This window comes from Callorhinus ursinus, unplaced genomic scaffold, assembly GCF_003265705.2.
Source record: "Callorhinus ursinus isolate GAN/ISIS: 27379988/994484 unplaced genomic scaffold, GSC_fseal_2.0 scaffold49, whole genome shotgun sequence".
NCBI lineage: Eukaryota > Metazoa > Chordata > Mammalia > Carnivora > Otariidae > Callorhinus > Callorhinus ursinus.
This window is the reverse complement of record NW_027397111.1, coordinates 3,378,284-3,450,372: the sequence shown is the minus strand read 5'-3', so window position 1 is coordinate 3,450,372 and position 72,089 is coordinate 3,378,284. Positions and strand designations below refer to the sequence as shown.

At 43.6% G+C, this 72,089-nt stretch overlaps 1 protein-coding gene and 1 long non-coding RNA gene across 2 annotated transcripts in view; both read right to left on the bottom strand.

The window, feature by feature from the left end:
* Positions 1–39,642: 39,642 nt before the first annotated feature.
* Positions 39,643–59,274, bottom strand: LOC141370899 (uncharacterized). The gene is made up of 3 exons (XR_012375382.1): positions 59,104–59,274; positions 50,256–50,334; positions 39,643–39,716 (listed from the first exon to the last, which is right to left on the bottom strand). It is a non-coding gene; the product is annotated as an uncharacterized lncRNA (long non-coding RNA).
* Positions 59,275–67,956: 8,682 nt separating this feature from the next.
* Positions 67,957–72,089, bottom strand: part of COPB1 (COPI coat complex subunit beta 1) — a 47,461-nt gene continuing 43,328 nt past the window's right edge. The window contains exons 21-22 of the mRNA XM_025894372.2: positions 68,833–68,988; positions 67,957–68,340 (exon numbers count right to left, since the gene is read on the bottom strand). Of these exons, the coding sequence (XP_025750157.1) occupies positions 68,281–68,340; positions 68,833–68,988 (216 nt within the window). The 3' untranslated portion in view covers positions 67,957–68,280. The remainder of the gene's footprint in view (positions 68,341–68,832; positions 68,989–72,089) is intronic.

Below are 72,089 nucleotides of genomic sequence, written 5' to 3'. Positions count from 1 at the left end.
TCTTTTAAAAAATAAATAAATAAATAAAGTGAATGTTATGGTATATGAATTAAATTTTAATAAAACTATGGGGAGAAAAGATTCAATTGCAGGATTTTATCTGAGCTATCAAGGAAATGTCTTTTTACTTCAAGATGTCCCCTGTATCAACTCTATTCCTTTTTTTTATCATTATTATTTGACTCAAATTTGAGTGTTCAGCAAGCAAGAAGCTTATAGGCTCAACTCCACCTAGACTTCTATTTCAAAATGTTTTCTTGCCCTTAGAAAATAACCCAAAAGCCTACACAAAAAGAAACCTTGGGGCGCCTGGCTGACTCAGTTTTTAAGCATCTGCCTTTGGCTCGGGTCATGATCCCAGGGTCCTGGGATTGAGCCCCGCGTCGGGCTCCCTGCTCTGCAGGAAGCCTGCTTCTCCCTCTCCCACTCCCCCTGCTTATGTTCCCTCTCTCTCTCTGTGTGTCTCTCTCTGTCAAGTAAATAAAATCTTTAAAAAAAAAAAAAAGAAACTTTTACAAAAACAAATCATTGAGGACATAGGAGAATGTGGGAAAGAAAGAACCAGTTGTCATTCGAGCCAAATAAAGATGAATCTTCATCTTAATCTGAAAAGTTTGCTTCTCGAGTAGCTGGAATAAAATAGGTAAGTACGTAAATCTTTACAAAAAGAATGACCTACAAACTTGGAAAGAATGGTAGAGATCATCCCCCTTACCTTACCGAAAGAAATCCTGTGACTGGGGAAAGAATTTCTTTCCCAATGTCATCTAGCAAGTTGTTAGCAGGACACAGGTCTTCTGACTCCCCTGCTTAGAGCACTTTACCTCATGCCAAACTGGATGTTACCCAGAACCTGGAAAAGCCTCACAGCACAGAGATGGTGTAATGCTACCAATCAAGAGGACTATTGAGCGCATCATTTTGGCTTAAGTTGAGTGACTGTCTGGCTAAAGCGCTGTCAAGAAACTTCAACAGGCAGATTCAAGACCTGATTTGGCCAGCAGATACGTTTTGGTGCATAATTCAATTTTTTAATTGAATTACCAATATGTAATTGAGTTATCAATATTTTAAAATAGGATATTTCACAAACAAATCTGGATTTCTAACTCTTCCCAATAAAATTAAATGGAACATATAGTAACACCAGGTCAACATTATCATGTGACAACTGGGTCCATGTAAGTACAGGCTGCCCTTGAGAAAAGGTCTGGATGCTCCTGTTCTTCAAAGTTGCCAGCAGTCCTATTGCACCCAACCCAATTGATGTTACCTGCCTGGACTTTGTGGGCTTTAAGCTTTTGCCAATCTTCCTACTATCTGCCAATGCTCTCCAACTGGGATGCACATCTGAATCACCTGTAATCATCTTAAAATGAAGAACCTGGGCTCCCCTACCCCCCATCTTGATAAATAAGTTTGCAGACCAAGACTCAGAAGTTGTATATTTAAATATCCAAAGTAACCCTGAGACACCTCCATAACTGAGAACTCTTGGAGAAGTAGACTCATCCATGTCCTCTCTATTTCAGAACAAACAGTGACCTTCTCATCTGGAATGTTGGTGACTCACCATCTCTAAAAACCAACATTGCCCAAATACCATCCCTGGCCCATCCCAGAGAAAGGATCTAGGGGTGGAGTGGGGAAGGAGGTACCGCTGAAATGAAGATCCCCCTGACCTCATCTATAGCTGAGTCAGACAGAGCCCAGGCCTGATAACGAAAGAGGGCCAAACCCCAGATCAGAGAGTGTTCAGTTCTTACCATGGTTGATGGAAGCGCACCATCCCCTTATATCCTTAATGGGCCTCTGCTTCTAATGTGAATGAATGGCTTGATAGAGAATGAAACAGCCCAGCAGGAGCTGCATGCATCTGAGATGAGACAGATGCACAAATCTATTCCTTGTTTAAAGATCACACTGCTAAGAATAGAAACTGAAACACACGCTGAAGCGTGGGCACACACACAGCCCTGAGGAAGGCCACAACAGAGCCGGAGGAATCCATAGTTTAGTGGAGGATCATCCGAGAATCATAGAGCCCTAGAGCAGAAAAAGCACCCTGAGATCATTCCCGCTAAAGCTTTCATTTTAAAGGTGGGGAAGTAAAGGCCCAGATAGAAAAGAGCGGTCCCCAGCACTGCCTAGAGATAGAGCAGAAGCGCGACTGGAACTCAGATTCTGTCTCCCAGCTTGGGGCCTGACTCAAAGTAGTGCACTGCCTTGGGAGCCCCAGAGCCCAGTAGACAGAGCAGGGTCAAAGTCACACTCCCCCTTCCAGGAAATGGCTGCCAGGAAGAATCAAGCAAGAGTGTCCACCACTGTATCTTTTTTAAATAATGACAAATCAAACCTACTTAAATATTCAACAACAGAGACTCGGTTAAATAAACGATGCTACAATATGAATATGGATACTACTTGGCATTAAAAATAATTTTTATTTGTATGGGAAAATGAGAAGAATAGGATACAAGTCAGTATATATGAAAATATAAAATATATTCATAATAGCTACCATTTGCTGAGCAATTACCAGGAGCCTGGCATTGTGCTAATTACTTAAAACCTATTATCCGATTTAATCCACAAATCAACCATCTGAAGTGGGTTCTATTATTATTTGTATTTTACAAAAAAGTTGAAGCACAGAGATGTCATATAGCTAATAAATGGCAGAGTGTATATTTGAACCTATGAGTGGCTCAAAGCTTTTGTACTTAATCATTATGAATAGATGAAAAGGAAGAAAGGCCAGTAGGATATTCAGTTATCCTAAGCAGTGAGATCACAGGAGAGTTTTATTTCCTACTTCACGTTTTCCTGTATTTCATTCTTTCTCCCCTTCCTTCTTTCTTTCCTTCCTTCCTTTCTCTCGCTCTATTTCTCTCTTTCTCTCTCTCTTTCTTTTCTTTCTTTCTTTCTTTTCTTTTCTTTCTTTCTTTCTTTCTTTTTTTTTTCTTTTGCAATTCCCCATTCTCTCCTACCCCCAGCCCCCGGTAACCTCTAATCTACTTTCTATCCCTATGAATTTTCCTATTCTAAACATTTCATGTAAGTGGAGTCATATAACATTTGTCCTTCGGTGTCTGGTTTATTTTGTTTAGCATAATGTTCAAGGTTCCTCCATGTTGTAGCATGTATTCATGCTTCCTTCCTTTTTTTGGCTAAATAGTACCCCATTGTATGGATATACCACAATTTGTTTATCCATTTATATGTTGATGGAAATTTGGATTATTTCCATCTTTTGGCTATTGTGAATGATGCTGCTATGAACATTCATACACATATATCTGAGTTCTTTTTTTTTTAAGATTTTATTTATTTGTCAGAGAGAGAGAGAACACAATCAGGGGGAGCAGCAGGCAGAGGGAAAAGCAGACTCCCCGCTGAGCAAGGACCCCGAAATGGGACTGCATCCTAGGACCCTGGGATCATGACCCGAGCCGAAGGCAGATGCTTAACCAACTGAGCCACCCAGGCGTCCCACAAATATCTGAGTTCTTGTTTTCAAATCTTTGGGGTATATGCCCAGGAGTGAAATCACTGGGCCAAAGGGTAATTTTATGTTTAACTTTTTGAGGAATTGCCAAACTATTTTACATAGCAGCTACACCATTTTAATTCCCACCAGCAATGTGGGAGGGTTCTTATTTTTCCACATCTTCATCAACACTTGTTATTTTCCACTTTTGATTCTAGTCATCCCACTGGGTATGAAGTTGCATCTCACTGTAGTTTTGATTTGCATTTTCCTAATGACTAATGATGTTGAGCATATTTTCATATGCTTATTTGCCATTTGTACATCTTTGGATAAATGTCTATTCAAGTTCTTTGCATATTTTTTAATCGGGTTGTTTGTCTTTTTGTTGTTGAGTTGCAGGAGTTCTTTTTTTTTAATATTTTATTTATTTGAGAGAGAGAGATCGTGAGCAGGGGGGAAGGGTAGAGGTAGAAACAGACTCCCCATTGAGCAGGGAGCCCAATGCAGGACTCCATCCCAGGACCCTGGGATTATGACCTGAGCTGAAGGCAGACACTTAGCCAACTGAGCCACCCAGCCTCCCAAGGAGTTCTTTATATATTCTGAATAGCAAATTCTTATCAGAGATGTGATTTGCAGAGGTAGTCTCCCATTCTGTGACTTTTCACTCCTTGATATGGCCTTTGATGCACAAGTTTTTCTATTTTAATGAAGTCCAATCTCTTCTTTTTTAAGTCAGAAAAAATATGAAGTCATGTTTATGAACAGATTTTTAAAGATTTATTTATTTATTTATTTATTTATTTATTTATTTATTTATTTAAGAGAGTGAGAACGAGGAGGAGCAGAGGGAGAGAGAGGGACTCCCCAGCTGACTCTGCACCAAGCGCAGAGCCCAACGCAGAGCTTGATCTCACGACTCCGAGATCATGACCGGAGCTGAAACCAAGAGTTAAGATGCTCAACTGACTGAGCCACCCAGGTGCCCCTTTTATTTGTTTTATAAACAAATAAAAATTGTTTATGAACAATTTTTCATGATATGGAAAAAGCAGGAGCCAAGGTTGTACATATATAATCTAGCTATGGAAAATTTAGTAAACACTAATTAGATAATCTGGGAAAATTATTGCAGGAAGAACAAGAGTCAGGGTCAATACACACAAAGTACTTCTGTCGTCCTGTACCACTCAGGTTGAACTGAGCTGGCTGCTTTGTCCTTTCCTTTCTATAGCATCTTTCCAGAGAGAGTCATGCCTGCTGCTGTAAGGGAACTGAACCCTGAAAATCAAGCTGTCTGTAGCACCCAGGCCTGGTTTATGGAGCTCCAAACAGGCCTCTCTTTAATCCACATCCCTTACCAGGACCGTGCCTATGACTGTCTGAAAGATTCGCGAAGAATCTGTGAAAGACCAGGAGTGTGGAAGAGAGAAAATGGAAGTCTTTGCTTGGGAAATGGTAAGCTAAGACATCTCTGGCCTCCAGAATAGGACACAACTTCAAATGCAGCCAGATGGACTTAGGTAAGATGGCCGGTAGAACCTGACGCTAGGGCAAGGTAGACAGCTCCTCCGAGGCTTTTTAAAATGCAGTGGTTTCGAGGCCCCATTCCTGCCTCACAGGGTTACACTGTCCCGGGAGAGAACTGAAGGGAAATGCTCTGTGACTGCAATCTTCCCTCCTGTGCCCCGTGAGCCACAGGAGCTTTCTGTTTCCCGCAGGTGCAATACCCGTGGTCTAGTGAGAACAAATAAGGTTTTCTTCACGGGGCACTCAGGAGCGCTGGAGAGAGAGTGTGAGACACCCTGCCCTAAATGTAAGGGAAAGCACCTGAGAGATCTTCTACGCCACCCCCCCCCCCACATTAGTCAGTGTTGGGCATTAGGGGACCCAATAAATAACAGCCCTCTTCCTCACCCAAGTTCTGAACCAAGTGAGAAATAGGACACAGAAAACCAACAGATGGAGATAAAAATGTCAGCTTTATTACCGATAAGAGCTATACTGGAGGACATGGCTTAGATGTGAGGCCAAGTGGGCTTGTCTATGCTGTTCCCAAAATAAACTTACCGCTGAGTTACAGGCAGGGCTGGAAAACCTGCAGGCCTCATCTTATGGGGGTCTGCCTCTGAGCAACTTGTGGCACATACAGGAGCGCGGAATAACCGCCCCTTTAGTCAGACAGGCTGCCAAAGAAAACAAAGGGAAGAGTTAAACTGAGCATGCCCAGATTATTCTGCTGAACTCATTCATTAGATAATGCATACCTTCTTCGTGGAAAAGGATGAATAAGGGGTGGGGAGGGAGTCTGGGAGTCTCACTCTAGTGATTTTCAAATTTTAGTGGACATCAGAATCACCAGGAAGACTTATTCCCACACAGATTGCCAGGCTCCATCCCCAGGACCCTGATTCGGTAGGTATGGGGGAGGGTCCGAAAAACTGTGTTTTGTTTTGTTTTTTAAGATTTTATTTTATTTATTTGCGAGAATGAGAGAGAGTGCACACAAGCAGGGGGAGCAGCGGGAAGAGGGAGAAGCAGGCTCCGTGCTGAGCAGGGAGCCCGACACAGGGCTCCATCCCAGGACCCTGGGACCCTGACCCGAGCCGAAGACAGACACCCAACCGACTGATCCACCCAAATGTCCCTAAACTGTGTTTTTTAACAAGTTCCCTGGTGATGCTGATGCTGCCTATCCAGGTGCCACACTTTGAGAACCCATGCTTGAAGAGAATCTCTCCCTTTGGAACTTAAGGAGGAACAAATGTTCCCTTCAACAGAACGTGTTTGGTGGCCAGTGACAGAAACCCAACTCAAACTGAAATAAAAAGAACGTATTGGTTCATGTAACTACATGATACAGCTGTTGCACTAACCTCAAGCTGGACCAGACTCAGACTCGAATGGGATCTTTAGGACTCTCACTCTCTGTATCTCTCAGCTGTGCTGCTTCTACGTGGCTCTTGTCTTAACAGGGTTTCCCCAGGGGTTGGCAAGATGGCACCACTTAAGTTCTTTCCCCTAAGCCAGTGTTTCTCAAACTTCAGCATGAATCAGAATCACCTGGAGGGCCTGTTAAAACACAGATGCTAGGACCCAGCCCAGGAGTTTCTGATTCAGTAGACTGGGGGGCGGGAAAGCCCAAGAATTGGCAATTCTAACAAATTCCCAGTTGATCATTTTGATGCTCTCAGAAGAATAGCGAGAGGATGCTGGAGAGACACAAACAACAGATGTTCACTACTCTTTGTTTTACAGATCAAAAAACTGAGAGGTTTAGTGGCTGGTCTGTTTTCTCCCATTCGAAAGATAAAAGTTTGTCTGAAGGACACGTAGGTATAGTAAAAAGAGCACGGGTTTTGAAGTAAGAAAACCTGATGTCAAATTCCATGCCCACCACAGACAACCTGAATGGTTTAGGGCAGGCCACTAAATGTCTTTGCTCTCTATCTGGTGCTTTAAAATGAAAATAACAGTTAACACCTCCCTATAGGGTGAGATGAGGGTGTGATCATTTACTGGAACATGTCAGAGTCCTTTATAGTTAAAGAAGTATTAGATGGATGGTGAGTTTTAAATTATTTTATAAGTCATGTGAGGGGGCCTGGGTGGCTCAGTCGTTAAGCGTCTGCCTTTGGCTCAGGTCATGATCCCAGGGTCCTGGGATCGAGCCCCACATCAGGCTCCCTGCTCAGCGGAAAGCCTGGTTCTCCCTCTCCCACTCCTCCTGCTTGTGTTCCCTCTCTCGCTGTGTCTCTCTCTCTGTCAAATAAATAAATAAAATCTAAAAAAAAAAAAAAGTCATGTGAGGGCGCCTGAGTGGCTCGGTCAGTAAGCGTCTGCCTTTGGCTCAGGTCATGATCCCAGGATCCTGGGATCGAGTCCCACATCGGGCTCCCGGCTCTGCAGGGAGCCTGCTTCTCCCTCTGCCTCTGCCTCTCTCTCTTTCATAAATAAATAAATACAATCTTAAAAAAATAAATAAAAATAAAAGTCATGTGAATTATACATAAAAATTAAAATGACACAGTTACTATTTTTGTTTCGTCAGTATTATTTTTCACCTATACAATTAAAAAGTTCAAATATTTAATAACACTAGGGTGGGAAAGTCAGGGGAAACAGATATTTTCACTCATTGCTGATTGAGTCCTGCCCATATCCTGGGACTTTGCAATGTACTCAGGGACCCAATGCCTCAAGAATTGAATTTCTTTGCCTGATGGATTTTTCTGAACTGTGCAAGTCCATTCTTGCCACCAGCAGGCCAGCTCAGGGAATTAGCACCCACCGCCCTGCTACTCCCAACTCACACCCCCACGCTCCCAGAGCAACCGTCAGCCGATGACTCTTAAGGAGATGCAGTTCCCTCGCTTTTGTTTAGGAAGATCCAGATCACGTCTCATAATTTCTCGGTGGGAATAAGCTCCAGTCACCCACTGGAGTAGCTTAGCTGGCTTCATAACACATCTCTTCCCTGGAGTGATCGAGTGAATGATCCAACAATTGGGCAGCACAGTGTAGAATAATGCAGAGAGTCTAAAGAGGTAAAACACACCATCCCAGGTTACAATGGGGAGACAAAACAAAAATACCATAATATTTAAGGAAGAGTAGAAGATCGGACTATAAGTAAGGCCTCAGTGCCAAATGAAGCCTGAGCTAAAGGATGTGGAAGGTGGCAGTGATGGGAAGATGACATCTGGATAAGCAGAGATGAAGAGGAAAGCATGTTGGGGAAGATAATTTCTAGTGGAGATGTAAGATAAGCCCAATATCTTGATGCATGATAAACACCTGCAAGATTTGGAATTCGACAGGACCAGGGTTTGAATCCAGATCTACCCTTTATTGTTGGGCACAGTTATGTAACCCCTCAGATAGGATAATAACGGGGTTTCCGAGCCAGGCTGAGATATTTGGCTTATATAGCCCCCATGGGTGGCCATTCTCGATGATTGGTCTTCAGGATCTTCCTTGAATGCTTGCCTGAAGGCAGACCGGAAAGGACCCCAGAGAGAAGGAAGACTACAGATAGAAGAGGAAAGATATTTTCCTCTACGCCCTGCGACCCCCAGACCTGGAGCTGACTGGAGAATGAGGAGGAAATTGGAAGTCCCAAATGAAATGCAAGGCCTCCCCAGGCCCATGGACGGGCTAATATCGGATGGGGCCGTGTGGCAGAGGGAGACCCTCCATTGTTGCCCCTCGGTGTCATCTCAGCCTCTGCTGGTCACTCCCACAGCCTCTGCGGTCACCCATCCAAGCTCCAGGCCCAGAGACATCCTAAGCCCCCTCCTACACTGGATCTTGGTTTCCCTCCTTTGGCTTCTTGACCTTTGATTCCTCACTTCTCTTTGTTTCTGTTCACTCTCTGTTCCAGCTTTTCTGTCTCTGACTCAGCGCTTCCCTGTCTCTGTTTCTATCTCAATTGTCTAAAGTTTTCTCTCCACTTTACTCACACTTCTCTCAATAACAAGCCCCTGCTCCCTGGACAATTTCGTTTGCATTACTAAAACCCCAAACAAAGCAAAACAAAAACCCAGAGGCTTGGCTTGTTCACAAAAGCCTATCAATCTAAAAGCCAATGTAATTATTTAGATTCATACAATACTCAAAAAAAAAACCCAAATCCCAGATTAAAGACTAAAAGATATAAAAGCCAAATCACAGAAAAACTGGCAGGAAATTGAATTCACTACTATCAGATCTTTGGAGGAATAGTAACTTTTAAAGCACTGAAGCAAGAGAAGAAATGACAAAAGAAAAGAACAGATTTTACTACATAAAAATGTGAAGCTTCTGTATAAAGAAAAGTAACAAGAGGCAGATAAAAATAGACCAAGAAAAATGTTTGCAGTAAGTGTTCAAAGAATGAAAATCTAAATTATATGAAGTTCACGTCGTAAACAGAAAAAAATAAAGCCTGAATAAACAGACATCTTCCACAAATAGAAATATAACCATAAGTCAACATAAGGAAAAGTGTTGAGCTTCATATTCTCAAATAAATGCAAATTAAAACACTAATAGGAACCATTTCCCTGCCATCATACTAGCAAAAGTTACAACGATAATACCCAATGTTTGTGGTTAAGTAAATTTTCACAATACTTTTGGAACACTCTTTGGCAATAATTATCAAGAAACTTTAAACTATTTGTACCTTTGTCCCTTAATTCCAGTCCAAGGGATTTAACCTAAGGCAGCAGATTTTAAGCTATGCCCCCTTGCAACCTTAGAAGTTCTACAGGGCTGTCCGTGGCACTGCTAGGGAGAGTATGTATTGGTCAGGACTTGGGGCTATAAGCAAAAGAAGTTAACCCTATCTTAAGCCAAAAGTCAATGCGCTGAAACAAACTCAGAGGCTCACAGAATCTCCGGGAAACTCTACAACCAGATTCTGAAAACACGCAGGAAACGAGAATTCCAGAGTGCTAGGCAGCTGGAACCACAGGTCACAGAGCAAGACCAGTCAGGTGCATGTGCCATTGCTGCTGAGAGGAAAATGACCTCCGATCACCCCCCACACTGTCACGTGCTCGTCATTCAAAGACAGGAAAGAATGTCTGGTTGACCAAACCTAAATGCCATGCTTCAGGTTTGGCAAGGAAGCAGGAGGTGAGGGTACTTCCTCAGGGGAGATAGAAACTATCAGCTTTTCCAAATAGGCTTCCAGGCAAGATTTTATTTGAAGGAATGTTTTCACAGCTTCAACACTTTCGAGAAGCCCCTGCGACAATACCAGAAATCCTGGTTTAGTACACATTTCCAACTCTTTTCTTCTGTGCTGCTTCCAAATAAGGAGGTTGGAAAGATGCTTGCTTTTGTAGCCTCCCATACTGGTAGGGGTGACCATGTAACACAATTCTGGCCAAAGAGACATAAGTCTATGTCTACTGGAGGTGACTCTGGATGATAACAGTGAAAAGGAAAACCTGAATGGCATTCTCTCTTCCTCTTTTCTACCTTGAATGCTGATATTATACCTAAAGCTTCAGCACTCATTTTGAGAATATGAACATGAAAAAAAGGCCCAGAGAACCAAATCTACCTTTGAGTGACTTGTTACATGGGAAAAAAAAAAAATCTCTTCATTTAAAGAACTTTAGAGAAGCTTTCTGTTCTTTGCAGTTAGAAACATTGCTAGGGGCATGTGGGTGGCATGGTTGGTTAAGCATCCCACTCTTGGTTTCGGCTCAGGTCATGATCTCAGGGTCTCAGGATTGTGGGATCCAGCCCCACCTCCAGCTCAGTGCGGAGTCTGCTCAAGATTCTCTCTCCTACTCCCTCTGCTCCTCCCCGCACCCCGGCCCCCAGCTCTTGCTCTCTCTCTCTAAAAATGAACAAATAAATGTTTAAAAAAAGAAAAACATTCCTAATTGATACACCCCGAAGAGAAAAATTTTTTAAAAAAGTAAAAATATACACTGATAAGTTGTTCATTATAGAATATTCCAAATTGGTTAACATTTTTTTTAAAAAAGAACAGAATTTAAATATCTAATTGTAGGAGACTACTTAAATAAATCATAGTGAATCCACTGGCTGAACTATTATGCCTATTTAAGCTGGACAAATATGAAGTCTTTATGTTTATGATAAAACAATAATTAAAACACACTACATAATTTTATCTCTATTATCGCACTATACATAAAAGCCCAGCTACTGGTGGGCTAACTGGTAGATAACCACTACCACCTTTTAAGGAGCTGAATCACCTATAAGCACCTGCTTAGCAGAGTAGCCCTAAACAACCACGTTCTTTGCCATGTGGCTCTATGACCCCTCCTCTCCCCACAACTGACTGGGTCAAAATGGGCAACAGATCCAGAGTAGCCAACATCCTCTGAGACGCTTTGCTGCAAAACTCTGCTCAGATAGGGCTGAACTGGAACAAAAGGTTTCTCATCCTTGGAATCCAACTTCGGGAATACCAAGAGAATCAGGTCAAACACATCAGGAGTGAAGCTTAAAGGATACATGATCAGGGGCACCTGGGTGGCTCAGTCGGTTAAGCATCTGCCTTCGGCTCCGTTTATGATCCCAGGATCCTGGGGTCGAGTCCCACAAGGGGCTCCTTGCTCAGCGGGGAGCCTGCTTCTCCCTCTGCAAGCTGTTCCCCCTGCTTGTGCTCTCTTCCTCTCTCTCTCCGGTAAATAAATAAATAAAATCTTAAAAAAAAAAAAAAAAAGGATACATAGATCGTGAGGTCAAGGATGGGAAAGAGAGACTGTGAACATATGTGTTATAAAGAACTAGAAAATAGTAAGATGAGAAAAGATACAAAGTGTGAGGAGGTTGGCCAGATGAATGGAAATTAAGAGGTAAAGAAAGAAGCAAAACCGCAAAGAGTAGCTAACTTAAGTAAATGGCAGAGCTAGAGGGAAGATCAAGAAGTCCTGCGGAGTTCTGGAAAGCTGGCTTGAATCCAGAACACCTTTCAAGCTCCAGTCCAACAGGCCTGGATCCTTAGATCCAGAACGCCTTTCCAGCTCCAGCTGCCTTAGACCCAGAATTGCCTTAGATCCAGAACATCTTTCCAGCTCCAGTCCAACAGGCCTAACTGGACTCCAGTGCCTTTTGCTGAATTTCAGTGGGACTCTTTTCTCTTTCCTTTCAGCTAAATGGTTTCAATTACACCCTGTAGCCTGTGTGAGTTATGCATTCCTGAGGATGATAATAGCCTGGCATAGGTAGAAATAAAATCCTATAAAAATGCTCTTTGCATATGGCCAGGAACATAAGCAAATAAAAACAATTGATTTGTCAGAGAAAGAAGTTTGTGGATATTTCTTTTGAGGAATTCATTATTGTTGCTCTAATGTTGTTTTTACATTAAATAATATTTTAAAACCACTGTAGAACTGTGGGAGTAAAGCCTTAAACCCATGCATACTGTTTGATCCTGCAATACTGCTTCCGAGAATTTAAGAATATATTCAAAAATAATGCATGAAAATGTACACTCTTGAGTACTCATCACAGCATTGTTGTAGTGGGAAAAAAAATGGAAACCACTTAAATGCCAAGCAACAGAGTACTGATTAAATAAATTATAATATATCCACATAATGGGATCCTGTACAAGCATTAAAAATCACATTGTAGAAGAATACAGAAAAGGTTTGTGATTTTTGAGTTATTTGTTTGGGAGAAAAAACGAACAAACAAATAAAACTCCCTACAAAAGACTGATCATTTTGGTGCCTTTATTTTGGCCGGGTGGGGGAGAAAACTGTGTTTTTACAGGCATAGAAAATAGTAACACGGAAGGACAGATACTAACAAGTAACAGTGGTTGTCCTTGGGCTGGGACGAAGGGATAGATTAGAAGAAATGTTTGTATTTTTCCTTTAGGATGTTCTGCTTTTTTTCGTGTTTTTCCACCTTGAGTCTCTTATTTACGGAATTACGGAGGGAAGGATGGGAGGGGTTCCCCCCCCCCCCCCCCCCGTTTTTTAAGAAAAACCTGCTGGCTGCCTGTGTGCTTAGGGAACCACTGCCACAATTCCCACCACCTCCCACAGCCCCCGAGCTCGGGGAAACGCGGAGCACCGACAAAATCAGACTTGCTCTCAGCGCCAGGCGAGCAGGTAACAGGAGAGCGGACCGGACTGGAGCGCGGGCACGGCGGCTGGGCGGACGTGAAGCCGCGCACGCTGGCGGACGGACGCGACAGGAGCCAGCCCCGGGGGCGGCCGGGCTCTCGCCCCCTCCTCCGCGCGGGCCGCCGGCGAAGCGCTCGGAGGCGTGACTCTGGGGCGCGCGGGGGCCGTGGGTCGCCACCGCGGTGCCAACCGGCTTTGCGGTCCGAGGGATGAAAAGCCAAGCCGACTAGGCGGAAGCTGCCGTGCCGGAGACCCAGCCCGGCCGGGGCCGCGGAAGGAGAGCCCGCGCGCCGCTGCTCGGGAGCCGGAGAGGGCGCGGGGCCGCGGGGCCGCGGGGCCGCGGGAGGCCCGGCCGGGGAGGGCCGCCCCCGGAGTCCGGCGCGCGGGGGTCACGTGCCTCCCGCGCCGCCGCCGCCGCCGCCGCCGCCGCCCGGGCCAGCCTCCCCCGCTCCCGCCCTCCCCGCCTGACCGCCCGCCCGGGTGGCTGTCCGGCTTGTTTTAAACAGACAAAACAAAGAATGCATGGTGACAGAAGAAATATGGGAATGGGAGTCAGAGGACTTAGATTTGGCTCTCAACTGAGGACCACGCGCAGGTCCTCTTGCGGCCTGACGGCCCAGCTTCCCATCTGTGACATGGAGGTAATGCTAATATTTACCCCAATAGGTAGCTAGGAGTCTTAACTAATGAAGACAAAAATGATATAAGAAAGGATATGTGAAAACTGCCCCGTAGATTATGAAAGGCTAAGCTAATGTCAGTCCCTGCTCATCAGACGGACACTGTTCAGTTCTTTCATTTGGAATGTTCCTCGCCTAAATGCACCTCACCACTTTCCACAGTTTACAGTGGAAGCCTTCACAGAGAAAAGATAATGTGGAGGTAGGAAGGAAAGCAAATCCAAGGCAAACGCATAGTTGCCAATGGAAAGATCGATAAAAATTTCTGAGATTGGGGTTTGAATTTAGTTCTGAGTTTCACAACGGAGGTGTAAACAAAACAAAACAAAACAAATCAAAAACCAACCAGGATCAGATATATTGTTCTCATTATTGGAGAAGAAGATTAGTGCAGAGGAGAAGATTACGTGTCTTCAGGGAAGATGGAATTGTTCTCTAATCCACATTGCTTAGGTATTGGTCCTCCATATACCACCCTCAGGTGTTTTACTGTATCTGTATGTCCCACATACTCTTAGGCAATACTTTAAAAGAGCCTAACAAAAATCGTTTCCCAAGGAAAAATATACCCCTTCTTTAAGTGTTTGCGATCCATTTTCCCTAACATACTGTACTTTATTAAAAAATACACAACCATGAAAATAGACAATGCTCGTCCCCTAACCGCCTAAGCGCATCTAACATGATGCGTATGCATGTGAACATAGTACGTGAGGGTTATGTATACCTTACTTGGGGACCCCCTGCTCTGGTTGTTTGATGAGCCCCTTACAGAGCCCATCATGGCATGTCCACAGTGACTGAGATCCCAGTTATCAGCAGGGCCAGCTCCCTGGACCAGGCTGAAGAGAGTGAGGTCCAGCAAAGGGACCACCTTCCCAAGATCACACCTCAGGGGAGGAATGGGCTGAGGCTTCCTGAGCTCCATTCTGGGGCCCTTGGCTCCCCGTTACCCACTGCCTCTCCCTTTGTCCCTTCCCCCACCGTCCTGGTTGGCCCCTCAGTCAGCACCTCCTCACGAGGTCCCACTGACATGCCCATGTCTGATACTGAGAGGAGATAAATGGATGCAATTGGGGTGACTCCTCAGAACAACCTTGGATTCTTTCCCTAGATTATGAACTCCAGGAGAGGAAGAGCCATGATTTAGGAGGTTGGTGCAGAGCAGTGGGTGTGGGTGTGGAGTTCTCTAGACCTCATCTTAATGAGTAGGTGGTGAGTAAACTTTGGACAAACTGCACAGGATCAAGAGAAATGGCCAGAGGAGGGGAAAGATTTCCAGGGCTCTGGACACCTGACAGGTGGCAGCTTCTGGGGGCCCCTCTGTGCCCTGAAGAAAGGCACCCTGCAGAGGAGGCAGCCCAGGGTCCCCAAGTGACACTGAGCCAGCCTGCGGAAGGAAAGCTGTTTCATGTGGGCTCCCAGAGCAGCTGCCCAGTTGGTCCAGCAGAGAGGATGCCTGCTTGTTATATGCCCTAAGGTGCTCTTGAGCTAGCAGAGCCCCAGGTGGGCCCCAAGGAAAGTTGTACCAAGGACTGAAAGGTGGTAACCAGAAACCCAGGCAGATCCTCTAGGGCCAGACAGGGCTATGTGCCTTTCACCCAGAGGCCTCCCTGGGCCCCTGCAAAGCAGATGAGCAGTGCTGCCTTGGACCAGTGAGAATAACCTGCAGAGCTCATCGGGAGCTACGTTCTAATGCAGATTCGGGAAGAGAAGAGGGGTACAGAGACCCCGCGAAGTCTAGTAGCCATAACGTCAACACTCAGAATAGACACGGAAAATGCCTTTTTGGTTCCCCTAGCCTCTGCCAGGTGCTGGGGCGTGGGAGAGAGTGGGCTGCAGGAACAAGCCCTGGCTTCGGAGCCAGGAGGCTCGAGTTCCCGTTCTGGCTCGTGTGACACTGGGCAAATCACTACCATTCTGGGCTTCAGTTTCCTCATCTGCACACTTATTTTCCTAATTCTTGTTCTGCTACAAGAATTAGAAATTTAGGTTCTGAGGTCAGGCTGACTTGGTTTCTAGTCAAATTCCTCCCAGAGGAACTCAGAGTTCAGTGGAGGACACAGACACACAAAGATACACCATAGAGACTGGCACAAAAGCAACAATCTTGCTTCTTTGTCGAGACAGCACAGACAGTGAGTGGCAGAGTAAGGACTAGAATGCAGGGTCTGGACTCGAATGCAGAGACACATCAAACAAATAATTAACGCCATGATTAATCATAAATGTGACAGGGGCTGTGAGGGAGAAGCAGAGGATACTATGAGGATGCAAAACAGAGGATAACATGACAAAAGCCATGTGAAAGATTCTTCAAAGAGTCACAGGGAATCATTTAATCCCAGTAGTAATGGGAAGAATCCCCTGCATTGGAGACTGGATTGGAAGGATGCAAGAGTAGAGGCAGGGAGGCCTGCTAAGAAGCTCTTGCAGTCGTCAGACAAAAGATGGATATGGCGTGGGTTAAGGAAGTGGGGAGACTAGACCAATTCAGTGGGGCCATCAGGACTCAGTGATGGATTCAGTATGAAAAAGGGGAAAGAGAGGGCAATGTCAAGGATGACCTTTGTGTTACTGGAATGAGCAATAGAGTAAATGATGGTGCCATCTACTAAGATTGGGGTATGAGAGGAGGAGCAGCTTTTACAGAAGATCTTTGGGTCAACCTCGGCCATGTTGGGTTTTCTAGTTGTGATGGTGGTTGTCTTGATTGCTTTGGTCTGGGCAGATTAAGTTTGACTATGAAATTGTGAAAGCAGTTGAATGCCTGAGCCTCTTGGTCAGAGAGGAGTGGGCTTTGGAGTGAACCCAGTATGGCAACAGCGGCCACAGTGGACAGGGAGAGGCCCTGTCCCTAAAGCAGAGGAGGAAATGGACAGAACACAGGCCTTGAATGACACCCATTGGTTTCTCTTCCCTCTTTACCACCAGCCATGTGACCTAGGGCAAACTGCTTCATCTATCTGAACATAAGACCCTTCATTTGTAAAATGGAAATGATTTTAGCAACCTCATCGAATCATCATGACAGTTACGCTACAATAATTAACAGTCCAAAAGATTCTCGTTTACTCTATGTGATGATATTTCAGACAAGCACCTTGTACTGGATTTTTTAAGATTGGCTTGAAGTTTAATACCGGTACATTTTTTTGAACAAAATAAGATATCCAGAGTACTAATCACAGTAGAGAGTCAGAGTAGCATATGTTTATGCAGATAGTTTGGAGCTAGACAACCCTGGGTTCAAGCCTGGGCTCAACCACTTCCTAGCCCATGGGACTTTGGGCAATTATTCAACTAAGTTTCCTTTTCTGAATAATTGGGCGAATAACAGAATCCACTTCATGGGGTTGGTGCATGGATTACATCAAATAATGATGTAAAGTACCTTGCTCTTACTATGTGTTCCCAAAATGCCTATTGTTGTTATTATTTGTAATTCAGAGTCTGGCACACAGTAGGAATTCATTACGTTTTTCCCTGCATTCTCGCCTCCACTCCTCCACCCTCCACAGGTCCATCTGCACACATTTTATGTACACAGGCCTTACTCAGTGTCTGTTCTCAGAGGGACCAGGATTCCTCATAGCACCCTCAATTCAGCTCTCTCCACAGCAACCTATTCTTCCCCTTCATTCAACAAGCACAGCAGATAATACAGGACATTGTTGCGTTGTTCTCAAGTACCAGCTCCCCTCCCTCACTGGGAGTGTAAGAGACAGAGGCTCTAGGCCATATGCTCACATCATCAGCTGTGTTTCCATGACGACCTGCCCAGCATAACTAGATGTTTCAGCAAAGATGAGCTGTGACACCCAGCTCTCCACAGAATGTAGCTGACTAGCTATTATTACATTCCTTACACTGACCTAAGAGCTAAAGCAGGCTAGACATGGCTCTGAGGGGTGGGGAAGTTTTTGTTTGCATAAGTAAGAGACCGAATTTGGGGATGCATTTGGCTGTGTCCACTGCAGCAGTAACTGCTTTGGCTGTAATACGTTGAAAGAAATCTAAAACTTTCTGTTCTAAATGCCACAACAGAGGAAGGTACCTATTACTATGTGCACAAAACAAAGATGCAGGCCTAATACTTCCTAAGAGGGTCAGAGAAGATGACTTCTTCTTCTTCTTCTTCTTCTTTAAGAAGACTTCATTTTAATACAATCTTTGGTATTTTCTCTATCTTAAAAAAGGAAAACATATTATAAATGTGTTAGTTAGGGTGCTTTCCACTGTAAGTAGCTACAAACTTAACTAAAGTAGCTTAAATAATTAGGACATTTGTTATCCCATGCTCCAGGAAATCTAGAAGTATGCCATTCTAGGGCTGGTTAATTCAGTAGCTTAGGGAGCTCAGCAGGATCCGAGTGCTTTCTGTCTTCTAGTCTTTCCTTAACATGTGTGCAATATCTGTCCCTGTGCTTAAGAGATGAGCAAAGAATTTCCAGATGTCACAAGCAGACATTTCATCTCCAAAACAGAAGAGGAGCATTTGTTCCTGTGTATCCCTTTTAGTTGTGATGAGAACCTCTCCCAACCCTCCCCCTGCAGACTTCCTATTAGGTCCCCCTTCATCATGGATTCAGGGTCAAGGATTTGAATTTTATCCCGAGGGAATTGGGGAACCATTAAAGGATTTTCAACCAGGTGATGGAGTCATAGATTTCTGTTTCAATAGATCACTTGGAAAGTGATACAGAGGATGGAACACAGGGAGAGAAAGATGAGAACTGGAGAAACCCGTCAGCAAACTGTTGCAAAGTCCATATAAGAGGTGCTGAAGTCTGAACTAAGTTAGTGAGGCTAGAAATTGGGGTGGGAGTTGGGAAGGTCAATGGAGGGCACTGGAGATGTTAAATCGTCAATGACATTAGACAAGGAGATGGATGGGATAGAATACTGCTTAGATTTCTTATTTTTGTATTTGAGTAAAAGTCTTGCCACCGACTGAGCTCAAGAACATCACAGGAGCAAATCTGAGGTTACCTCAACTGTGTAACTATTGATTTGGGGGACCTGGTCTACCCAGGGAGCCAGACAATGAAGAGGCTGGAAGCTCAGAAAAGAGATAGCGAGCTGGGAAGTGTCAGCATGTGAGGGACTGGTAAAACCAGAGAGGTGGGTGAGATCCCCCAGAGCAAAAAGGAAAGAGTGTCAAGGGTAGATCCTGAGTGAGCAGCTTTTAAGGATTGGGCCACAGGGGAGAATTCCGTGACCAAGTTGGATTCCAAGAAAACAGAGAGGTACAAAGAGAACCAGAGAGGGTGGTGCTACAGAAGCCAAGAGAAGAGGATCCCAAGAGTATTAAATCCTCCAGAGGAGTGAGGAAGGTAAGGGATTGGTTTCCACTTTAACGACTTTGATGAGAACTACTGAGGTGAGACATGAATGAGGCAGATGTGAACTCTTTCCAGAAGTCTGACTCTGGAGGGGAGTAGGGAGATAATGTGGGTAAGGGAGAGTTTTGTAAACATGGAATGAGGCTTGAGCATGTTTGAAGGCTGAAGGGAGGAGCCTAGAGCCGAGGAGATATTACATTACCCTGCCTGACCCAGAGAGAGGACAATTTGGCAGCAAAACTCCAACAGCTACAGTTCTCTCCTCCCCCGGTGCCATTTCAGAGGGTCCCTCGGGTTGGCTCCACAACAGGGGGATTCCAGGTGTCCCTTCACTTCTGCTCCTTCAATGACACTCATCCACATGCCCTTATTGTTCTTGGAAGCTACAAGGCAATAATCGATCATGGTCCTCCCTTAGTACTGGCCTCCTGGGAATTATGCAAAATACTGGCTGCCTTTCAGATCACCTTATTAATGCCTAGGGGTGATAATTTCATGGAAATAACTCAGAGGCAGAGTTGAGCTGCCTAGCAGGGAGCCTTTTACACTAGGCATCTGTCTGCCATATCCTCTCTGCCTCTTTTGGGGCCAGCCCAACTGTCCTCAGGCCAGACTCCCAGAGGGCTGCACCCTCGGCTTCCCTGCTTCCTTCAGACTCAGAGTGCGTTTGCCCTGGCCAGTCACTCACTGTCCATCCCCTAGTGGCACAACTTGAACTAGCAACAAAGGGTATGGGACACAGCTTGGGAAAGTGAGGAGTGTGTAACCTGGAGGAGACCCAAGAAAAGCTGTCAACACTGCAGAGATCCCATCAGAGCCTGGGACAAAACTGTTACCTTTACAGCCACAGTGGGTATGGACTTCTCTACTCCCAAAAGCCATGTAACTGCTGCATCACCCCCGATTTCTCATCCCCGTCATCGGCTAATTAGTCCACAGTGGACATTGGGCCCAAGAGCTTTACCCATAATCTTTTTCACAGCAGAATCCTGGTGCCCGCCACTCTGTCTAACACATAGTAGGCACTTAATAAATATTTCTTGAATTCTTTTTTTTTTTTTTTTTTTTTTTAGAGTGGGGAAAGGACAGAGGGAGAAGCAAGAGGGTCCATGCCGAGTGTGGAGCCCAATATGGAGCCTGATGCAGGCTCGATCTCACAACCCTGAGATCATCATCACCTGAGCCAAAATCAAGAGTCAGATGCTTAACCGACTGAGCCAATCAGGTGCCCCTTGAATTCATTGTTTATGTTTGCAGTCACCACATGCTGTTTGCTTTACCAGGAAGGCTCTTTCTCCAACTTCATCAATTGGCTAATGCCTACTCATCCTTCCAAGCCCACCCGAAACATCATCAACCCCATGAAACCTTCACTGATTCTCCAGCTCCAGTCTGTTCTGGAATATTCAGAGCTTATATCCGAGGTAGAACTTTGCACCCGAATTGCAAATATTTTCTTGTTTATCTGTTATGTTGGCTCCTTTTGATAGATAGATAGATATCCTAATTTATTTGAGATTTATGCATGTTGTAGGGTATATCAGTACTGCATTCCTTTTTATTGCCAAATAATATACCACATTTTATTTATCCACTTGTCAATTGATAGATATATAGTTTTGTTTCCACTTTTTGTCTATTATGAATTATGCTGCTGTGAACAGTCATGTACAAGTTTTGGTGTGGATATACATTTTCATTTCTCTTGGAACTGCTGGGTCATATGGTAAGTCTATGTATAACGTTTTGAGGAACTGCTAGACTATTTTCCAAAGCAGTGATACCATGTTATATCCCTGCCAGCAGTGTATGAGGGTTCCAGATTCTCCATATTCTCAATAATATTTGTTATTATCTTTTTCATTATAGCCATCCTACTGGACATGAAGTGGTATCTTATTGTGGTTTTGATTTGTATAGTTAACCCTTGAACAATACAAGAGCTAGGGGCGCCAACCCCCATGCAGTCAAAAATCTGTATATGACTTTTGACTCTCCAAAAACTTAGCTACTAATAGCCTACTGTTGGCTGAAAGCCTTACTGATAATTTAAAGTCAATTAACACATATTTTGTATGTGATTATATACTGTATTCTTAAAATAAAGTAAGCTAGAGAAAAGAAGATGCTATTAAGAAAATCATAAGGAAGAGAAAATACATTTACAGCACCATACTGTATTTATCCAAAACAAATCCATGTCTAACTGGATCTGCACAGTTCAAACCTGTGTTGTTCAAAGGTCAACTGTATTTCCCTAATGATTAGTGGTATGAAGCATTTTTTTTTCATGTGCTTAAGGGCCATTTGTATATCTTCTTTGGTTAAATGTTTATTCAAGTCCATTGCCCATTTTTTAATTGGGTTGTCTTTTAAATATTGAACCATGAGTATTCTTATGATTTGCACATATTCTCTCCCTTTCTGTGGGTTACCTTTTCACTCTCTTGATGATGTCCTTTGAAGCACAGAAGTTTTAAATTTTGATGAATTCCAATTTATTTTTTTTTCCTTTGGTTTCTTGTGCTTTTGGTGTTGTATCTGAGAGGGCTTTACCTTACCCAAGGTCATGATTTATTCCTAGGAATTTTATAGTGTTAGCTCCTACATTTAGGTCTATCATCCATTTGGATTGAAAAGGTTTAATCTTAAATTAAGTATAAATGTCATCTCCTCCACCTCTCCATGCCAGGCTTAGGTTGGGACCTTGATTGTTGACAGTGGAAGCAGGGGTTGAAATACAGCATGAAGATACCTCTTCTCCTTAATAGGGGGAGGGCTTCTCCCCTAATGATGTCTGCTTTAAAAGGAGAGGGCTCAACTTGTGTGACATTCTCCCTTTTTTTGCTCTGTCCACAGAAAGTAGAGTGACTTATCTGACTCATACATTTAGAAATAGGCTGGATATGTTTGACTCAGTGATTCGTTTTTCTCCCCTTATTTTTATTGGATGGAACCATGCCAGCAGGCAGCAAGAGTTCTCTCTGTTCCTCCTTTATGGAAGTCTTACCTGGGCAGGACCCCATATCTGCAGGGCTGCTGAGGTCCAGCACTACCTCCACGGGATGGTGAGTCTGCATAATTTTGGAGTTGACCTACCTGACTTGTTTGGTTCTTACTGTAAGCTATAGGCCCCAACTTGGCCTTAATCATCAAAGAGATGATATTTTGGCTACCATCTATCTGCCTTATTCTTTGTCTAGTTTCTGAATTTGTTTAGAATCCAGGCTCTGATTGGGCCACATCGGAGACTCTAATAATCCCTTTCCTTCATTAACCTTCTAGTATTTGGGGTTGGGCAAGAAGAAAAGGGACAAGTGTCTTAATTTGACTGCCTCTGATAATAGTTCTCCCTCTGTGGCTTACTGTTGCTTCTCTGGTTGACAGTGACTGGCCACTCATGGCCTCTGTGAGGCAGATTGCCAAAACTAGGCTTTCTCGTGGAGGACATGCAGGAAATCTCTGGAAAGGAATTACAGAAACCTCCTCACTACAGAGCAGTGTGACAGATCTGTCAGAATCCAGGCAGGAAGCAGATGTCACATTCAAAAGAGTAACTGGGGACACTCTACTGAAGGGACTGTTGGCAGAGGAGTGGACAGGTTGAGGGAACTCACCAGGACTGCTGAAGTACCCAGGGCGAGTCCATGGGAAGACTTTCCCACTACGAGGCTGGAAGGGGGATGGGACAGGAAGTGTTCACCATGAGAGAGGGCCCACCTAAGTCTGCGGCAGCCGTAGGAAGATATGTAAGGCTATTGTGAAACCATGGCCTGGCGTGGATGGTAATACACATCTTTCTTTCCTCCCAGCCGCTGATCTCTTGCAGATGTCTCCTATCACCCCTGACCCTCTTGGAAGCCAGAGGGCAAGGGAGCGTGATGATGAGGTGCACCGAGAAAACCCGCCGCACAGAGCAGGGTGGGAAGGATGGAGAATGTGACTGAAGGGGCAAGTCCTTAAAACCCAGCACACCTGACATGGGTGAGGGGGCTCTGCCCTTCTGTACCCTCTCAGTGAACGTTATCAGGGAGATAGCCCCCAGCACTGCGGTCGATGTGGTTTACGTCAGCCGTGAATTCTGATGAAACAGCACCCATGCCTTCCAGTGGCTAAACACTTCTTTTGAGTATCAATTACCCTGAGCACAATTCATAGCTTCTTCATGGTAGGTTCACGGCCTGGCAGGTAGCCCTCTTAGAATAACAACAGGAAGGCTCAAACCACCCTACTGTCTGTGATGTTTACTTGACCTTCAGGGAGCTCACAAAAACTCAGCTCTGAGCAGTGCGTGTGCAGGCAGGTTATTCCACTGGCCCCCCTTCTCTCTCTGCCCTACACCCCCCCACTCCAGTCTTCTTCTCTCCCCTTGTTAGACACTAGAGGTACTTCATTAATCTGCTGCCCAAGCAGATGTCCAACCGAGGAATAAAATTCTGGTCTCTTCTCCTTGCAACTCTAAGTTCTACAAATGACTCTTTGGGACTTCCCCATCTGTGCCCCAGAACGAGTCTTCAGATGGAGGAGAAAAAAACCCACGGTTCAGGAATAAATACTGCTGTCTCCACAGGGCCAACTACCCTCAAGAAATCTCCCCAGTCTTCCCTACCCTGTATTTTAATAAATTTTGGAAAGGGAGGTATAGTAGTGGACAGGTGGTAGGCGGCAGCAGCAGAACAAATTCTGTACCTATTTGTAAGCCCAGGAGAAGATTGAAGGGAACGGGGGACACCCTCAAATGTAGGCTATTCTCTTTAGAAGATGAGGTATTTACTTTTGTCTTTTTTTCTTTGTCCATAGGCTTTAGTGTGACTGGAGGGCAGTAGGAAAAGGAGCCACCAACATCCTGCTAAAAAAATAATCCCTGCTCTTGACAAAACTCATTTTTCATACCATAAATATAGATGTAATGCAGAAAGTATAAAGCTCCTATAAGCCCACTTCTCTGAAAAAAAACAAAAAACGGTGCTAACAGTTTGATCCACATTCTCCCAGACTTTTTTGCAATGCCAATTAACTTTATTTATTTATTTATTTATTTATTTATTTATTTATTTTTAAAGATTTTATTTATTTATTTGACACAGAGAGAGAGAGCATGAGCAGGGGGGAGAGGCAGAGGGAGAGGGAGAAGCAGGCTCTCCGCTGAGCAGGGAGCCCGATGCAGGGCTCGATCCGAGGACCCTGGGATCATGACCCGAGCCGAAGGCAGATGCTTAACGACTGAGCCACCCAGGTGCCCCAACTTTATTAACCTTAAAAAGGGGGATCTCATTGTGTATATACTATTTTGTAACTTCTTTTTTTTCATATTTTGGTTCACATTCATAAGGTTTCTCAATGTAGAGTTAAATATAGTGAAAGGGAGAAAAACAGAATGTAGTGTTCAATTAGAACGTGAGGTATTGATAAAAACTGATAAATTTCAATATATATATAGACATAGAAATAAATATACACACAGATGTCTGTATGTGAGCATCACACACACACTCACACACTCCACACAATCACACATGGATATACATAGATATATTCCCCAGCTGCCCATTCTTAGGGTCTGGAAGCAATGATATCCCAAACACAATAAGCATACCTAGCACTCAGTTCTGGGTTTCTAAAAACCACTCTCCACCAAAGGAACCAGAGCTTCTTGGAGTGATGGTTGATTCCAGGGCTCAGTCAGGGAAAGTATAAGATGACTCTGAAACATTTCTTTTTGTATCAGAAAGTAAGGAAATGGCCAGAAACCAATGGGGACATATCAAAAGGACGTAGAAACAAACTTGAGAGGACCCCCACTGGCCACATCTAGAATACTTTGCACATCAAAATAAATAATGATAATGATGGGAGTATAATGCACTACATAAAATGGGAAACATTGAATGCATACTGACATAAACAAATGAGTAAATTGAAAGCTTAATGAAGAACAGCATATTTGTGTGGTTTCAAAACACATCTCCACAAAATACCCATTAGGTACAAAAAGGGGAGTTGTTGTTCAATGGACATAGTTTCAGTTTTGCAAAATTTTTAAAAGAGTTCTAGCAATCTACTGCACAACAATTTGCAAAAAGTTAACATTACTGTATTGTACAGTTAAAAATGGTTAAGACAGGAGCACCTGGGTGGCTCAGTTGGTTAAGTGTCTGCCTTCGACTCAGGTCATGGTCCCGGGGTCCTGGGATTGAGTCCTGAGTTGGACTCCCTGCTGAGCAGGGAGCCCGCTTCTCCCTTTCCCTCTGCCCCCACCTTGTGCTCTCACTCTCGTGCTCTCTCTCTCAAATAAATAAATAAAATCTTTTTTAAAGATGGTGAAGATAGTAAATTTTACCACAATAAAAAAAAATACTAGTTACAAACGGAAAGAGGGATTTTTCAGTGGAGAAGCCTGGAAGACACCACCTTAACCAAGTGATCAAAGTGAACATCATTAGTGGCAGGAAAAATTAAAACCACGTACCTGAAAGAATGCAGTGAGGACACAACCTCAGTCCTGTGATATATCTTCCAAAGATGCCTAACCTGAATCTCAGGCAAACCTAAATTGAAGGACCAACCGCAAAATAACTAGATGATAATCTTCAAACGTATCAAGGTCATGAATGTCAAGGAAGGACTGAAGAACTGTGTCAGATTAAAGGAGAATAAAGAGACCCGACAACCAAAGGCAGCCCATGATTCTGAACTGACATGCTTTTCTGTAAAAAATCTCACTGGGATAATTGGTGAAGCTTAGAAAAGGTCTGAAGATTGGATGATTGTCATGCATCAATGCTGAGTTCCTGATTTCGATGGCCATACTGCGGTTAAGTAGGAGAATATCTTTGTTTTTAGGAAATACACACGGCAGTGCTCGGTAGTGATGGACCATCCTGTTGATGCCTTACTCTCAAATAGTTCAGGGATTAAAGGTTATTCCACATATATTAAAACTCACCGGTGCTCAAAATACTTCTGTAGGTATTAGACTGGCAACTTTTCTGTAGGTTTGAGGTTGTCTTTTAAAATTTAATATTCGGGGGCGCCTGGGTGGCTCAGTCGGTTAAATGGCTGCCTTTGGCTTAGGTCATGATCCCAGGTCCTGGGATCGAGTCCCGCATCGGGCTCCCTCTCCACGGGAAGCCTGCTTCTCCCTCTGCCTCTCTCTCTCTCTCATGAATAAATAAATAAAATCTTTAAAAAAATAAATAAAATAAATAAAATAAAATTTAATATTCGGGGGCAGCTGGGTGGCTTAGTTCATTGCCATCTGACTCTTGGTTTTGGCTCAGGTCATGATCTCAGTGTCATGGGATCAAGCCCCACGTCAGGCTCTGCGCTCCAGGGAGTCTGCTTGATTCTTTCCCTCTCCCTCTGCCTGTTCATGAACACGTGCACGTACACATGCCCATGCTCTCTCTCTCTCCCTCTCTCTAAAATAAATAAATAAATAAAATCTTTTTTAAAATTAATATTCTTCTGGCAGCAGAAAAGGGTGGGGCCTTTAAATGCTGACTAGAATCTGTCTACTGGCAGGCATTGTTGAAAGAAGGCTTCCCTGTAGCTTCTCCATAGGCAGAGAGTTGACTTGTTCCTTGGCGGTTCTCATCCTTGCCTTCCAGGGCATCTAGTGTCCCTCTAATTCCTGAGGGCCCTTTCTCATGTACTGCAGGGAAAACTGATTTGCTTCTTGTCAGTGTCCCCCTCTACAAATACCTTTTGCCTTAGTTTAGTTTCTCCCAAAAGTAGAGCCTGAGACAAGAACTAGGGTACAGGTGGTTTATGTAGGAGACAATCCCAGGCAGCAGGGGTAAGGAAGCAAAGAAAAACAAGTCAAAAGAAAAAGGGAAAGCCCTAGAAGGGGGCGTGATTGAGAGTGTCACCGTGGACCATGGGGGCTGGAGAAGGGTCCAGCATGCCTCCTTGAATTGTCTGTCTGAAGCACTGGACGCCGGAGCACTTATCTACTGTTTGCTTCCCTTTTGGTGGAGTACTGCCCCCCAAAATACTCTTCCACGTGTACATGAGCGAAACAGCTTTCACCATATCAGAGAGGCTCCAGGGCAAAAAGAGAAAAGATGCAAGTCACACACTTGAAGTATGATGCTCTCAGCACAGGCAAGGTTGAGCCGTGGCTGAAGGCAGAGGTGGGCTGAGGAAATGTCAGTGAGGCAGCTCGGGGACCTACTGTAGTTGCTTTACCTCCATTTCCTTAAGACCATGTCCTCAGCTGCTTTCTCTAGTTCACACTGTGTCAACAAAGATGGACTTTCTGTTTTGTTTGTTTGTTGTTTTGTTTCAGAGAGGGAAGTGGGGAGAGGGACACAGAGAGAGGGAGACAGAGAGTCTTAAGCAGCCTCCACACCCAGCGGAGCCCACTGCGGGGCTCGACCTCACGACCCTGAGATCATGACCTGAGCCAAAACCGAGAGTTGGATGTTTAACCGACTGAGCCACTGAGGGGCCCCTTTTTTGTTTTTTGGGCTTTTTTTTTTGGACTTTCTGTTTTTATTGGTCTCATTGTTTGTGTGGGTTTATTTCTGAGTAAAGAAGAAAAAGACCTTGATGTTGCTATCTTGTAACCAAAAGTCCACTAAGCCATGACTAATATAACACTTATTTGTAATTTATTCAATACTTGCACCACTGTGAGCGATCCCCAAGCGTTGTCCCAAGCCCTCCTAGTTATCTCATTTTTCAGGATTTTTTTTTTTTTTTGGCAATCTTCCAGGATGGCGGGTTAGTGAAATGGGATTTGTTCATCCTAGGTAAACCACAGGTTGGACTCCTTCCACCCAAGAAGAAATGCAGTTTAGCCTCCACAAGTTCCACCGAAGCACGTCAGCTTTGGTTTTATACTGAAAGTCTATGGAAATTCCTTTAGTCATCAAATGAATGCCACAAGCCCTTACCAAGAAGCAAAACTTAGAACTGAGTGCAAACTACCTTCTTACAGGAAGCACAGTGAAGTAAAAAAAAGCCCACTTAAGACAGAGACTGAGACATGAATGTGCAGACAAGATCAGATCTTCTCTTTGCACGTTCTCCTTTGTAGCAATTTATACTATTACAATTAAATAATTCATTGTGAAATCAGTTGTCTGATGTCTAGCCCTCCTCCTAAGATAAGGTCTGTGGAAGTAGAGATGAGATAGATGTGTTAACATTTAAAACTGCTTGCCCTGCACCTAATGAATTGGTGGATTCCAATATATATTTGTGGAGTATATGCTTTCAGTTGCAAGTGACTGAACTCCCAACTGAAATTTGCCTTAAAGTAAGTTTAGAGAGAGGTGCCTCAGTGGCACAGTGAGTTCAGCTGCTGACTCTTGGTTTCGGCTCAGGTCGGGATCTCAGGGCTGTGAGACCAAGCCCTGAAAAGGGCACCGCGCTCAGCACAGCGTCTGCTTAAGACCCTCTCTCCCTTTCCCCTGCCTGCTCGCTCTCTCTCCCTCTCAAATAAATAAATAAATATTTTTTAAAAAATAATAAGTTTAGAAGGGGGCCTGGGTGGCTCAGTCGTTTGAATATCTCACTCTTGATTTTAGCTCAGGTCATGATCTCAGGGTCCTGGGATCGAGCCCCACATTGGGCTCCGTGCTTGGTGGGGCGTCTGCTTGAGATTCTTTCTCTTCATCTCCTTCTGCTCCTCCCTCCACGTGCTCTCCCTCTCTAAAATAAATAAATAAATCTTTTTAAAACATAAAATAAAATATGTTTGGAGGTAGGATATGTTCTCATTCAGCAACTTGACAATGTCGTAAGAATCCTGGTTCTTTTCAGCTCTCTCTGTACGTGGTCTTTGATGCTGACCTCATCCCTCGAGCTGCAAGCTGAAGAGTTTCAGGCATCACACAAAATCTAGAGGAAGAAGAGAGAACATTTCTCTGATTCTTTCTTTGAAACAAAGAAACTTTCTCTAGAATCCTCCAGCTGACTTCTCAGCTCTCATTGGCCAGAGTCAGGTCATATGCATATTTCTAGACTAAACAAGGGCTGGGGGGGCGGGCAGGAAAGACTGCCTTTAGAGCAGCCAGTCAGGCCTATCTACCCCTTGGAGCTGGGATCAAAGGCCATTTTCTCTGATGTACAGGGCTGCGTGAAGGAGGGGAGGATAGAAGAACAAAATCACCGTTCTGTTAAAATGAAAGCTGGAGGCAACAAAGATGTCCACTGTGGGTTCACACAGCCTGGAACCCTCTGCATAGCACACTGTAATTCAGATATGCTGGCGTGGGCCAGACAACGGCCTCTGACAGCAGGCTGCCCTCACTACCCTCTTCTGAGGTGGACTCTTCCCCCCAAGCAATTCTCCTCTCCCTTTCTTGTGACCCAAACCTCCACACTGAGTTCTGGAATCAGCCCCTTGGGCCCAGCCTGTGTTTCCCTTGATGCGTTTGCTACACTGCCATGGAAGACACTGTTTATTTTCTCGCTCACTATGCTTTCTAGAAGAATCTGTGATGACTTTTTCCTAGAATTACAAGTCTGTATCTGTGGACAAATAATCCTCTGGCCAAACAAGGACAATTAGACAATCCCTGGTCATTCCTTCTTGTGGCAGCGAAGCTTAGAGCTATCCTGGTGCACAGCGGCTGTAATGATCTCATCCCAGGCTCTCAGTGCCATTATATTTCTCTTATTTCTCATATTGTATCTAAGATCTGGTGCTGGTTGTTGTTGTTCTTTATGTAATAAGTTGATTCCGGGAAAGGCTAGGCCCCAGGATTCTGAGCCCTTGAAGAGAGACCAGCAGAAACTGGTCTTAGCTTTGGCGTATTTCCCCTGGGTCGGCAATTGCTATCCCAGCTAACATACCCTAATTTGATTTCTAAAGCCCACTGACAAGACATTGGAAATGCATTCAAGTCAGATTCTTGTGATTGTCTTTTGAGGACCATAAAGCCAAAATACCCCCTTGTGGGCATGCAGGGGATACTTCCAGAAGGGGATGGATATTACCATTGTTAATCATCCTGACAAGAGTTCAGGCCTTTGGCTGGAAATAATTTCTGGTGAGCCAATCCACAGACCGGGGCAAGGGGAAAACGACCTTCTCTCTGTGGGGCCCAGGGCCAGTTTGGCCCGGTCTCTGAAACGGGGACATTCCTGGAGAGCTCCGGGTGATGATGAACAGCAGCAACTCCTGCAAAAGGAGGCCAGGCCTGGAACACAACGGGACGAGGATGGACCGCAGGGGATCCCGAGGAGGGATCTGTGTCTGTGCCATTGGAGGAAGTTACCATCTTTGTTACAGTCTTCCCTTTCATTATGCTGGCATCATCAGTCACCTCTCGTTAAACCTGACGGGCTGCTCTCTGCGGGCGTATGGGGCACTGAAGGGATGGTCTTGTCCCCCACTTGCGCCGGAGAAGCCAAGAGGAGAGCAGCGCCTTGTGTGAAAACCGAAACACCGTCCACAGTAGCTGCCGGCAGAGGACACCTCGGACCCGGGGGCAGCAACGTCAGGGAGCGCACGGCGGGGACCGCAGTGCGGCTGCGCGGGCAGAAGGCCGGCGCGCGAGAAGAGGAAGAATCCGCCCTCTCTTGTTCCTTCCCTCTCTTGCGTTTTCCCTTCTTCTGCTCCTCCCTCCTCTCTTCTGTTCTCCTCTCCTTTCCTATCCTCTTTCCCTTCCTACCTTCTTTCTTTTTTTTTTTTTAAGATTTTATTTATTTATTTATTTATTTATTTATTTATTTATTTATTTATTTAGAGAGCACTCGCAAGCAAGGGGAGGGACAGAAAGAGAATCCCAAGCAGACTCTGCCAAGCAGGGAGCCTGACTTGGGGCTTGACCCCACGACCCTGAGACCATGACCCCAGTGGAAATCAAGAGTCAGACACTCAACCCACTGAGCCACTCAAGCACCCCTATCATTTATTATTAAGATTTTATTTATTTATTGAGAGAGAGAGCACACGAGTGGTGGGGAAAGGGGGGTCAGCAGAGGGAGAGAGAGAATCCCAAGCAGACTCCGTGCAGAGCCTGGCGCAGGACTCAATCTCACCAGCCTGAGATCATGACTTGAGCTGAAATCAAGAGTCAGATGCTCAACCCACCAAGCCACCCAGGCGCCCCTTCCTTCTTTTTTAATTAAAAGGCAATACATTCACATGGTCCAGAATGAAAAAGTATTAAAAGCATATACCACAGATATCCAACCAACCAATCTGCTCCTTACCCTTGTTACTAATTTCTTTTGAATTCTTCCAGGGATATCCTATGAATACAGAAGCAAATATAAACATATAGAATATATGTATTCCTTTTACTCTATTCTATATGAGTGATGGCATACTCTACTTACTATTCTGTGCCTTTTTTATTCATCTAACAATATGCCTTAGAGCTTGTTGCAAAGCAGTACGTAAAGAGCGTCCTCATTTTTTAAAAATAGCTCGATGGGTTTCCATTGTATGGGGACATCATATTTTATTTAATCTTTTTCTTTCACCATCAGTACATATTTCATTTCCCACGTGGGCAAATACATCTATTGGAGAACTTCCTAGAAGTGGACTTCCCGGGTCAAAGGGTGTGAGCATTTGTAATCCTGATATACATTGCCCCATTGAGGAGGGACCTATTCTTGAACACACATGGAATAGCATCCTGAATCATTCTCAGAAATAACTCTGAGAATCCATAAGGCACATTTTTTTTCTGGCAATTCACTGGTGGGACTTAGTGGTTTGGGCCAAACAATTTGGGTTATGACCATATCCCCCCGAGGAATGGTTATTTATGATTACAAGACCCCTTGTGACAGAGACTACCAGGTATCCTCCCAAATCCATTCTCCCCTTCTTCCACAGTAATAGAGGGTAAGCAAGGCAAATAGCCACCCATTTTCTAGCTAGACTGCAGCTCGATGTGGCCTTGTGACTAAGTTTTCACCGATGGACCGTGAGCAGAAGTGAAGGATGGAGCTTTGCCTCATTTGTTTAAAGAAAAAAATCACTTGCTCTGGACTTGTACTCTGTCTCCTTCTCACAAACTGAAGCACACATGGGGCAGGCATGGCCCATCTTTGACCATGCAGGTGAAGACCATGGCATTGAGGGTGGCAAACCAGTAAGATGGAAGGAACTGGGACCCTTAATGACTATGTGGATCAGAAGGGCTCTGCCTCCCTGGCTTGCTTACCTTGGGGTTCTTTTGTGAAAGAGAGATAAACTTTTTTTTTTTAAGATTTTATTTATTTATTTATTTATTTATTTATTTATTTATTTATTTATTTATGTGTTTTAGATAGAGAGTGCACGAGCGCTGGGAGGAGCAGAGGGGGAGAAAAGGGGAAAGAATCTCAATCAGACTCCACACTGAGCCTGACACTGGGCTCAATCCAACGACCCTGAGATCATGACCTGAGCTGAAACCAAGAGTTGGACGCTTAACCGACTGAGCCACCCAGGCGCCCCAATAGATAAACTTCTATTTTCTTTGAATCATTGTATTTGGGGACCTTTGTGATAGCATCTTAGCCTTTACTCTCACATTCACCCAATAAGGATTTACGAGGGCTCAGCGAGGGTCTGCCACAGAGTAGACAATCCTTTCCCCCACTTCCTTTCACAATATTTACTAAGCATATATGATGTAGTAGGTACATTGCTGAGTGCTAGGGATACATTGGTGAACAAAACAGATGTTGTCCCTGACTTCATAGGCTTTCCAATCTGATGGAAGAGACAGATGCTATTCAGACAGTCACACAAAGAAATACAAAGCTCAAAAGTAAGGAGTTCGGGGAAAGTGGTGTTAGATGAGAATGGAGAGGTAGTGAGTGGCCCGATCATGCAGGGCCATGTTGAGGCTGAATGGTCTACACTGATAAGTAGCTGCTGATAAAGCCAGTCTTCCAGTCAGTTTGATTCTGCCCACCCACCCCCATCCCAAAGCACTCATTCAACAGATATTGACTGATCACCTAATTAGCTGATAGGCATGAGGGAGCCTCTCTGGTCTTGGGAAGTGCTTGGTCCTTGGGAAAACCTTGGGCATCAGTGCAGGTATTCCTTCAAAAAGAGAAATACTCTGATTCAAATTGGAGTACTTACCTGAAGTTAGAACGATGCTTAGGAAGGCATGACCTTCTGCTCCCTGAAGGTGTTCAAGCATAAGCAGGATCAGTACAACAGAGAGAAACTAGACTTGGAATTCAGGGGTGGAACACGAGATTCGGGGCCTTGTTGCCAAGCAATGCACTCGAGGTCAGCTCAGCAAGGGGATGGCAGAGCTGGGGCAGGAAACCACAGCCTCACACAGTTGCTTCTGAACTGGCTATGCTTGCTAAGGCCTTCCCCTGGTTGGGTGTGGAGGGAATTGCTACCCAGCACCCCACAGGGGCCCCTTCGTGAGCCCAGGCTCTGCCCCTGCTAGTGCAGTCTGAATTTGAGAAAGAATTTCCCAGATCCTGCCAGGGGCCAATCTGTCCTTCCCCCTGTCTCCTGGGAGCCCTGACTCAGCCTCACCTCTCCTCAAAGATCTCCAGGAAGGCTGACGAGGGTGCTGCGTTTTCCATCAATATCACTATCCAGGGAACTGCAAGATGATGCAGCAGAAAGAGGACTGGATGAGAAATGACAGCTCCACCATGTTGAACTCACTTTCCTTCAGTTTCCTAATCTGTAAGAAAGGGAGATGGGGGGGGGGGAGGTTTGCATCTGAGACTCCTTTCTTCTCTGATACTCTATAGGAGGGGTTCTTAATGTGTGGTACTGGATTAAGCGACATCAGCATCACCTGGGAGCTTGTTATGAATGTGTCAGGGTGCACCCCAGACCCACTGAGTCAGAGTCACCTCCCTAGGATGGGGCGCAGCAGTTTGCACACTTCTGCTCTATCGAGCAGTCTTTATGGAACCCGGTGCCTCCCAAGACTGCTCCCTACCCCTCACAGAGTGCGTGGTGGCACGGGAAGGACTGCTCAAGAAATGTGCAGGGTGTGCTTTGCACACCCCCAGAGCGTCCTCCACAGTGGAGACATCATAGATTTGTACAGTTATTGACAATTTCCTGGAAGTGTCTTGAAGAAGGGACACATCTTTCCAGTTGGACTGGAAGTGAAAGCACCAGGGGCTGCAATTTGGGGGTTGGAAGCTGGAGCGGTCTAAGCCCAACTATACGACCTTCTCCACTCTCCAACTTCCTGAGCATGCACCACGGCCACTGCTCTCCTACTCTTTCAAAGCCTAACAGGAGAGAGTCCAGTGGAAATTTCCTCCTCTCACTGGCTGTCCTCCGGAAGGCATTTGTTTGAGGTCCAGCGATTCCAAACTAGAAAGGCCCTGAGAGACTTCCTCACCCAACCTCTTCATTTTACAGGTGAGGAAACTGAGGCCCAGAAGAGATTAAGCTACGTGTGTGAGAGAGTTTGAGGCACGGACAGATTCGACGCAGGTCACTGCTGGAGCTCCAGCTCTATTATAATCCGCATCCTGTGGGGCCCCAGCCCCAACTGTGAACCCGTTTCTTCTTCCAATTCCACCTCCCACATCGACTTCCAACACACACAGACCCACAGACACCCTCAGGCTCCTGCCGGCTCCCTCTCCAAGCCAGATAAGAGGACAGGAAATGAGACTCAGTCTTTGATAAAGCCCGTGGGCCTGAGGTCAAGTTTGAGGACAGTCTTGAGCTGCAGAGAGAGTTGCATCTTAATTGGGACCAAAGCTTCCAAAGGTAAAGGGAAGCGTCTGCGGGCTTATTTTAGGCACTCCGAGCAGCTGGGGAAGGCGTGCTGGGAATGGAAAACTTCCAGGCCCCCCTGCCCCCACCCCCATAGGGCCAGATGAAGCCCACTCTGCCTGCCCAGGAGATTCCCAGGGCGTGCGCCACCGCCGCCCATTGCTGTCCTTGCCAAATTTGGGAGGCAGCAGATTTAATTCCTTAACTCAGCTCTGAGTCAGAGGTGGCCCAAGCTTCCGTAGCCCAAGCCAATGCTGCTAGGGGTGAAATTGCTAACTTATCCCTTCAGGCTCTTACCACATCATCCCTGAATTACTAAGGCCCAGAGCAGAAAATCAGAAATTCTCCAGCAGCCTCTGCAGCGGGGTTCCTCCCAGGGGACAGCAGTGTTTCTCCGTGGCTCTAAGACCCACACGTGCGAAGCATTGGCCTTCCCTCCCTTGCTGAAGCATTTCTAACTTGGGGAAGAGATAGGGGAAGTCTGAGGTGGGGGGAAGGGTTGTGGCTTTGCCCCAACCAAGCAACCATCTGGGAACATCTGGGTGTAAACAGAGTCAGTTCAGGTCACAGACCCAGCCCTTCAGGAGTCAAAGCCTTGTGGAAGAATCACAGTAGTACAGATTCAGGTACCTAGAGATGGTAGGGCAGGCACTATAGGTGATACTCATCATGTCAGTTAGCTCTTATACCCACAGTCCCAGCAGCCCAGGATAGTCCTGCTTTGACCATGTGACCCTACCTCCCTTTGGCTATAGCTGACTGGACAGGTGGAAGCAGAAAGCTTGAACAAAGGGGAAACAAACCCACAGGCCAGCCAGTGATCTACCACATTGAATGGCACAAAAAAGAGGAGCTGGGATAACGCATATTTCTTCATCTGGAAATGTAAACAAGAGGCATGCTGAGAGAATGAGACATTTAGCAGGAACAGACATTCGAGGGCAAGCCTGATGAGCAGACAAAAGTCATAAGGAAACAGGAATTATGAGGACTCAGAAACCATGAGTGGAGACACTATTGAGAGAATGGAGAACCACCTGCAGACGAGCCAAGGAATGGAGTCACGTTCATAGCCCAGGGCAGCGAAGGTCTAAGGAGACCCTGTAGTTAAGGTCCCTTGAACCTGTCTAGATCCAGAGGACCTTCCAGACTGCAGGGCCTAGCTACACTGCAATAGGGGTCCTCTCCTTAGATTCAATGAGAAGCTTGTCTTCCTTTTCATTTCTCTATCACACACACATTAGACACATTACTTGAGATAAATTGAATGATTCTTCGTTCCTGACAACCCAAGGAACCAAGCACAGAGTCATCTCAGATTTTTAAGAAATATAAGGATTCAATAGTACTAGTGACAATGTTGAAAGAGCAAAATAAAATCACCCACCATGCTTCCCCATTTAATCAAGTAATAACAATGGGAGTAGCTTTCAAGTATTAAAAATATACTTCTATGTATCCTTGTACACATGTATATACAACTGCAGTTATGGTGAACATACATTTTGATCTTGAGTTTCGTTGCCTTATTGGGACTTGAAGAGATAGAAGTGTGAGGAAGAAATGAGGATGCAAGGAAGAACTCTACATTTCTGACTTGAGTCATTGTCTAGAACTATGCTGTCCAACATATGAGTAGCCACTAGCCACATGTGGCTGTTTAAATTTAAATTTCCATAGTTAAAATTGAATAAGGAAAAAAAATGGGGGTGGCGCCTGGTTGGCTCAGTGGGTAGAGCATGTGACTCTTGATCTCAGTGTTGTGAGTTCAAGCCCCACGCTGAGGATGGAGCCTACTTAATAGATAAATTGAGCAAGGTAAAATTTAAGTTGCTCAGTTACTATCACATTTCAAGTGCTCAGTGGTTAGTGGCTACCATACTAGACAGCACAGACACAGACCATTTCTATCACTGTAGAATGTTCTTCCCGACATTACTCGGAGAGAGGCACCTCCATTATCCTCTATCACAGGCGCAGGTAAACTTTTTCTGTAAAGGGCCAGGTAGTGAACATTGTAGGCTTTGAAAGCCACGTGGTCTCTATTGTAGCTCCTAAAGCCCACCATTGTAGCATGAAAGCAAGCACGGCCAATTTGTAAACAAATGACCTTGGTGGTGATTCAACAAAACTTTATTTACAAAGAAAAGGCAGTGGGCCACATTTGGCCCACCTGCTGCCTCTAGTACCCATGTCACCCTATTTGTTTCCTTCACAGCAGGGAACATTTTGTAACAACTTTATCTTTTATTGTCTTTCCTCCCACATTAGATTCTAAACTCCATGAGGGCAGAGACTGTGCCCATTTTGCTCATCACAGTGAATCCAGCACTGACCACACGTACTTAATTAATATTTGTCGACTGACTGAATGACTAATGGTGCTGCCATTGACTGGACTAGGGAAGGCCAGAGAAGGAAACTGTTTTTTGTTTTTTTGTTTTGTTTTTTGGTTTTTTTAGAGAAGATAATGAGTTCCCTTAGGGACATGCTACTTGTATTATAATTTATTACTTTTGTTTCTCTCTCTGGAGTCCCTTTCACCTTTAGCCTTCTTTAAGCCTCATTAGTCGGGAAGTCAGTGATATTTTTCAAGAGGACAGTTACTGCTTTCTGGACTTGGTCCCTGGGAGGTTGTCACTGGAGGCCCAGCCACAGGGGACAGACCCTGAGGCACCAGCCCCGAGCCAAAGGAGCAGGGAAAAGACTTGGGCCTGGCCCAGCGCTATGGCATGTTTGTCAGTGTTGGCTCCAAGAACTTGGATTTTTTTTTCCCCCATTCCGTTTAGACTGAGCAGAATTAGAAAGACCAAATTTGTGACCTAAGGAATAACTAAAGCAGAATTTCCAAAATCCCATTGATGTGCCCCCTTCACAGTTCTTACTGCACTTCCATACCATCTGAAAACATGTTTACTTAATATTTCCAACCCTTTCAAAATTTTAAAAATGTTTAATCAGATTGGGTCACTCCTTGCTCCAAAAACTCCTGGCTTGTCATTTCACAGTTAATTCCAAAGCTCTTAACCACAGCCTACAAGGCCCACATAATCTAGCCCCTGGATACTTCTCTGGCCTCATTTCTTCCACTCAGCCAGTCCTCTCCGGCCACACTGACCCCCTCATATTCTTCGAATATTCTAAACCACCTGCTGCCTCAGAGCCTTGGCTCCACCTGCCCAGAACGCCTCACTCCTCACAATGATCTCTCAAAAGCCCTTTCTTGAGTACCTTATGTATAATGGCAGCCCCTTTTGCTCTTCCAACAACACTGCAGAACCAGCTAGAAAAATTACACACACACACACACACACGCGCGCGCGTGCGCGCGCTGTCAGCATGTTGATGGGGATTACGTGAACTTCTAGAATAATTTGGAAGAGCTGACACCTTTATTATATGGAGTCCTCTTCCTGTCTATGCTCTGTCTCTTCATTTGTTGAGGTTTTATTTTATGATTTTCATTAAAGTTTTACAATTTTCTTGATAAAGGCCAGGCACACACCTTTTGTTAGATTTGTTTCTAGACGCATAAAATGGTGTTGCTTTTGTAAAGGATATCTTTTGGAAAACAGTTACATTATGTTAGAAAATACTTATTGCTGGTCTTTTTAGTATCTTTTGTACCCATTGTCATGACCCAGTTTTTATTTCTATTGTTATTTATTTGCGCTTCCTCTCCCTGTCTCTTTCTCTTTTTCTCCTGCTGAGTTTTACTGGTATTAGAGAGGTGTTAAAGATTGATAGCACCTAACAAAGACATTTTTGTTGTAATCAAAAGGAGTGAAAAGGGGAATAATTCAATATTATTTAGTGCTGGTGTTTATGTGGCAACCTTAAAATCATCTTGTGTCCCACCAAGGCTATGTGGCTCCCACACTGGGAAACATTGATTTATTAAATTTCACAGCCACCATGAAAACACCTTGGAGTTATCCATTGCTTTTGGTTCACCTCTGGACCTGTCTTTAGCTCAGGAGGTAATAGATGTCTGCTAAGCCAAGAGAAATGGGCGTGGATGGTGCCCCAGAGGAGTGGGGAGTCCCAGAGTCGGAGAGGCTGAGGGCCCCCCCCATCCCAGCCTGCCACTCATGTTGCTTCTGTGAGCAGCTAGGCACACAGAGGTCTTCCCCAGGGTAAGGTGCTTGGATGGGGAGGCAGGGAGAGAGGGCCTCCCTGACTTTCCCCACCCAGGCTCTGGATGTAAAGCGGGAACCAGAGGCTTCTTAGAACTGTTGAGTTTCCTGGAAGCCTATGAGGCCATCTGGCTTTCTGCAGTCACTTTCTGGGGGTGTTTGTGCCCCGGAGGAAGGAGCCCCCTCTGGGGACATAAGCTAGCTAATTGTAGACTCTGAGTGCCTGGGAGCCGAGGGGGGGGTGTTCGTGTGGACCGGAGCAGGAGGCTTTCGGCTCTAGCTCTTCTAACCTCCACTGCTGTTCACCACGCCCTCAGACCCCAGTCCCCTGGGCAGTCTTTGTAGCCTGCGCTTGTCACATCAAACTATATCTTCTGAGAATTAAGATCATTTTGGAGGCTCCTTCACCGAGAAACCCTTAAACTGAGGCAGGCAGGAAGCCACAGGCTCTCGGGTGGGCAGAGCTTACCTGGGTTACCCACCCGCCTCCGCAGAGGGGAATGCAGTTGTTCTGAGTCATCAAAGAAGCCTCAAAAATAGCACCTTCTTCTATATGAGCGTCATCAAAGAGGTAGGCTCAGGCCAGTTTATAGCGGGCGTGAGGGTCCTGGAAAGAACTCAGGCTTTGGGGCCCTCACGCCCAGATTCCCGTTCTGACTTTTCCACCTCTTGGCCATATCTCCTAGATTTCAGCTGTGCAAGTCAAAGAACATCATGGTGTACCATGGGATCCCATTGTTGTTGTTGTTGTTGTTGTTGTTGTTTTTACCTGTGCAGGTGAACGTAATATAACACAAAATAGCCTGGGTTTGTATACGCTATGTCAATTATGGGACTGCTAGCTGCTGCAACCAATAAGCCCCCACATGTGGGAAGACTCAAACAGAAGTTGACTGAGTTCCCACTCACAGAAGTTCGAGGTTGTTTGGCAGGTGGCCCTTTTCCCCTCAGTGATTCAAAGACCCCGGATCCTTTCACTTGGTGGTTCTGCCATTCTCCTCGGGGCTTCAACAAGGCAGACAGAGAACAGGGTGTGGAAGACTCACCCTCACTTCCTGAAAGCTTCAGCCCAGAAAAGACACCGCATTTCTGCTCACATTCTACCAGCAAAAACTATACCTAGGGTCACACCTAGACACAAGGATGGCTAGAAAATGGAATCCCTGCCCGGACAGTTTCCTGACAACAGTCTGTATCAGAAGGGGGACTGAAATTCTGGGGGACAAGCCATGCCTGTGAAGAAAAAAATCTGGAGAACATACCCTAATTCATCAATGGTAGTTATCACAGGTAGTAAGATTAGAGAAGAGGGAGAGACTTTCACTTTTTACTTTAAACAAGTAATATTTTACGAGTACATGTGAATTTTTTTAAAGATTTTATTTATTTATTTGACAGAGAAAGAGAGAGTGAGAGCAGGAACACAAGCAGGAGGAGTGGGAGAGGGAGAAGCAGGCTTCCTGCTGAGCAGGGAGCCCGATGTGGGGCTCAATCCCAGGATCCTGGGATCATGACCTGAGCCGAAGGCAGAAGCTTAACGACTGAGCCACCCAGGCGCCCCACATGTGCATTTCATAATCAAGAACAGTTGGCATGGTTCATTGTCAATTTCTCAGCAAATACATAGTTATATATTTATAACATATATTGTTTATATATATATAACAACAAATACATAATTTGTTGTTACTTTTATTATTATTCGTTCGTCCAGCCCTAGAATCAGAAAATATCCCCCAAGAAAAGAAGGCCCTATTACATGTCCCTCATTAGAGGCAGACGGGTGTTAGGGTGAGGAAGGTATGGAGGGAAAACCAAGATTTCCTTTCTCTTAAAATGTTTAAAATATTCATACCAAAGGAGACCTCAAAGAGGGTAAAAATTTAGGAAGCCATGGAATGGTAGACTCCGAAGAACCTATAGGAACTCCATATGCATTTCTCATACATGTCTAAAAGCATAAATGTAGTTCTCAAAAAAAATAAGATCCCATGTCTTAAATCTTCACAAGATGGAAGAGCCACTCAGGTTTTCTAATTTTATTTGAACACAATATATTTTATATTGTCCATGCAGAGAAGAAGAGGAAATCGTTAGCATGAAGAGGGAAGAGGAAAAGGTATGGAATCAATCCTATGTAGAAAGAAAGCAAAATGACAGATACCAGCCTGCTCTGCATTTGGACATTCGAGGGACAACGAGACAGATGGGGGGGTGCGGGTATAGATGGAGAAAGAGCAGGGGGAGAAGAAAAGGGGATCTGTAGAGGCTGTGACCATTCCCAGACCCCATAACAGGTGGCAACCTCTGAGGAAGATAAGAGGAGTCTGGTCTGGCCAGATCGTTTATTCATTCAACAAACTGTTACTGTGTGCCTACTATGAGCCAGGACCCTTCTAGGTACTAGGAGTACAGCACTGAACAAACCAAACTCCTCCTAGAATTCGTTTTCTAGAGGGAGAGACACAATAAACACATCTAGCCAAAAGTACGTGATACATCAGGTGGTGATAAAGTGCTTTAGGTCAAACTAAGGCAGGGTGAGGGAGGGAGGAAGTGCAGAGGAGAGGAGTGTAGGAGAGTGGGGGAGTGTGTGCGTTATTTTACGTAACGGGTCTCATGATCAAGGACAACCTCACCAGTAAGGAGCCATTTGAGCCAAGGCCTGAAAAGACCCATGTGAACCAGCCTTTAAAAAATGTAATAGCTATCATCATGGGGGATGCTGTTGGTTGTCCAGCCAACATCCACATATTCCTCTCCCTGTCTCTAACAGGACCCTTCCCATCTTGCTCTGATACAGCCATGTGACCAGGAGAAAGTTGGACTTCACCTCTGACTCCAGAGATAGATCCCGATTATTCGTCTAAGCTTTCCTGGCAAGACAACCTCACTTCCCAGTGACCTACCGGTTCAGGAAGCCAGGCTTAAGCCACTTAACGCAGTGAATCCCCCGGTCCCTGTCATTGGTCCCGGAGCAGGCACATAACTTAAGCTGGCCTCAACAGATTTAAAGAAGGGATTTATATTTCTGCCTGGGCGAGGGTTTTGTTTTTCTGTTGTGTTGGATGTGAACAAGGGAGCATGTTGTCACAGTTGGCTCAGGACATGCGGCACAACCACCTCTAGACAATGAGGAAAGCCAGCCTGGAGACAGAACCAATACAAAGGAGAGGGCAGAGCTGGGAGAACTGCAGAGAAAGGGGGTCAGAGCCCTGATTATTCCAGGCCTGGAGCCTACTCCACTTTAAGACTCCCATTATAGGAGATGAAGAATCTCCTCACTGTTTGTGCCAGTGTCAGATAGGTTTTCTGTTTCTTGGAGCCTTAAGGTTCTTATTGACTGGGATAATAAAAATAACAGCAGCTAACATTTCTGGAGCACGACCTTGTGCCAGGCCCACTCCTTAAATTTGTAATTTCCCTTAATGTTCTCAACAATCTTACGAGGCAAATAAAGCTACCGTCCTTATTTGTAAGAGGTGAGTGATTTTGTCCAAGGTCAAATGGGTAGTAAGTGAGAGAACCAAAATCATTCAGAGCTCATAGACTGTGCTCTTAATCTCTATGATTTTGCTCTCTATATGGGAAGGCAGAGAAATAGAAAGAGGGAAGAGTATGGGGAGAAGCCAGAGGAAGAGCAGATGGGGTTACTCTTATGAATTTTTTAAATATATATGATCTTTTTCTCTCTGCCTGAAATACCCTATGCCCAGAATACCTTCTTCCCACTCCCACGTCTGTTTAGGAACTTCTGTTTGTTCTCTAAGGCTTTGACTCTGATGTCACCTCCTCTGAGAAGCCTTCCCAGATCTTATCTCCCCAAACCTCCCACCTTCTGGGATCCCACAAAAACTTGTTCAGATTTATATTATAGCCTGGGTTATATTATAATGTGTTTGCTTTCTTAGCTCTTCTTTTACTAAGCTCCAAACTCCTTGAAGAGGACAATGTCTAGTGAATCCTTGTGATCTTGGTGCCTTAGCTCATTGTAGATACTCAAGAAGATTGAATGAATTGAATATCCATCCATCAATCATCAACACCCTTTCTTGAGGACCCCCTGTATCTTAGTAGGGAGTATGCTGGTCCCCCAAAGAGATGTCAAGCTAAAAAGGATGGGCTTTGTCCTCTTGAAGTCCATAAACAAGTCAGGGATGTGTTAGTGTGTTTTAATTATGCATTACAGAAACCCAGCTCAAACTAGCTAAAGAGGAAAAGAAAATGTACATAGGGCAGAATTTATTTGTCCTAGTCAGATTTCTTCTCGCTTTAGGAATAACTAAACCTAGACCCAAGGGCTCCCAACAAAGATCAGATCTTGCTCCACAATCTGCTCTTGGGTGGCTTCGTCCTCAGGAATTCTTCCATGTAAACACCCCTCACAACTCCAAATTTACACCCGATTATAGCAAAAATAGAGTTTCTTACTCCAGTGGTTCCAGGAAAAGCCCCAGGGATAATTCTCAAGGTTTTATTGAATCACCTGTCCATCTCTGAATCAATTCACAGTGACTCCGAATGAAGAGACCTAAGGCACATTCCTACCTCTGGATTTAGGAAGTGGGATCAATACCATCCAAATCGTATGGACTACAAGGGAGGGAAGGTGGTTCACCAGAGGAAAATCAAGTTGCTTTTATCAAAAGAAGGATAGGATGTTGGGCAGGCAAAAACCAACACAAGTCCTCCATAGAGGAAATGTCCTATACATTAATAATTGTATGGTAAGGCTACGAATGATGCATGTCTTAAGAAGTTATAGTCAAAAATTAGGTAGGAGACATGGGTCACTTAAAGGACAGCTGTCCAGGAATATCTCCTAGAAGGAAGCCTACGACCTGGGCCGTGATGGAGGGTGGGACTATGATAGAAGATGAGAAGGCCTTTCAGATACATGGAAAGGTGTGAACAAAGGCAAGGAGGTGAGATCCTTTGGAGATTTTCCTAGTTTGGTGGAAACGTTTGGGGACTAAGGCTGGAACTTAGCACACTAACTCTTCCTTCATATTTCTTCCATTTATAATCTCAAAGAAGCACATACTGACGTTGGCAGATACCAAGAGTAGGATTATTCTCTCCGTGTCACCAATGGCGTAACCGAGGCCCAATGCAAGAAGCACTCTCTGAAAGGTCATCCCTCCCAGAGACAGATGGCCCGGGAAGACCGCTAGAGTCCAGGACAGTACCCCTACCCACCCACTTACCACCCACCCACAGCAAGACCAATCCTAGGGTTGGGAATCACCAGAACAAGAGCTGTGGCTCAGCCCCAGAGCCAGCCTAAGGAGACCTTTGGGAGCAGCCATCTAGGCTGAGAGAAGGTATCTGACTTGCGTGATGGTTAAGAGCAAGATCTCGGGAGTCAGACAGGCCCAGTTTTGAATCTCAGGTTCATGAGTTACAATGATACCTTGAACAAATTACATAACTTCTCGACTGTTAGTTTCCTGATCTGGAAGACAAAGTGGAGAACAGTGCTTCCCTCATAGGACAGTTAAAGAGGCAAGGTCTGAATGAGGTACTATACCGCATGGCATGAGGATGAAATGTACAGCATAGAGATTATGGTCAATAAAATTGTAGTAATGTTGTGGTGACAGACAGTGACTGTACTTACCGTGGTGAGCACCCAGTAATATATAGAACTGTCAGTTCACTGTGCGGTACATCTGAAACTAATATAACATTGTATGTCAACTAGGCTTCAATAATAAGGTTTTTTTTAAGAGTTTATTTATTCGTCAGAGAGAGAGAGAACAAATAGGGGGAGAAGCAGGCAGAGAGAGAAGCAGGCTCCCCGCTGAGCATGGAGCCTGATGCGGGACTCGATCCCAGGACCCTGGGATCATGATCAGAGCAGAAGGCAGATGCTTAACTCACTGAGCCACCCAGGAGCCCCAATGATAAGTTTTTAAAGAGTTTAGCACAATGTCTCTTCCACGGAGTGCTCAGTGAATGTGGGCTTGAGGGCAGGACAGTGCGCTGCAGACCCCAGAGGCAGACAGACTTTCAAAGGTCACATCTCCGTTAAGCTACAACTGCTATATTTCACTGATTCTGTAATGTACTTTCCCTACACCTCACCCCTTATTTTAAGCATCCCTGCATCAGAGCATCTTAGCATTGTCACCTGGTTTAACGGCCAGTGTCTCTTTTAGTAGTACATGAGATAATGGCGTGACTTACAGTTGATGTCTTACATGGGTTACTATGTTTAGGTAACATAGGTTACCTAATCTTTCAGTACCTCAGTTTCTTCAGCTGTAAAATGGGGATAATACTTTATAAGGTTGTTGTGAGGGTTAAATTAGATTTGCTTTGCAAATTTCTAGCACCCCAGTGGGGGCTAAATAGGTTCTGTAGACTGCTATTTTTTTTTAAGATTTATTTATTTACCTCAGAGAGAGAGAGAGAGAGAGAGAACGAGTGGGAGGGGCAGAAGGAGAGAGAGAATCTCATGCAGACTCGGGGCTCCATCTCACGACCATGAGATCATGACCTGAGCCGAAACCAAGAGTCACACGCTCAACTGACTTCGCCACCCAGGCGCCCCACAGGACTGCTATTACTTTTTATTACTATTACCCAGATCGGATAATGGGGGTGGTGGGAGCTGCATGGGCTGAACAGCTGGGGGTGTGCAGAGGTGAAGACTGGTATCAGAGGAGCAATGTTGATTCTCAGATTCAACAGGGGGTGTGAGGAATGGTAGGAAGCCACACAAGAGACTTCTAGATTGCAAAGTGGATCAGGTATTTGGTTTGCAGATGAAGACCGGAGACCATTACCCACTCTGGCTGCCCAGTGGGGATGGGGGGAAGGTGGGTTACAAGGACTGATCAGCCTGGGCTTGCTGGTCTACATGTTCTCTTTAAACTCGCATGTTCTTCGACTGTACCAGCCCCCCTTTATTGAGTTCCACTACGTGCCAGGGCACTGTGCTAATCTCACTGATGTCTTGTGAGATTCTGTCACCAACTCTGTGTGTTTGATGATTTCATGAGGTCAATTTTAAGAAGAAACCAAGGCTCAAAGAGGTAAATTAACATGCTTAAAACCACATGGCTATTAAATGCCAGAGCTAGAGCATGAATCAATGAATCACGTTTTTTGACTTTGCATCCAGCACCCAAGTCCTGGTGCCATACCGCCTCATGAAAGTTCTCCATTGTCTCTCAGTGTATCAGGAAGCAATTTTCCTCTCTCCTCACCTCCTTCCACTCCTCCTTCCTCCTCCTACAGGTCTCCACCTCCCAGACCCACAAATGCCAAGCTCACAAGTCATCTGTTTTGCCAAAATTCTGTTCCGATTTGATAAACTCTGGCTGGGCCAGCTCACTCAGCATGATTCAGCCAGAGAGAATAGCGAGGCTGCATGCCCTGCGTGCCGACTGTCTGAGCTCAGGCAGGATGGGCGGCGCAGGAACCTCAGCCTGACAGATGGCTCCACTCGGCTGTCTCCCTGGGCCTGATGCCAGGGGCAGCGCTCGCTCTCTGCAGGAGGGAGGGCGGGAGCCAGGTCAGGTGATTCTCACATGCATGGTCGTCTCTATGTGTATGGTTATGTATGGAGCTTGCATGGGCGAGGCTGCGTGTGACCCAGAGTACACATTTGTATGTAGCCGGTTTGTGTGTGCCTCTTTATCTGTGTGCGTGTGGATGAGCATGTTTGTGTATGCCTGGCTGTGTGTTTGTGCGTGTGTGTGTGTATTCCTGAGCATGCGGAGGGGTGTGTATGTGGGTGGGTGTTTGAATTTTAAGTTGGCATTCATCCTGGTATGCAAAATCTTGAGCATAAAAGAGAAAGATGGGGGGCACCTGGGTAGAGCAGTCGGTTGAGCATCCGACTCTTGGTTTCGGCTCAGGTTGTGATCTCAAGGTCGTGAGATCGAGCCCCACATCAGGCTCCACGCTCAGCATGGAGTCTGCTTGAGTTTCTATCTCCCTCTCCCTCTGCCCCTCTCGCTCTTGCTCTCTCTAAAGTAAATGAAATCTTTAAAAGAAGAGAGAGAAAGACAGGGAGGCGGGAAGAGGAGGGTCCCAGACTTCAAGAATCCAGTCTTCTGACTGTTCCCACCTGCGGTCCAGAGCCACGGCACACCCTCTGTCCATCCTTGTCCTCATCACAGGACCCAGCAACATCGGCAGCAAACTCACCAGTCCCGGGGCAAAGTGGAGGCTCTGATGGAGTTTCACGTTTTTAAAAACAACCTTCTGGTGATAACTTCTCCCTCAATAGCAGTACTTAATTTTGTGAATCCAGGCCCCCTTGGAAAATCTGGTGACAGGAATGAATCTTCTTTCCGGGAAAATACCCTCAAAACACACAACTTTCCATACAATATCACAGAACTCAAGGGGCCCTCCAAGGTCTATTAGAGACCTCAGTTAGGAAATCAAATATTATACAAACACTTACTGAGCACTGACTGAGTTCTATCGTACTGAGCCTTTGTGAGAGGGATAATAAGTACATAGAGGAATAAGGTGGCCACTGTTTGTGAAGAGTAGACAGTCTAGTAGGAGAAATGAAGGTAAATGTGTAACCACAGGCCACTGTGACAAGTGCAGTCATGACTGAGTGAAGGAACTGCTAGGGCCTGGGAGGAATGAGAGGACACAGTTCTTGAGGGCTTCCAGGGAAAGGGAAAGCGTCCCTGAAGAAGTAGACACTTAAGCCATAACTTGAAATATGAGAAGGTACTTGTCAAACAGAGAAAATGAGGCAGGACTTTCTAGGTAAAAAGAGGAGCATGTAAAAAGGTAGAGGGCTGCTGCATTTGGGGGGAATACAGCTGGGAGAAGCAGGACGTAGGCCTGAAGAGGGTGTCTGGGAGCAGACTCTGAGAGCCTTGTACGTGCTAAGCGAAAGGTTTTGGATTTTAGCCTGTAACCTATGGAGAACAATTAGAAATTTTTAAACAAGAGAGTGACATGACCTCCTTGGTGTTTTGTGAAGACCACCGTGCACCCAGCACTTACCCAGACATCAGATAAAGAGGTTGTTGCAATCGTTTGGGTGAGAGATAATGAAGATGTGGACACTAGGAATGTGGGAAACCCAGGGCATGGGTTTGAAGAAAAAAGATGTTTAGGAGATGAACTAGAAAAGAATTAGGTGCACTAAATGTACGGGGGTTAAGAAGAAAAAAGAAGGAATAGTTGAGCATGGCTTCTGTAATTCTAGCTTGGGAAGAAAGGTGGATGTTAGCCCCATTCCCTGTGATGGAACCAACATACAGATTAGGTTGTTGGGGAAGATAATGAGTTCTGTTTGGGACACACTGTGAGACATCCCACTAGAGATGTACATTAGGCCATTGGCTCTTTAGGTCCGGAGTACTCAGGAGAGAGATTTGGAAACATAAGTTTGTGAGTTGTAAGCAGGCGAATGATAACTCAAGTCAAGGGTAATAAATGAGACCATGCAGAGAGAATGTAGATATGGAGTGAGAAGAGAAGCAAGAAAACAGTGAACATTTAAGGGTATATGAAGGGAGAGGAATCAGTGAAGGAGACAGAGGGAGGATTCGTAGGGTTTGAAAGGATGGAAGTGACAGGATGGTACACACACACACACACTGGAATATTATTCAGCCATAAAAAAGAATGAACGCTTGCCATTTGCAACAACATGGATGGATGGAGCTAGAGACTATAATGCTAAGAAAAATACGTCAGAGAAAGACAAAGGCCATATGATCTCACTCATTCATAGAATTTAAGAAACAAAACAAATGAGCAAAGGGAAGAAAAAAGAGAGAGAGACAAACCAAGAAACAGATTCTTAACTATAGAGAACAAACTGATGGTTGTCAGAAGGGAAGGGGGCGAGGGGATGGTGAACAGGTGCTGGGGATTAAGGAGCACACTGGCTGTGATGAGCATGGGTGATGTATGGAGGTGTTGAATCATTATATTGTACACCTGAAACTAATGTAACACTGTGTGTTAACTATAATGGGATTAAAATTAAAAGCTTCATTAAAAAAAAAAAAGAAATGACACCAGGAAAGAGGCATTTCCTGGAAACTAACAGCAAACAAAAATTTTTAAATGAGGGAGTGGTCATTAGTGTCAAAGGGTAGAAAAAGGTGAAGTAAGTTGAAGACAGATGCAAAAACCATGCAAAACCAAAAGATAGAAGCCTGGAAGGAGGAATGAAATACACAAAACACTAACCAGAGTTACTACTCTAGGGACTTATGGGAGTTTTTTAATACTCTTTTTTATAGTTGCCATCTACATATTCCCAGCCCAATCCAACGAGTGTGTACTAAATATGAACAATGAGAGAGAATACCTGGGGAAATTTTGGGAGTTATTGGAATAGGGGACTTCCACTTTCAGCCAGGATGGAGTAGCAGACCCTGGATTTAACCTCCTGTCTAAAACAATTTATAAAACCAGGCAAAAGGGGCGCCTGGGTGGCTCAGTCGTTAAGCGTCTGCCTTCGCCTCAGGTCATGATCCCAGGGTCCTGGGATGGAGCCCCACATCAGGATCCTTGCTCAGCGGGAAGCCTGCTTCTCCCTCTCCCACTCCTCCTGCTTGTGTTCCCTCTCTCACTGTCTCTCTCTGTCAAATAAATCAATAAAATCTTAAAAAAAAAACAGGCAAAAATATATGAAATAACTGTTTTCAGATCTTGGGCAATAGGCAGCACAGGGCACAGATCCCAGAAAAGTGGGAGAAAAAATAAGATGTGTCCAAGTTCTGTAGCACATTACTGTCTGGAGAGAATTTCCAAGCTGCAGTGTGTGGAGGGGCAACCTAGGCAGAACTGGCAGATGCCCTGTGTTGAACAGACAGAGGTAACTGGTTGTTCAGGGAGATCAAGATGGCTAGAATTCACAGGGCAGAGTACCAGACAGGACAGAGTTGCACAGAGAGAACTATGGAGATCCACAGAAAATTCTCCTGAAGCCTTCAACTGAGGCCTGGTAATTGTATGCATTTGAAGAAACTGCTTGAGGCTGGGGAAAGAGTACTTGAAAGAAGCAGGTGGAACAATTCTTGGAGCTCACACAAAGTTGGAAAGAGTTTATATTCCCAACAACCAGAGTGAAGGGACCTCAAAATGTGCTGGGCATGGGGAGAGTACCATACCCAAAAGGATATGGCCTCATAATGGAGTCAAATTACTCCTAAACTAGACTCTGCTCCTAAAGCAACGTCAAAAGGATCAAATTCTTTCCAAGTAAGTTGACTGAATCCTAGAACAAAGCTCAAAATATTTAAGGAATAAAAAAGTCCACTGCTCAGCCATGTTAAGTTCACAATGTCTGGCATCAAATCAAACTTACCAGACACACGAGGAAGCAGGAAGATCCATAATGGGAAGAAAAATCAATCCATAGAAACAGACTCCTAATAGCACTGACACTAGAATTAGAAGACAAGAAAAATAAAACAGAGACTATAAATATATTTCATATGTTTAAGAAGACAGAGGAAAGCAAGAACACGGCCCACTTTTCATGTCTGAATTTTCCCCTTAGTTTCTGGGAGACTTCTCCAATTTTAACTTCCAATCTTCCTATTGAATTTTTCATTTCTTTATTATGGTTTTCATTTTCTACAGGCTCTGTTTTGACTCCGCATGTTCCTTTATTTAAAAATAGCAAGGAAAGACCTTCTCTTGTCTCTGAGTATATTAATGATAATGATTTAGAGATTTTCCTTTTCCTGCATTATCTTTCTTTCCTCCAAATTACTTTTATCTGCTTGTTTGTTTGGTCTTTTCTTTCTTGTTACAAGTTTTACTCAGATGTCTGTTAATCTTTGCTCTTGTTGAAGAAGGAACACTAAACATTGATTAGAAGCATTGAGCACATGGGTAAAGTTTGTTGGTTTGGAATTTCACTGTGGAATGATCTCTGGCCATTTGTTAAAGAACCCCCTGCAGTCAGTATGTTCTATATATTTCCTGTTTGGTTGATTAGATCCTCCAAAAAATGTTTAAATCATGTCTGGAGGATAGATGCCTGGCTGCTTGTGTTCTGGGATCCAGGAAGGGGAAGAGGGCTGGGAGGTCTCGGCATTCAGCCTTCAGTAGACATATAGTTATTAGTCCATAGATGGGCCATTTATCCCTTATAAAGGGATTCTCTCTTTTTCTATTTTTTTAATTTTTAATTTTTTTTAAAGTAGCCTCCACAGTGTGGAGCCCAATGCAGGACTTGAACTCTCAACTCTGAGATCCAGACCTGAGCTCATCAAGAGCTGGACACTTAACCAACTGAGCCAAACAGGCACCCCTCTCTTGTTTATTCTTTCTAGAGAATAACCCTTCAGTCTTCTGCTGGAGTAGAGAAGGGATAGTCACTCAGGGGAATAAAATATGGAGGACAGTAAGAATCTATTTCTTAAACAGTGTTCACTAGATTTTCCTGAATTTAGTTTCCATCTCCTTTGTCCTCAGTTCCTAAGCTTTTTTGATGATTTCGTAGTATAGATCAGGTTGGTTCTCTGCTTTTCCCTCTTCATGTGTAAGATTTTGTTTCTTAGATCTGCCAAGTCAGTTACTTGTCCATCTGCTTTCCAGATTCCAAAATTTTATTGCTCCTGTCTCCTCTCTTTTCTCCCCTATCCTGGTGAATCCCTGCTTCTCTAAATCCTTTTACTGTGGTTTTAATGGGTTTTCAGGAAGGAGCAAAATTATATGTATGCATTCAATCCACCATCTTTAACTGAAAGCTCTTGAACACTTTGTGTTAATTCAGGGATGCAACTCTGAAGTTTTGGACTATTGTCCCCATTTTATGTGTTAGAGGGGAAATAACTTGATTATCCAAGATGACACAGCCAGTAGAAACTCAAGTCTAAGCACTATTTATATACAAATATATATATATATATATATATCAGAAGTTGTAAACTAGAAATCTGCAGACAGCCCATAGAGATTTTTGTTTGGCCCCCAGAGGGTTGTAAACTCGGGAAATTTGACATAAAAATCAAGTGTTTGGCTTTGCTTGGGAAATCCAGAGATCTAGCAACAGTGGACTTGCATTCTTGAAGGACGAAACCAACTAGAAAGGAGTTGCATCTGCTTGCTTTAAATGTAGGACCCTCTTTCTAGTTTGCCACAGTCCCCAGCATGCTCTATGGCCTTACACCTGCTTGCAACACTCATAGGTCACCTACGTGGCCCCTGTTTTTAATTCGCACATGACATAAATTTTTAAGAAGAAAATGAGTCGTCTTATACACAGTTTTTAAAACTTAATTGTAGTAATTATTTCTTGTGTCTGTTTATCTGTTCCACTCACAGCCATTCCTTTTACTGTCCCAGTGAATCAGATACACAAGCAAAGGCCTCCTGCAATCAGGTCCTTGCCATTCAATCCTGTTCCCCTCACCCAGAGCTGACTAATGCAAGGGGAGACACCTAATCCTCGCGGAGACAATGGATACTCTCTCCTGGGAGTTTGAAACTTGGAATAGAGTCTCCTGAGGCTAGGAGTCACTAGAGTTGAGTCATACTAACAGCAGCATTCTAGAGAGAAGTCCCATGAGTTCCTACTACCAAACTTCCCAGGGCTGCCCTCATTCCTTCCCTACCAGGCTTTAGTTATTCAGTAATTCACTGGAGTTTATGAACTACCCCAGTATCCTTCCAATAAATTCCTCACATACCCACATTTTCTTTTGCTTAAGCCAGAGTTGTGCATTGATTTCTTATAAACCCATCTCCCCCTTTCCTTACTGATGCTGCTACTCCTTTCCAAGCTTTATAAAAACAACACCAGTAACAATTTTAAATTAAAGCAGGTTTATTGTGGGGCGCCTGGGTGGCTCAGTCGATTAAGCGGCTGCCTTCGGCTCAGGTCATGATTCCAGGGTCTTGGGATCGAGCCCCGCATTGGGCTCCCTGCTCAGTGGAGAGCCTGCTTCTCCCTCTCCCTCTGCCTGCCTCTCTGCCTACTTGTTCTCTCTCTCTATCTCTCTGTCAAATAAATAAAATTTAAAAAAAAAAGCAGGTTTATTGAGATATAATTTACATGCCATACAATTCACCCATTTCACCCATTTCAAGTATATAATTTAATGGTTTTTAGTATACTCAGAGTTGGGCAACCATCATCACAATCAATTTTAGAACATTTTCGTCACTCCAAAAGAAACCTTATACCCATTGGCAGTCAATTCCTATTTCCTCTCAATCCCCTTCCACCCCCGGCCCTGGGCAGCCACGAATCTACTTTCTGTTTCTGTGGATACACCTATTCTGGACCTTTCATATAAATGGAATCATGCAATATGTGGTCTTTTGTGACTGGTTTCTTTCAGTTAGCATAATGTTGTCAAGGTTCATCTGAGTCATACCACTTATCAGGACTTTATTTCTTTTCATTGCAGAATAATATTCCATTGCATGGGTATGCCATATTTTGCTTATCCATGTTGATGGACATTTAGGTTATTTCCACTCTTTAGCTATTAATAATGTTGCTGTGAATATTCATGTACACATTTTTGTGTGGATGTGTTTTCATTTCTCTCGGACTTACACCTAGGAGTGGAATCAATGGGTGATACGGTGATGTGATGTTTCACCTTTTGAGGAACTTCCAGACTATTTTCCAAACCCACAGCACCATTTTACATACCCACCAGCAGTATATGAGGACTCCAGTTTCTCCACATCCTTAACACTTGTTATTATCTGTCTTTTTGATCATGGATATCGTACTGGGTGTGAAGTGATATCTCATTGTGGTTTTGTTTTGCATTTCCTTGATGTTTAATGATGTTGGACATCTTTTCATGCGCTGATTGGCCATTTGTATGTATTTTTTGGAGAAATGTCTTTTTAGATCCTTTGCCCATTTTTTAACTGGGTAATTTGTCTTTTTATTTATCGAGTGTAAGTGTTTTTTATATTTTCTGGATAGAAGTATCTTATCAGATGTATGATTTGTAAGTTTCCTAATATTCTGTGGGCTGTCTTTTCACTTTCTTGATGGTGACCCTTGAAGCACAAAAGTTTTAAGTTTTGATGAAATCCAACTTATCTATTTTTTTCATTTGTGACCATTAACATTTTGATGTACATTCCTCCAGATATTCCCTATGTATTTTAACAAATATGATACAATGTATACCACCTCACTGTTTTATAGACTTAATAAATTGTGAACAACTTCAATGACTGCACATCATCATTATTGTCTTCATAGTATATATTGCATGAACTTACCATAACCTGTTTAAGTCACCACCTAGAGATGGACATTTAGGTCATTTCCAAATTTTTGCTCTTATAAACAATCCTTATGCCAGCATCTTTGCACACATGTCTAAATTACTTGACAGGAGAAACTGGGACCAAAGCATGTGATACGCACAGGGAACAGCATGATGAAGGTCAAAGAGGAGAAGGAGCTCATCAAGGCTGTACTGAGTGATGTGTAGGCTGTGTAAAGGAGAATAGGACAAGCTAAATCATTGGGGATCTCAAATATCAGTTTAATAAGCTTTGATTCTGGAAGCCATAGAAGTCTTTTAAATGGGGGTTTGACTTGATAAAAGCCATTTGATTCTACTTTGATAGAGTGAGAGAAATGTATCAAATAGGTCATAAAAAACAAGGGGAAATCAAATTAGGTGATTTAGCGATAGAAGAATTGTAGTGGCATTTGCCTGAGTAAAATGTCAATAGAGAGGAGTCTGAGGACGAAAAAGATGTCAGAAATAATGTAATTCTTTTTTAAAAAGTGCACAGAGGTGAGGAAGTAGAGACTAAATGTGTTAGGCTAGGCTATGCTGTAGTAATGAACAACCCCCCAAACTTCCATGACTTAACACAGCAAAAATTTATGTGTTGGGGGGTCTGCTATACACAGTCACCAAGCAACGTACAGTGATGGGGGCTCCATCATCTTGAAGTTGTAACTTTGGAAGACAAAACCCTCTTCACAATTACCTCAGCCATTGAAGAGATCATGGGAAGGTCACATGCCAGCTACTCTATGCTGTGGTCCAAAGTGAGATGCTAGTCACCTCGGCCTAATGTCAAAGGAGCCAGGAAATGTGCGGAGTTCATGGACTATCTGGGGAGCACCACTCTCCCTGACATTGGGAGAGTAGGCTATATAAAAATTGTTATAAAGGGAAGGAGAGAGATGAAGTAGTAGCTAGGGTGATAGGAGGTGAGTGGGTTTTGATTTTTGTTTGTCTGAATGGAAGACAATTGAGTGTGTTTACAAGACAAGGAGTGAATAAGCAATGAAGCATGGTATTGGTCCTAGAGAAGATGGAAGAGGGAAGGATGGGCCTCAGAAAGGAGGATGGCCTTCTTTCTCTGAGATGGGCAGGAAGGAAGTGAAGGAAGTGCAGTTAGGTAAATGTGTGGGTGTAGAGGCAGGAAACTGAGGATGTTCACACCTGGTATTTTTAGTTTCCTAAGAAGTAGGAAGCAAGTCAATTGCCAAACATGGTGGTAGTGGTGGTGGTGGTGGTGGGAGGGATCAGAAGTAAGTTATGGGCCTTCTGGAGTTTGAAGAAGATTTTCCAATCTGTCTCCATGAAGCCATCAGTCATTGAATAGACAATGACAACAGCTTATCTGGTTTACTTACTCAACCTTTCCAATGTACAAATGGGTTGACCCTTTTTAAAAAAAAGACAGGGCAAATCAGATGATGCCATCCTCTGCATAAAACTGGCTCAAAATCCTTAAAGTGCCCCAAAGATCTGGCTCATGTTGACTTCTCCAATCTTGCCCTCAGTGCCCTTCATACCCTGTCACATGGCCCCCTTTCATTTCCTTCCTCCTGCCTGCCCCAGGACCTTCACAGAGACTCTTCCCTCCACCTGGAAAGCCCTTTCCTCCCACCACTTCCATGGCTCTCACTTAGCAATCTGAACCCTTCCTTTAGGCCTGAAATTAAGAGTCAGTGTCTCAGGGGGGGCCTTCTCTGACCCAGTGGACTAGGGTAGTAGGTCTTCCTATTGTGTACTGTTACCATACTTGGGATTATTCCCTTTACAGTGCTCTTCACAACTGTGATTCCCTGTTCGCACTCAGTGGACAAGGCCTCTCTCGCCCATGAAGGCAGGCACCGTGTCCGCGGACCGGTTTCATCTGCTGTAATGTGTTTAACGTGTAGCACATTGACTGGCATAGAACAGTTGATAAATATTTGTCCAATGGATGGAGGAGTGAATCAGTTTCGTCAGTCAATGAATTTGTACCTCTTGTGCAGAGATGACCAAGATGGCAAGAGCTATGAGGGCCCAGTCAAGGATGACCACAGTGTTGCCTTCGAGCCAGTCTGCATGGTTGTGTTCAGCTGCCCAAGTGTGGCGGGGGGAGAAGACAGAGGCTGGATGGATACAAAGCTTCAACTTTTCAGAATGGGTGTGGCAGGAAGAGGGTGATGCTGGTTTTCATGCTGCCCTAAAGGTCGAGGCCAACGGGGAAGGAAGAGAAATCATAAGGGGAGCGATGGACTGGGAAGAAAACAGTGAGGCCGACGGCCTGGTGCTAACCAGGGTGTCCAGGAGCAGGCCCGGCGGAGTGAAAGAGTGAGCGAGCTGAGAGCCAGGGGATGACGGCGGAGATGCAGTGCGCCGGGCCTCAAGATCTCTCGGGGGAAGTAGTGGTTCCAGGTCCTGAGAAGGTCCAAGGTACAGCCATTGGTCTGAGGCAAGAGTTACTGTTGCTGCCAACACGAAGGAACAAAGAGACCAGGCTGGTAAATGGCTCCACACAGTGAGGACTCCTGGGTGATGGCAGGACTTGAAGTGGAGAAGACTCTAGGGACCAAAGCGGTCAAACAACAGCCCTTGCAAAGATAGTGTGCAAGGTGGCACAGGCCCACCCCTCATGCCCCTCCATTCTTGGCTCACTCATTCAAGAGTCAAGAGCCCAGAGCCCGGGACAAGGGTCTGATGGGTTGAGCTGGATAGCATATGCCCCAAAGGGGAAGTAAACTTGCATGTGGTAGAAGTGTAGGGGTAGGTTAGTGTTGACAGGGAATGGCAGGACTTAAAGTTTGTAATGGAGAGGTTTCTGTCTGTTTGCTTGTTTTATAATGGATCAAGGGTGTTCCAGCTGTGGAAGTAACAATATGGAATAGAGAGAAGACATGCTCTGAGTCAGAGGTCAGAGTTCCATTTCTGGCCCCCTCACTTACTTGCTGAGCAACCTTAAGCAATCACTTCACCTCTCTGAGCTCAGTTTTCCCATCTGTGAAATGAGAAAGTGGTAACTGGCTCAGTGTGAGGATCAAATAGATAATAGACGCAAAACTGCATCATGAACTCGAAAGTGTTGTCCACATGTGAATTCTTATTATCATTACTGCACAGCGAGTGAATGGTAGCATTTGGACAAAAGTTGTTAACGCTTGACTCCCAGTTTAGAACAGTCCTGGGACAAAGGCAGGCAAATGCCATCTCCACTTTACAGGTTCATTTATTCAAGAAACCTTACTGCGTGCTAACCCCACATCAGTTACTGAGCTGGGCAAGGGATGATAGGAAGCTGAGTCAGACACAGTCCCTAACTCTGGAGTTCATAGTCTAACGGAGGAGACTAACAAGGTAACGTGCTAAGCTGTGCCATGTGGTATCATAGTGGAATAGAGAGTGTTGTGTGAGCATGGGGAAAAGAACAATTAGGGAGAGCCTGAGCCAGCTTTGTAATGGAAGCTGCATGTGAGCCGGGCCTTGAAGATGAAGCCCGAGAACAGGAGAGATATTCCACTCCCAGGGAGTGAGTGGTGGAGACCCAACTACATAGAACCCAGGGCCACAGACATGCGAGTATGTGCCACCTCCCCAGTGCTCTTTGGACAAAAGGAAAAGAAGCCTCTTTGGTCCCACACAGAAGCTTATTCTCTTTGCTTCTATTAAGGGCCTGGCTGCCATGGGAACAACACTTGCTCAGTCTCTTTGCTTGCTGTCAACAACTTACTGTCAGGGTGCAAATGCACAGCTCGGAGGTCCTAGATATGAGGCATCCTGCTTCAGTCTCTGCTTCATAGCCTTTTCCCCACCGTCTAGTGATGCCCGTTATTGGCTGCCGGCCCTGCCTTATGTGGAAACCAATGGCACCTCAGTGGGTCAACGCGTGAGCAGCTTCCCCAGGAAACCAGCACAGCTTTAAAGGAATCATTACTTGTTACACAGCCCATCGTCATGTCACATCTGAAAGAGGTTGCTGGAGGGCCCACCCCCCATCTCTTTTTCCCCCTATTTCCTTCAATAACAGTAAGGAAATGCCCTTGGGTCCCAAGCACTGACAGTTCCCTTCTCCCTTTTTTAAAGGGCATTGGTGGGGACCCACCTCATTCCTGGAAACGGGGCCGCCCAGGGCTGGGCCTTATTCCTATTTAACAGCCAACAATAATAAAAACCATATTATAGATGGGTATGCCCATTTTACAGATGAACCTCAGAGAAGGTAAGAGATGAGGGGCTCGGGGTGGGGGAGCCACCTTGGAGGGGCAGCAGGACATGAGACTGGACTGTAGCCTGAGGCAAGAGAATAAAGCCTGTCAGCTTAGGCTGTCCAGCACCCACTTCTCCCTTCCTAATAGCATCCTGACTTCTGCACATGCTACGTACAGTCTTGGGTGTGGACATCCAGATGCCTTTCTCCCATTGGGGTCACCGAAGGGCTACGGGGTTCTAACTGTGAGGTTTAAGGGAATACGAGAAGTTACCTCCGTGTTGAGGCTCGCACTATGCCTAGCCCACAGTAGATGTACAGCAAACGTCATTTCCGCTTCAGCACTGTTACTCATTACCCGTGTTGAGGTAAGTAAGTCACTTAGCTATTCTGTACCTCAGAAAGGATGTAAAATCACCCGTGTTCTTAACATGTACTAACAGCTGTGGTATATCATCAGCATGACAAATTAAAGTAACATGGAAGCAGACACTGACTTGTTGATACAGAAGTTTATATCATTGAATAAGAAAGTCAGATTGTGATATTTTGATTAAAAATATATATGTGTATAAATGAATACATATCTGAAATGACATATAACCAAAATGATAACTAGTATTTACCCGTATTTATCTTTGGGTGGTTTGTGGATAATTTTTAAATTTTGCCTTACTTCATTTTCTATCTTCATGAGCAGACATTACTTAGTAGTGATTAAATTTTAAGTGAAAAAAGGCCATACTTACCAGAGAACCAAGGATTCTGACTTGATTTCAGTCAGGGGCAAATGCAAGGGGTAGGGCAAGGTGGCCAGGCTCCGTGCAACAGCGATGGGGTCAGAAGAGCAGTCACAGAATTCTTCTGGACGGCATACATCCAGTTTAAAGGAAGGTCCAAGGCTGTGGCTATCTAGAGAATCCAACCCTCCAGGGAAGCTGGAGGTCAAAGGTCAGAGAGTAATGTTTATCTGCTCCCTAACTTTCCTACTGCATCTTCTACCACTTTATCCCTCTGTCAAGAAAAGGAGAAAGAATCCCAGCCATTCTGTTCCTCAAATATGCCATACTCATTTCCACCTCAGGGCCTTGTTCCTGTTTTACTGCCCTGTCAACCCTGTTACCCTCTATCTATTAGCCACTGTCTGTCCCATTAGCCTAGTTCCTGCATAGCCCTCATCCACTCTGAAAATATTTGACTGTTGTCACAAAAATATAAGCTCTAGAGTGTAAAGATTTTGTCTGTCTTGTTCACCATATACATGCTGGGACAAGAATGGTGCTTGCAATAAGCTCAATAAGAAAAAAAAAAACCCACTGAATTAATGCAAAGTCAGAACTCCTCAGAAGGGAAAATGTTCAGAAGGAAACTGAGGCAGAAATCCAGTTGTGCTATTGAGACCCGGGAGTGTGGAGGGTCAGCAATAGTGACTTCACCTTTTGGGTTGGATTCAGAGTCATAAATATAAGGAAGTGAATACTACTACTTTTTTTTTTTCTTTTGCAAAAAGCAGTTATCACATTAAAAAAAAAAAAAGTGATGACACTACCAAGGGAGCATGACAACAGTCTGTATGGATGAGTTTATTGGAAAGGCTAAATGAGTAACTTCCTGAATGATGTGGAAAGTGATGAGACTTGTGGCATTCCGGAAAAATTTGACACAAATTGTGCACTAAAGCAATTCCATGGAATCAAGTTTGATTGTTTAAATGGTCACTAGTTTAAAAGGTTTTGGCTTGAAGTTATTATGACAGCTGAACATTTCTGACACCCAAATCCCCGGTATGCAGCTCTTAACTCAGCTTTTCTGGGCCACAAGAAAGCCAATAACTAGGTTTCTATGCCAAGCCTTCTGTGAACAAGTAGGGAAAATGAGAAAGGGGGGGGGGTGGCGGTTGAGACTAACTTTTATTCAACACCTTGTACATGTCACACACTCACAGGCGTGACTTCTCTTGTTTAGTAACGCCACAAGGCAGGCATTATTTCTATTTTCCAGATGGGAAAAATAACATAAGGCTAAAACAGACTGACTAGGCCAAGATCACTGTTCATCAATTACAGGGAAAAATCTGATTCTGGGTTTGACTCCAAAGTCTGTACACTTTATACTCTTGTCTCCCCAGAATTCCTGGAAATCCCCTTGATGAAATGTATTGCTCATCTTAAAAAAGGCGGGGGGGGGGGCAATGATATGGCCCAAAAGGAAGCAGGAAGTAACAGGAAAAAAGTCACAAACCATTAGGTTGAATCATATGAAATTTCTGATATTTGATTTTTTTTTTTTTTTGGCCATAAAAGAGCCAATTTCATATCATTCAACCTCATGGTATTTGTTCTGTGGATGAAAATCATTATAAAAATACTATTAAATACAGATTATGTTTCATGCCATTTCAGTAACCTTTTAAGCTGGGAAGGGTAAGGATAATTGTTCCCCTTTTCTACATGAGGAAAAGCCGACTTGACAACCTGGCCCACTTACCAGAGCACCATCTGCCCTTACAGGTGCCTGTAATGGTGTTGGTTTCTTTTTTTAAAGGCTTCTACCTGTCCTCCCTCTCTGCCCCCGCCATGTCCCACCCCCCACATCACCTGCTGTCAAAATAACTCTGACTTCTACAACATATTCCCAACGGTTCTCCCACACCCCCTATCTATTCTCCCAACTGTAGCCAGAGGTTTCTCTGAATGCAAATCTGATTGTTTCATTCATCTGCTTAAAATCCTTAGTAGTTCTTCACCCCTACAAGATAAGGTTCAAATGCCTCAGCCTGTCCCTCATGATCTAACCCTTGTCCACCATCCCTGGCCTCACCATCTGCCATTTCCCCCAACATGCCCCATGCCGAGTAAACAAACACGTCTCTCTTGTGCCATGCCCCTTGTGATTTTACCCAAACTGTTCTGTGGCTGGACAGACTTTGCCATCCCTTCTCTCCCACCCTCATCTGACATTCAGCAGGCAAATTTCTGCTTTTCAAGGCTGAGTTCCAATGTCACCTCTTTGTGAAACCATGCCTGACTTTCTTTTGTTACCAGTTTTCTGTGCTCTCTCAGCAGAAATTTCTCATTTTTCTAACGTAAGACTTACTAAAACCAGTGCTCTGACGAGGTATTTATGTGTTGTCATTAAAACATGCACCAAAGTGTATCTTAACCGTGGTGACTTCAGGACATACCTTGGCACTAGATGTATAGCAGGTATTATTAATCAGAACACAAGGGCCATAGGAAGGTTCCGTCCTGTGCCTTAGGTTAGGGAATAAGGGAAGAATCTTACAGGCTGAGTGCCAAAAACCAGAGCATATTCTTCCAGGGCTTTTCCTGAGGTCATTATACTGAAGGCATAAGCCAGGGACTACCTGAATGTGGATCTGTACTTCCATTACCAAGGCTTATTTTCATTAAGGCAAATGGTTCCTAGGAGTATATGATCTGTATGAATTACATAAGAACATTTGGATTTTATATTTCACACAGACACCTAGGCCAGTGGTGGAGCACCTAGAAATCAAGTTAACCTGTGCTGACCCCATGACAGTAACACATTCAATTCAGTTTGATGAACAAGGAGCAGCTCACTAGCAAAAAAATGTATGTATGCAACATAAAACCAGCAGGGGAACAAGTGGGCCACAAGACAAGCTATTAGACCAAGAACACTCAGCTAGCCAAATAATCCCATAAGGCTTCTTTATTACTTTTTAAATTGGGTAACAGGTATTAACGTATTAAAAACATCTATGGAGAAAAAAACGTACCATTGACAAAACTCTTTCTACCAACTTTTCTTGGACCTAAGAAAAAAACCACCATTATTTGATTTTAGCTGTGGGAACACATTGGTCTAGCTTGTGGAATCCTAGTGTACTAGCAGAGAGTTTGAAAACCATGTTCTCAACTGTCATACCTTCACTCAGGGCATGAGTAACAGTCATACCTTTACTCAAAGCACAGGGTCATTGAAAAACTTCCTAAAGAAAATTTTGATTATGATTAATTGAATTTACTTTTTAATGTTGTTGGGCTTTAAGAAATGGTTTACATAGCTTAGCAGAGTTTAGTTAATTTTCCCAGACTCCTTGAGCCAGATAGGCGTTTTCCCCCTGCCTTGGCTGGTGAAGTCCTGTATGGTGATTCAGTCCCCACCCTCTTAGAAGAGAATGCAGTGCTTACTTAGAAGGGAATGCCAGCTCTCTGGGTGGGCCCAGAAGAAGCTGAGCTTTCAGCCACTTAGAAGCCCAAGAGATCAAGATCACAGATCTAAAAATCCACAAGAGCTGGACTCAGGGACTCCGGCCAATGAAGTATCTTAGCCACACCCAGTGTCCTGAGGGGCATGTATTTTTAAGATGTATTAGTGATAGGACAGATGTGATTTTGGTTTCCAATTTACTTGATAGGCAGTGTATCTATAATATATTCTGATTCATCTGAATGCAGGAAACATTGTTACAGAGCAGTATCTTTTCCCCAGCTAACATTATTTCATAGACATGTCAATGGTGTGATTTAATCCACACCCTGTTATCTTTACATGCCTCATTCATTTGGTCACTCAGTAAAAATTTACTGAGCATCTACTATCTAGTGAGTATTCTGATACACACTATATATAATTTACACCATTTGCTCATTAATACTCATTTTGGGGCATCCCAATTGTTTTCAATTTTCATTATTGAAAATACTATTATTAAAATCTTTGGACTTCTTTTTTTCAGGTAGGTCTCTCAAAATACTATTACCAGGGAAGAGTCTGAATAGGTCAAGGAATTGTATAGCTACTGTCATATGTGGTCAAGATTAAAGTGGAGGCTTTAATTTTAGAATTATATGTAAAATTTATGGTTAGGCCACTGCAGTAGACTAGGCTAAAGATGACAAGGGTCTAAATTGGGGCAATGGTGGTAGGAGTGGGAAAATAAAAAGATGGAGAAAAGTACTGAGGAAGGAAGAACATGGGACTTGGTGCCTCATGAGATATAGGGGGTGAGGGAAGAGGTAAGGTAACCCCTGGCTTTCGAGCATAAGTGACCAGACAGAAAACACAGGAGAGGAACAAGTGTGAGGGGTAAGAGATGTTCATTTCACAATGTTAATTTTAAGTTGCCTGTGGGTAATATCCAGGAGATATCCCAGTTGATTATAAAATTTGTTGAAGAGGTAGCTATAAAACACAAGGCTTTTTAGTTTGAATTTTTTCAGCTGGGAACCCTGAAGGTCAGCTAACTGAATTATTCATTTTACAGATAAGGAGGTAGGCCACACAGATATATCTACTTTCAGAAAATTACATAGAAAATTCAGATTAGATTTAAAAAGACTCATTCAGGACTATCTCAGCCCACCATGCGGCATTCCATTGGTAAATCTTGTTGGTTTTACAATTATTCAAAAAGACAGAGTAGTTTTCTCAGAATCCCAGTTACACACAGAACCCCAGATAAAAGGCACAAATCCCACTTGCATTCTTTTGTTACTGCATAAGTGACTTCTTAATCAAAGAGATCCTGCCATAGCTAGGTGGAGAAAATAAAGAGAAAATGGTCAGACTGCCAGAAATGACTTGATCAGTGAGTGACTCTATCACGTTGTTACTGTAACCTGGCTGCACATATCTCTGTGCTCAATTTTTAAAGAACTAGTCATTCTGAAAGCAAAAAAACCCAGCACATTCACCACAGACCATTTATCATATGAGGTATATGGGTGTGACAGTCACATTAGCTGTGATAACAACAGTTGATAAGCAGAAGTGCCAAGAGCTAATTAAAAAATTGACAGGACAAAAAAAAAAATGTCATAAAGTTGAGGGCCAATGATACCTCACTTAAAGAATTCTTGAGAAATGAAGATTCTTTTTAAGTTACTGCTGTTGAAAAAACAAAAGCATTCAAGGAAGAGTATAGAATTAGGACCTAAATTCAGAGCGAAGTATGAAGAGTTCAGAGCAGGTTTCCATCCTCTCTGCAGGTGTAAGAAAGAAAGGGGAATGGGGAAAGAAATGGAATCAAGACTTCCTGATGAGCATGTGCTCGGTGTGAAATATTCACAATCGATACATTTAATTTCATCCTCCCTCAACTCTGTGACACAGACATTACAAACACCTTACAAGTGAGGAAAGTGAGGCACAAAGAGAGTAGGCAGTGGTGGCAGGGTGTGACTAGCCGTAGGGACTTACTGTCTGACACCCTGGCTTTATATCTGGGGTCAATTCTTCCTATTAGGCCTTTACTAATAGTAAGTAACTTACCCTCTCCTAAGACTGTAATCACCTATAAATGATGATATTAACAGTATTTCCTCAGAGTCACTGGGAGGATTATGTACGTCATGGAAAGAGCACTGACTGTTATGCCCGGGACAAATAAGCACTCCATAAACCAGCTATTCATCACTGCCTAAGACCACCCAGCAAGTAAGCAGAATACAGGGTTCCACATTTTTCTGATTCTAAGCTGAACTAAACTCAACTAAACTGTACTGTACCTACTGTACTGTAACCTGGTTACACCTTTAGGCTCCTGAGATCCTGGGGGTGGAGAGCGAAGCTCAGGGGCAGAGACAAGGAGCATTAATGGTGTACAGAGAGTATGGGTGAGGGCAGCTAAGGCACGCAGCTGACAGGCCTGACCCTACTTTGAGGACAGTATTTAGAATTGTTAAAAAAAAAAAAAAAAAAAACACAAGAAAGTATAATCTTAAATTAAATCTTGATTTAATTACAGGAAAGACTATAAATTACTAGCTAAAGAACATTTACCAATGTGGAAGGAAAGAGTCACCAGGAAATTACTTACTTTACCCAATATATAGCACAGTTACTTTACTTCTGATACTATTTAGTTTCTTTTAAAATTTTTTTAAAGATTTTATTTGTCAGAGAGAAAGAGAGCACACACACAAGCAGGGGGAGTGGGAGAGGGAGAAGCAGGCTTCCCATTGAGCAGGGAGCCCGATGCGGGGGCTTGATCCCAGGACCCTGGGATCATGACCTGAGCCGAAGGCAGATGCTTAACCAACTGAACCACCCAGGTGCCCCGATACTATTTAGTTTCTAAAACATTGTGGCTCTCTTGTCTTTTTAGATATTGTGAAAGGAGTTTTGCCACCTTATTATTTATAAATCATGTAGGAAAGTTCCTCACAGATAGCAGAATAGCACTAGTATAATCTCCTGGCTAACAGAAAAATTACCTTGTTTTTCCTTCTTACAAAAACAACTTTAAACTCCAATCACTTCTAATCCCAAATTAAAGTAACTTCCTTCCTAGGAGCTCTAAGGGAGCACTAAGAGCTCCCTCTAGTGTCATGATAGCAAAATATAAGGGCCATTTAATTCTAAGATTTACAGGTTTATTCATTCAATACCTTTATAGTATTAAGCCCTCACTTGGTGTCAGATACTATGTTTATCCTCTTACCACACATCATGGTCCTAATTATATGATATCTTTAATATGAGGAACTGGGCGCCTGGGTGGCTCAGTCATTAAGCGTCTGCCTTCGGCTCAGGTCACGATCCCAGGGTCCTGGGATCGAGTCCCACATCGGGCTCCCTGCTCAGCAGGAGGCCTGCTTCTCCCTCTCCCACTCCCCCTGCTTGTGTTCCTGCTCTCGCTGTCTCTCTCTGTCCAAAAAAAAAAAAAAAAAAAAAAAAAAAATCTTAAAAAAAAATAATATGAGGAACAACCTTTAAATATATATTATATCCTAATTAAAAGAGTACAGTGTAAACAGCTTTTGTAAGCTATCCAATTCAGTTTACATTTATTAATTGCACAAAGCTAAGAAAATGCTAATGAAGTAAACAGCTTAATGTAGTACAGATATCTGACATCTGTGTTAACTTCTTTCTCTCTGTTTCCTTATTTATGAATTTAAGAAAATGGCAATGTGAGCCAATCTGTCCCACCAACAACAGCTGGAGTATGTTAGGCAATTTTCTGAGAGTATCAAGAGAGAGATTCTAGATGTAGATGTCGAGGCATAATTCCTTGAGATTTTAAATGCAATACTGGTTGCTTGTGAATACAAAACCAAAATCTTTCACATGCTAAGTCACTTTTCCTGTCCTATAATACCATCTATAGGTATTCTATGAAAACGGATTCCCTGGCCAAGTAAGATGAAGATATACTGGGTTAAACCAAACTAATCTGCTTCTTTTCCGAAGGACCTCTCAGAATTTCTAGTATGCTAATGTACGTGGTGAACCTCTGGTGCAGGACAGTATGAAGCTTTTCCCAAACTACTTGACTATGGAATCCTTTTTCTCCCAGAATATCTAATGACATCAAGGAAGCTAATGTTCAGTGGAACGGTTTGGGAAATGATCTAATCCAAAGTTTCATCAGTTCCTCTGCTCTCATCATAAATCTCCAGTACTGGCCTTAATGCATCCAACTGACCCCTTTCCTGCATTCCTAGTATCTTCCCCACTGGGAGCCACTGACCTGGCTTTGAGATCTCAGTGCTGTGGAATCTCAAATGCCTTGCAATCCTCTGGTTCTTTCAGATTAAAAAAGCAAGTGGCTTCAAAGTTTGTGACATCATACAAGGTATCAATCTCCTCTATACTCCACAAACAAATCATTCCACTCTCACTCAAGTGCTGAAATAGGAGTTGCTGCTTTCACTCCTTCACAGACCTTATCTGTGGACACATCCTGACTGTAGCCTGAAGCCTTGCCGAAAGACAAAGCATGACCGCTCAAAGTTCAGACTCAGCTAAGAGATCAGACTACCTCAACCATCCCCAAGGGAGGCAAGGGCCAAAACAACAGCACAACCAGACTCTAGGGAACTCCGCCCAGAAAGCCACACGGAATTGTACTGAGAGGCGAGGGTGGCCAAGCACTGGCGTAAAGGAAGCAAAGGGGAGGGTGGGTAAGGCTTGGGGGAGATGGGGCACAGCACGGCTCTCTGAATCCCCCCCGAGTGGAATCCTCCCAGCGCACCCTCAGTAACTGGCTGCAGCCAATATAATTCCACAAACATAAGACTCTGAGGGGCGCCTGGGTGGCTCAGTCAGTTAAGCGTCTGCCCTCAGTCAGGTCATGATCTCAGTGACCGGGGATCGAGCCCCACATCAGGCTCTCTGCTCAGCAGGGAGTCGGCTTCTCCCTCTCACTCTCCCTCTCTCAAATAAATAAAAATCTAAATCAATAAATAAATTCATTAATTAAAATAAAGACTCCAAGCTAAATGTGAATGGTTAAAAGATCTACTTTGGATTATTCCTTTTCATTATGATTCAGGATAATTAGTATGTTTATTTAAGTCAGGGTTCATAATACTCTTTTAAACTGGAGATGGATCTGTTTTCTCAAGTTATTTGATACTTTCCTCCTAGAGCTCAATTCCAGAGAAAAGCTCTTAGAACACAATAAGGGATTTTTAGAGATTTGATGTCGAAATAATAAATAAGTAAAAGTCAATTAAGTAAATCAAGGTCTGTCTCATTTCATATCATTGAATTTGTAAATTCTCTTAACAAACTAGTTTGTATATGCACAACTCAGAGTGATTTGAATTTATAATAGAAACCTATAAACCAACTAAAAGAAATCCATTGCTACATAACTAAAATTAGGTAATTATATATTTATTTATAAAATAACAAAAGATTTAGGAATAGATCTGTTTATTGTACTGTGAAAATGGTCTTGGTACATGTGAGAAACATTATATACTTTGAGGACAGCATTCAGAACTGTTAAGACAAAAGACAAACTATAATTTTAAACTCAATCTTGATTTAAGGGAAAGGCTATAAATTATTGGCTGGAACGCCTTCAGCATGAACTCAGATTCTATATAACATAAAGCATGAAAGAGTACAAAAGATGTTGGAGTCCAATAAGCCCATACCTAAATTTTAACTGTAAAGCTGCAAGGACTTTTTGTTTATTCTTATATACTAGTTTTCTTCTGAGACAAGTTGATTTTATCTCCAAGACTTAAGGCCATTCCCTGTAAGGAAGAATGAAAATGTTTATAATTATTAAATCTATATAAAACTAGTAGGTTATTGTATCTCAACCAAGCCCTCATTCAATGACACCACATCAATAATGAAACCAGACTCACCAAAACTTTACTTTGTTAAGTACTTTTAGTGCTAGATTTACAATTAGTCACTGGATTTGTAATTTAGATTTCAAAAAACTCTAGAGAACCCATTTCACAAACACCTTACAGGAATCAATCTTGTTTTAGGCAAATAATCCAGAGTGATAGGCCCAAAAAAGTGGGCCATTTTAATGAAGCAAAAGTTCTATTTCTATTCAGAGAATATTATTATTACATACATGCATCTAATGCACAAAATACTAGTATGACAGAGAATACTACATATGAAAATAATGAAGAAATAAATTCTATTTTGTTCAGTTTAGAGATGATCTCAAAAACAAAAACGAAACACAACCCCCCCCCCAAATTTGGGTAACACCCAATTGTTACCTGACTCTTTGCACGAATTCTTATGTGGCCAGTAACAGGGGCCTCTGGGCCCTGCTGAATTGGCTTCTCAATGCTGACATTTGCAAGTGCATCTTCTCCAAATATGGAACGAGCATACAGGTTGGCTGCCATAAAGCCACAGTAACCAGAAAGAGCCTAGAAGAAATTTATGATATATTCAATACTTCACTAGAGAATGACACATAAGCAAGACCCACCAGCATATATAAATTATCATTTAAAATAGGACTTACCATGTGGTGGTGGTTACATGACTACATAAATGTCAAAACTCATAGAACTATATACATAAAAAGTGTGAATGTTACTGTGTCTATGTTATACCTCAATAAAAGTGACTGTATTTAAAGAGATAGCACTTACTCCAATTTGTATATATACATTCCCTATTTACTTACAGAGTTGTCTGCACCAGACCTTAAGCTCCATGAAGGAGAGACAATTTTTATTTTGTTCATTACTATATATCCAGAAGCTCACAGAGTACTGGGCATATATTTGTTTGTGTATTTGTTAGACTATTTGTTGAATAAACTAATATATGAATTAAAACCCATTTGTCTGGCAGAACTTTACTGATAAAATTAGTATTATAACATTAGCAGGAATTCCACAAAGAAAAGAAATTCCTTAGAGCCTCAGCTTCATTTTTCTTTCTTTCTATTCTTTTTTCATGTATACAGAACTTAGAAAATTCTGTATTTGAACAAATATATTCTGACCCACAATCAGAACCAAGAGAAGAGGTCATGAACCTTTTTAATCCAGTATCAAAACCTATTTTGGAATGAGCCTTTAGCTGAAAGGGAGAAGAGTGAAAAGAAAAATGAATCTGGGAGGGAGCAAGATGGCGGAGGAGTAGGAGACCTGGATTTCGTCTGGGTTCAGGAATTCAGCTGGACAGGGATCAAACCATTCTGAACTCAACAGGAGATCGAAGAAAAGAATAGCAACAACTCTCTGAACAGAAAAGCGACCACTTTCTGGAAGTTATTCGCCTCTGGACAAAATGACAAGACGGAAAGAATCACCTCAACAAAAAGAACAAGAGGCAGTACCGACTGCCAGGAACCTATAAATACGGATATTAGTACGATGTCGGACCTAGAGTTCAGAATCATGATTTTAAAGATACTAGCTGGGCTTGAAAAAAGCATGGAAGTTATTAGAGACACCCTTTCTGGAGAAATAAAGGAACTAAAATTTAACCAAGTCTAAATCAAAAAGGCTATTAATGAGGTGCAATCAAAAATGGGGACACTAACTGCTAGGATAAATGAGGAAGAAGAGAGAATCAGCGATATAGAAGACCAAATGATGGAAAATAAAGAAGCTGAGAAAAAGAGAGATAAACAACTACTGGATCACGAGGGCAGAATTCGAGAGAGAAGCGATACCATAAGACGAAACAACATTAGAATAATTGGGATCCCAGAAGAAGAAGAAAGAGGGAGAGGGGCAGAAGGTATATTGGAGCAAATTATAAAAGAGAACTTCCGGGCGCCTGGGTGGCTCAGTTGGTTAAGCGACTGCCTTCGGCTCAGGTCATGATCCTGGAGTCCCGGGATCGAGTCCCACATCTGACTCCCTGCTCAGCAGGGAGTCTGCTTCTCCCTCTGGCCCTCTTCCCTCTCGTGCTCTCTCTCAAATAAATAAAATCTTTAAAAAAATAAAATAAAATAAAATAAAATAAAATAAAAGAGAACTTCCCTAATGTGGGGAAGGAAACAGGCATCAAAATCCAGGAGGCACAGAGAACCCCTCTCAAAATCAATAAAAATAGGTCAACACCCCGACATCTAATAGTAAAACTTATGAGTCTCAGAGACAAAGAGAAAATCCTGAAAGCAGCTCGGGAGAAGAGATACGTAACCTATAATGGTAGAAACATTAGATTGGCAACAGACCTATCCACAGAGACCTGGCAGGCCAGAAAGGACTGGCATGATATCTTCAGAGCACTAAATGAGAAAAATATGCAGCCAAGAATACTATATCCAGCTAGTCTGTCCTTGAAAATAGAAGGAGAGATAAAAAGCTTCCAGGACAAACAAAAACTAAAGGAATTTGCAAACACAAAACCAGCCCTCCAAGAAATCTTGAAAGGGGTCCTCTAAGAGAGAGCCTAAAAGCAGCATAAATCAGAAAGGAACACAGACAATAAACAGTAACAGTCACCTTATAGGCAATACAACGGCACTAAATTCGTATCTTTCAATAGTCACCCTGAATGTAAATGGGCCAAATGCCCCAATCAAAAGACACAGGCTATCATATTGGATTAAAAAACAAGACCCATCAATATGCTGTCTGCAAGAGACTCATTTTAGACCCAAAGACACCCCCAGGTTGAAAGTGAAGGGGTGGAAAACAATTTACCATGCTAATGGACACCAAAAGAAAGCTGGGGTGGCAATCCTTTTATCAGACAAATTAGATTTTAAACCAAAGATTGTAATGAGAGATGAGGAAGGTCACGATATCCTACTTAAAGGGTCTATCCAACAAGAAGATCTAACAATTGTAAATATCTATGCCCCTAACATGGGAGCAGCCAATTATATAAGGCAATTAATAACAAACGCAAAGAAACACATTGAAACAATACCATAATAGTGGGGGACTTTAACACCCCCCTGACTGAAATGGACAGATCTTCTAAGCAAAAGATCAACAAGGAAATAAAGACTTTAAATGACACATGGGACCAAATGGACTTCACAGACATAATCAGAACATTCCATCCCAAAGCAACAGAATACACATTTTTCTCTAGTGCCCATGGAACATTCTCCAGAATAGATCACATCCTAGGTCACAAATCAGGTCTCAACCAGTACCAAAAGATTGGGATTATTCCCTGCATATTTTCAGACCACAATGCTTTGAGACTAGAACTCAGTCACAAGAGGAAAGTTGGAAAGAACTCAAATACATGGAGGCTAAAGAGCATCCTACTAAAGAATGAATGGGTCAACCAGGAAATTAAAGAAGAATTAAAAAAATTCATGGAAACAAATGAAAAGGAAAACACAACTGTTCAAAATCTTTGGGATGCAGCAAAGGCAGTCCTAAGAGGAAAGTATATAGCAATACAAGCCTTTCTCAAGAAACAAGAAAGGTCTCAAAGACACAACCTAACCCTACACCTAAAGGAGCTAGAGAAAAAACAGCAAATAAAGCCTAAACCCAGCAGGGAATGGAAATAATAAAGATCAGAGCAGAAATCGATGAAA